The sequence below is a fragment of the Sceloporus occidentalis genome, unplaced genomic scaffold (assembly GCF_023333645.1).
Source record: "Sceloporus occidentalis isolate IW3139 unplaced genomic scaffold, rSceOcc1.0.p SCAF_137, whole genome shotgun sequence".
Taxonomy (NCBI): Eukaryota; Metazoa; Chordata; class Lepidosauria; order Squamata; family Phrynosomatidae; genus Sceloporus; species Sceloporus occidentalis.
The window spans coordinates 2608286-2680374 of NW_028317117.1; the positions used below are offsets into that span (position 1 = coordinate 2608286).

The 72089-nt window shown below is 44.4% G+C and overlaps 3 protein-coding genes across 4 annotated transcripts in view; 2 read left to right on the forward strand and 1 right to left on the reverse strand.

Moving 5' to 3' along the window:
- The first annotated feature begins 2280 nt into the window (after positions 1–2280).
- Positions 2281–40959, forward strand: LOC149281242 (mitochondrial disaggregase-like). Its single transcript, XM_089499581.1, has 16 exons — positions 2281–2767; positions 3355–3406; positions 3752–3838; positions 6974–7077; positions 14661–14789; positions 20777–20874; positions 24856–24970; positions 29030–29107; positions 30152–30207; positions 30835–30879; positions 31214–31375; positions 32203–32359; positions 32867–32940; positions 36379–36498; positions 38511–38615; positions 40708–40959. Exons 1-16 carry the CDS (start codon positions 2281–2283, stop codon positions 40957–40959), a joined length of 2121 nt encoding a protein of 706 aa, XP_089355707.1.
- Positions 40960–62221: 21262 nt separating this feature from the next.
- On the forward strand, positions 62222–65510 carry PHOX2A (paired like homeobox 2A). Of its 2 annotated transcripts, none has more exons than XM_089499586.1 (3): positions 62222–62444; positions 64312–64499; positions 65076–65510. In XM_089499586.1, exons 1-3 carry the CDS (start codon positions 62222–62224, stop codon positions 65508–65510), a joined length of 846 nt encoding a protein of 281 aa, XP_089355712.1. The 2 variants fall into 2 exon arrangements, with proteins under 2 accessions (XP_089355712.1, XP_089355711.1); XM_089499585.1 differs by having other exon boundaries at positions 62231–62444; positions 64312–64509; positions 65062–65510.
- Positions 65511–71551: 6041 nt separating this feature from the next.
- Positions 71552–72089, reverse strand: part of LOC149281244 (phosphatidylinositol 3,4,5-trisphosphate 5-phosphatase 2-like) — a gene marked incomplete at its 5' end in the record, with an annotated part of 10707 nt that continues 10169 nt past the window's right edge. The window contains one exon of the mRNA XM_089499582.1: positions 71552–71642. Within this exon, the coding sequence (XP_089355708.1) occupies positions 71552–71642 (91 nt within the window). The remainder of the gene's footprint in view (positions 71643–72089) is intronic.

Here is a 72089-nt window from a genome sequence, read left to right on the forward strand (position 1 = left end):
CTTTTTAATTCATACCTGAATTAAAATGTGTGTGACAAAACAAATGCAAAAAAATGACTATCACAAAGTTTGACAAAGACTGGTGGTAGATATGGTGCATGGAAAGAGTTAAAATACTAGCATTTGAAATACCCTGGGGTGTCTAGTTTTCAAAAATATATAGCTTTATTGGGCACACTGAAATGGCCCGGCTCAAAGATGTACCAAATAGGGCATGGGCAGTGGATCCCCAAATGCCAAAGTTCAACATTGAAAAATGTGCATGCCCCAAATGTGGCCCTTTTGCCCCCAAATCATTCATGTGAGGTATCGCTGTACTCAGGATATGTTGCTAAACACATATTGGGGTGTTTTATGATAGTGACATATACCAGAACCTGTTTATTCATACCTAAAGTAAAATGTGTGTGAAAAAACAAATGCAAAAAAATTACTACCATAAAGTTTGACAAAGGCTGATGGTAGAATAAGTGCTCGGAAAGGGTTAAAATACCAGCATTTGGAATACCCTGGGCTGTCTAGTTTTCAAAAATATATGATTTGATGGGGTAAATTGCATTGGCCGGCTTCAAAGATACCCGAAATGGCACATGGGGGGAAGAATTACCAGATTTGGAAAAAAATGGCTTTGAAATAGCAAAACGCTACCTGTACTTATTGCTCCATAACGTGCGGAAAAAAGCAAAAAAACATTGGGTATTTCTAAACTCAGGACAAATAGTAGAATCTATTTAGCAGGTTTTTTATTACCTTTTAAAAGATTAAAAAAAAAGAGTAAAAGATTTTTCAAATAAAAGTTAGAAACAGTCATTTTTTTCTAAATTTTTCACCATATTTTATACTTTTTTTAATAGTAAATAATATGATACAATCAAAACAATGTCATCTAAAGAAAGCCCTTCTTGTCCTGAAAAAAACAATATCTAATGTGTGTGGGTTCAGTAAACGGGAAAGAAGAAAATTACAGCTAAACACGAGCAGCGCAGAAATGTTAAAACGGCCATTGTCACGAAGGGTACAAAAAGTAAAATCAGCCTTTGTCACGAAGGGGTTAAATATAAAAAAAGTTTACATGAAATAACATTTACTAGTAAAACTTTTTTCCTATAGGGTAGTGTTATATTCAGGCTTTTAATTTTTCCCCCTAAATTAATATTCACATTTTGGGGGGTCGTCTTATAATCGGGCAAATATTTCATGATGATAACCAGCGTGTGTAAAGTGCTGCCCCCTGCAGGATGTGTGATGTATAAACTCACAAAGAGAATCAGTTACAGTTACATCCTGCCTCCTGCTGTTTTTCAGAAACATGTGACATGTATGCGTGTCCTGGGAAAATTGGCCAATGTGGTCACGCTACCATCCGCGTAACATGGGTTTAGTGTGACATTTAGTGTAGCGCTCGTTAAAAGTGGGAGGGGCTGTGTGTGAGAGGGTACATATCAATGACTGAGGGGTAGAAGGGGGGGTCTCATTGATGGTTATGGCTGTGAGTGATGGGTCCAACAACCTGTTAGTTGATTTAGACCTATTTCTGCTGCCAGCCAAACCTGTCATTGGCGGACAGCTCAATGTTTTATTATCAGATCATCTATTCTTCATTGATAAATGAATACTGGTGACAAAACCAGGTGTTATAATATATAATATTGGGGGAAATCCAGTCCTGCTCCACAGAGCTGCATGTGCCTATCATCTGCCAGTGTCTGCCTGCCCAGGGGCCTGCTACTACTACTACTGCTGCTCTCTCGCCGTCATTACTCTCGGATATCAATTCTTACTTTTCTAAAATGGGGGGTTGGACCTCCTCTGTCGGTGCCTCCCCTGTGCCCTGCCGGTGCCTGTCCTGTGCCCTGCTCTACCGGTGCCTACCCTGTGCCCTGCTCTGCCTCCCTTCCTTAGTCTGAGGAATGTTTGGAGAAGTTTCGTCCCGTAGCTTGAATCAAAAATGCCCACGACTTTGGCAAAAACAATACGAAAATTTGGACTGAAACTGTTCTACCAAACTACCTGCAGTTAATTCCTGAAATTGGAACACAGTGGTCCAGACATAAGTCTCAGGAATTCTGACTTCTGCGGAGAAGCATGTGCAGTATTTTAAAATAAACCTCTTTTCTAATAAAAATATTTAAAGTGACATTACCATGACATTACCTGGGATATTTTAAACTACACTTCCCAGCACCCACTGCGCCGGACATGTCTGAGGCACGCAGAGCATAGCGGGAATTGTAGTTTGAAGGACCCATGTTTTGAGCTTATCAGTCAAGCACGGACTACATGTCTCAGGCTGCACCGCGGCCGTGTCGTAATCAGCGACTGTCCTGGGAAAGTGAGAGGCTGCTCACGTTTTGTTTCCTCGCCGTGTTTGCTGCTGGTGTCCCGCTCATGTGGAGGTCCCGGGTGTCCGGGCTCGGTATCGCCCGGCTTATTGCGGCTCGCTGGAGGCGCTCAGTTGGCGCCGGTAGAGTCGAGGGTGCGCTGAGTGGTATTGCGTGCGGTAATGGGCAGTACTTACCAATAGGAGGCCATGGAGCGCTTCGTCTGCAGTATCACCGAACGGCCACTGGAGGGCGCACGGAAACTGTAATTCCCAGCTGCTGGAGCATGCGCTTACAGAACAAGCTGCAGTACCTGCAGTACGCCGCGGAGGGGCAGCAGAGAGACGGGCATCAGCAAAGCGGAGGCAAAAATGGGCAGACTGGGATTCCTGTGCTTACTGCTGCCCTCCTTGCTTATTGCTACAGCAGAGGACACTTACCCAAGGGTGAATATCTATGCTGCTGATTAGAAAGTGGGTTGCTTTATGAACAAGTGCAATACCTTTTACTCCTTAGATATGATGTTAGGCAGTATTTCTACACTGTTAAAGTAGTGTACACACGGAACAACCTTCCAGCAGAAGTGGTAAATGGTAATACATTGAGAGAATTTAAACGTGGTATAGACATATGGCTATTGTGAACATAAGACCAGAGACCGAGTCAGTTTTGTGGTTTGAAGGTTCTGTAAATTATCTTAGGAATAGTTAAACTACCCTTGTGAAATAGCCCTAACAAGGTAAAATCAGCCAGATGCTTAACTGCAAACAGCTGATTTTTATCACTCCCATCACTCCTGTGTTCCGATGGCCCTTTATCACTCCCATCACTCCTGTGTTCCAGTGGCCCTTTATCACTCCCATCACTGTAAATGCCTTCTATGTCACTGTGTCCATTTACCCCCCGCTGATCTCCATTACGACCCGCTGCTGCCAAGAGCCAGAGGCCGTGGTTAGAATTGGCCCTGAGCGTTCGGACCCCGGGTATTGATCGCCCTCTTTGTTGATGTGTTTAATCTCTGTGGCCCCTGCAGGTGAGGACCTCCTGGAAGCGGCTCGGACCGGTAACACCAGCGAAGTGGACAGGTGAGAAGAGACACCGCGTTTTTTTTTTTTGCATGTACTGGGGCGGAATAACTACATGTATGTACGGTGCTGCCTAAGTGAGCTGCTTTAACGCCGGCTCAACATACAGCGATTCAGACTTACATCGGTTTTAGGCCCGATCTCAAGCTACGTATTTGCAGACTGCTCACTCATATCCTTTATGCTCTTGATACAGCCCACGATAGACATGCGCGGTCACTTCTATAAGGATCAGGTATCGGGTGTAGATCAGACTCGACTCGTATAACTTCCGGTGGCGTCGCTTTGGGGTATTTGTAAGAACCCCGGGGGCTCCATTTAAATGTCCAAATGCTCTGCTTCCAGGTTGCTGGCCGAGAAGGTCGACCCCAACGTGCGCCACAAACTGGGATGGACGCCACTCATGGTGGCAGCGATGGGCAGAAACCAGAGGTAAGGGGGCCGCTAGAAGTGAAGTCACGAGAGTAACATTAACCCTTCGGGGCTCCAGCCTCACAAAGCAAACGCCAACACTTTACACATGGCTTTCAGGCAAAGTAATATATTTACTGAGATGGCTGACGGGGGGGCAATTTTCTGTCCCCCCCCAAAAAAAAATCGCATCTTTGCTATGAAGATGATCTTCGACCCTCGCCAAGGTTGTCATGTGACCCTGTTATTTTTTTTTCCCATTTAATTTGTAGGTATTTATTACTTTTTTATTTTTTATTTTCATAAATGAACCTTTTTTTGCACATAAAAAAAAAATTGGCTTTAAGATGCAAAACCAGGTCAGATCAGTACTGGAGGTGGCTCCCGGAGCTCCGTTTCGGACGGGTATGAGGTTTGCGACAAATAAGTCGGTTTCCAGCAAAGATCTCTAAATATAAATTATTTGAAAGGTTTTTTCGCTGCTCGTCTCCCTCTGTTGAGCCGCGATCCTAACCAATACATAAAAGGCTTTCCCGTCTCCCCTCCGTCTCCTCTCGTTCCCAGGGTAATCACCCCTCCGTGCCACCAAAGCCAAATGTTTGCGGACCCCCAAACCAGATTCAATTAGTTCCGTAGAAAGAAATCCAATTTCGCGGCGAGGCTCGCACAGTCCGCTCCGGTGACTTTTGATGTTTCGCCGGCCCTCCCTCCTGCCCTCTTCACCCTTCGGTCCCGTCCTCGGCCGAGTCGCAAGTTCATAAGCAACAAAAAAAGACCCAAATGACTTAAGAAAACACAGGATTAAGGCTGCGGGGGGGGGGGGGGACACAATGGGCGAGGATCTGCTCTCGAGCGGCACGGCCCGAGCCCCCCCCGGCGCGCCCAGTTCGTGTGTGGTGCGGCCTTTGAGATGCCGTGGCAAGCTCAATGCCATCAATCTCCCATCAAGGTCATCCCTTAAGAGGCTTTCGGCGGCCCGTGTTTGTTTACCTCCCGCGTCTCAGAAGTCTTCCTGTTGCCGTGTCCGCCGGTGAGAGGCCAGACAAAGCATCGCCGCCGGGGTGTGAAGGTTGTTGACTGATCCGGCCGAGCGTCGGAGCAGAACCGGAGTGAAAAGGACCAAAAAAAAGAAGAAAAATGGGCGCGGGGGGTCTATGGATTAGCGCCCCGTGGATACCATTCACTGAGGGTAGTTTCACTTTAATTCCCCCGGCTATTAGAAGCGGCAGCCGACTCATTGTCCACGGGGGTCGATACTTTGGGCTTTTAAGGATCCACAAGGTGTGAATTTTGGCCGGCGGGCTTAATTTAAGATGAAGGGAACTTTTGGCACTTTTGCGTCTAACTGCGGCAATTAACGGACTTCCTGGAAAAGAGCCGAAGGGCGTTTTGGGCTGGGTGCAGAAATGGGGGGGGGGGGGGTTGTAATAAAATTAGTTCTGTAGCAGGTTCTCCCCGAGTTCCAGCTGTAATTAATGAAGAGCTCTGAGCCGACCGCAGGAGGTGAGATCGATCGGCCGACGGGGCAGAATACGAACGTCCCCTCCGCCACGCCTTAAAAGCTCACCCTCGGGTCCGCGTTGGGGGCTGAAACCTCAGGTCAGAGTTAATGGGTAGGGACACAGTTGCTATTAAGTTTTGCCGTCCGGTTATTTTGTCGCGGTGTTCTGATAAAGCGCTGAGACCCAATTCCAAAGCCAGGGCTCCGTCTCGTGTCCGTTCGTTCTCGGTTCGGGGACAGCGCCTGCGCCCGGCGGAAGGGCCGGCATGACGCTAATTGAAGGCCAAGTTTCTGGGAAAATCTTGGAGCGTGGGGTAGATGGCCCGAGCCGCGTCTCACGCTGGTCCTCACCATAAAGACCCCCGTGCCCTTCCTCAGGCTCCGGGGGCCGCAGAGGACTGGAAGGTGACGGTCGATGGTGGGTTCGCCTGACCTTTAAGGTGTTCTGCACCTCTTTTCTGTGAATGGTTAACGCCTGCTACTAGCAGGAGGTACCTGGGGTATTTGGCCTCGTCAAGGCACTTTAAAATGTAAAACACTCACACTGTCGCTTACAGCCATTCTTACTCACGCTCTTACTCACACTCGCACTCTCTCTCCATGTTTCCCTACCTTCTCCACGACCGTTTCCATGTCCCTTTCTCTCGCCTCTTCTTGTTCTCCTGCTTCCCCGTGTCTTCTTTCTTGGGAAGCGGTCGGCGGAGACGTTGAGAGAGATGGCATTTCCAGAAAACTTGAGACCCGTGAGTGGCACCCTTGGCGGACCACCCTGGGCTACTAGAACAGGCCTAGCGATCAAACGATCGACGTCCCGCTATTATTTACTTCCAGGAGGGCTATTATTTAAAAGTTAGATAGTCCGTTTAATCCCGGACTATCCCGTCCTTGTGTTGTCCTTGTGACGTTACACTGGAGAAACTTTTCATCCACATGCGCTGTTCCGATACGTTAAACCTGCGCGCCTTTCCTGATTCCTGCACCCGTTACAGATTACGTTCCATGGTGACCCCATAACGCAGGGCCGTCCAACCTGCGGCCCTCCAGCTGCTGCAGGACTACATCTCCCATAATGCTCATTCAGCTAAGGGGCTGGCTGAGGAGGATGGGAGATGTAGTCCTGCAACAGCTGGAGGGCCGCAGGTTGGACGCCCCTGCCATAACGGCTCTTTATTAATAGAATACATTATGGTGTAGATGGTCTCTCTTTTTTGTGTGTAAATATACCACAAAAAAACCAAATATAAAATCTGACCCCAGTGCCATGTTTAAATAATAGTCTTTTTTTTAATTTTTTTTTCCATTTTATTAGCACGCTTAACACCCTCTCTATCCCCGTTGCTTTACAACCGTTTAGTGAGAGAAATCCCACGTCCCCGTTCCCCGTAACTAATCGGTAACGTGACGGATAAAGATGAAAAATGATAAAAAGAAATGAAAAGTGCGAATTAAACGAAAATATAAAAAGTGGTAAAAGTTTCAAACGTCTGGTACAAAAATTAAAATTGCTGCTCGCCAATCCAAATGTTTGTTAAGTTCCAGAGTTCCGCAGGTCTGCTTTAGAGCTCTAAGACCTTGTTCTCGGGAGAAGATGCAGAAATTGTTTCGGCGACCGGGTTTATGCGCGTCTGACGGCTCTTTCTCCCCCTCCCCCGCAGCGCTGTCAGGTCGTTGCTGCGGGCCGGTGCGGACCCGAACCTCGGGGACGAGTTCTCTAACGTCTACGAGACCGCCAAGGAAAAGAACATCCATTCTCTAGAAGGTACTTTTTGTTTCTTATATTTATTATTTTATTGTTTTCTTGGGAAATGTGCTTCGAATGAATGTCTAAAATTCTCTGTGGCGGGAAGCGTCGCGGCGCCAGCTATGAGGCGGGAGGTTCTGACATCGATATGAAGCCCAGATAAGTATTTGGACGAGGCCGGACTCTCCTAAAGACAGAGAGGGGGTCTGTTTTTTGGCTGGTGGGTAGGAAAGGCTCTGCCAGGGGCAGATCACCCAGGAGGGGCAAAACACCCAGGGGAGGCAGCTATCTGGTGCACCACCGCTCGATGATCAAAGACCCCCTCGCTCCCCCGGTATACGTTGGGTTTTTAATTCGTTTTTTGTTTAGTTTGCACCAAAAACCTCTATCCTCGGGTGACCTGAACACGACTGCGCCGGCTGTTATTTTTTTTTTGTGTGTGTTTTCCGTGGAATAACCGCATTTCCCTTGGCTGTGGGCCGGACGAGACGCGCGACATAAAAAGAATATAATATAGTCCGGTTTGCCCGCCTAGAGCTCTGCGTTCTTCGTAAATAACGCGCCGCGGGGGCACGGACTTATGTTTTATGGGGGTTTATCTGACTGCTGAATAATTCGGAGTTTATTGAGATCGGGTGTAACGTCTCCCTTATTCCTATTTTATGCCCCCTTGTCCGCATTAACCCTTTAGTTGTTCCATTACCAGGTCGTATCGCAGTGAATTTGCTTTGCTGGAGGCCGATAGTTTGCTTCGTCGTGTGCCGGTCACTAATTTACTGATCTTCCCCTCCCCCCCTCGCTCCAGTTCCGGAATTCTGTCTTTGTCAATGCACATCGGATATAGCCATATTGTTCCTACGGACGGTGGAGTCTAACGCAAGCTCTAGCATGAGCTTTCAGGACCTCGGAGGTCTCTTTTTCGGATGGAATGAGCGTTGAGGTTTCTCGAAATCATTAGGAGTGCTTTCTGTACAGACTTACGGGGGTCTCGTTAGACCACCTGGAACCGTCATACAAGCCAGAGCTGGCTGATGGTGAGATTAGTTCAGCCGAACATGTAAAGGGGCAAATGGGGTATTCTGATGAATGAGTGCAGAGAAGTTTAATGGTGACCCTGGGCTATGATATGCCGATTGGTAGGCCATTCCAGGGCTGCCGGATAACACAATCCCCGGCACATGGATAGCAGAAAAATGCAGACCCCCCCCAGTAACGTGCGTCTTCCCCACCCCTGGTTACTGTACATGGGAGCGCCGTCAGGATCCTGCGCGACATTCATCCCAAACATGACAGCGGTTATTGCAAAAGATAAATCTATCGCCCGGTAGAAGTGATTATCTCCCCGGTGTGCTAATAAACGGCACGCAGATATATTTATATCACGCACGGCAGAGGAAAGCAATGCCGGCTTTAACACGCAAACAAAACACGGCCGCTTTTTAATTTTTTTTTATCTAGAAATGTTTATGAAGCAAAATAAAAAATACAGAGAACCGGTTGCTACGAGAATTTCCCCCGCATGCGCAGAGACAGCCGCGGCTTAATTTGCCAGTTAGTAGCACTTATTTTTTTTAATAAATTATTATTGTTTTATTTATGTAGCGCCGGCAATCATCGCAGCGCTTCTGGAACCAACAGACTGAGGGGAACCTGATATGTTTGGGAGAGGGGCCTTACAATCTATTTTTTATGGGCTTTGCCAAAATCTTCCAGGTACTGAACAGGGTGAGAAAAACATTGTATAATAATCCAAATACCGTGATGGCTCTGTTATAACACGGCTCCACAAACTCCTGAATCCTAATGAAACACGCACACGGCTCCACAAACTCCTGAATCCTAATGAAACACGCACACGGCTCCACAAACTCCTGAATCCTAATGAAACACGCACACGGCTCCACAAACTCCTGAATCCTAATGAAACACGCACACGGCTCCACAAACTCCTGAATCCTAATGAAACACGCACACGGCTCCACAAACTCCTGAATCCTAATGAAACACGCACACGGCTCCACAAACTCCTGAATCCTAATGAAACACGCACACGGCTCCACAAACTCCTGAATCCTAATGAAACACGCACACGGCTCCACAAACTCCTGAATCCTAATGAAACACGCACACGGCTCCACAAACTCCTGAATCCTAATGAAACACGCACACGGCTCCACAAACTCCTGAATCCTAATGAAACACGCACACGGCTCCACAAACTCCTGAATCCTAATGAAACACGCACACGGCTCCACAAACTCCTGAATCCTAATGAAACACGCACACGGCTCCACAAACTCCTGAATCCTAATGAAACACGCACACGGCTCCACAAACTCCTGAATCCTAATGAAACACGCACACGGCTCCACAAACTCCTGAATCCTAATGAAACACGCACACGGCTCCACAAACTCCTGAATCCTAATGAAACACACACAAAAAAAAAGACCTGAATATAAGACGACCCTGTTTGGGTGAAAAACACTGTTCTTGCTTTTGTTGCGCTCACCCTCTCATTCATTCTCTCTCTCTCTCTCTCTCTCACACCCTGACTCGCTCTTACACTCTCATTCACACTCTCACAACCTGACTCGCTCTCGCACTCTCATTCATTTACTCACCTCCTACCCTCTCCGCTGAACGCTTCTGTGTCCATGTCTCCTTTCTCGCAGCTCTGCTTCTTCTCTTGCCTCTTTTAGTTCTTCTGTCTTCTTTCTTCGTCCGCTTCTCCCAGGTATCAGCTCTGTTATCCATAGACTTCCGCAAAAAGGGCGGAGCCTCCGCGCAGACACTCTCCCCGGATTGGAGGAACAGGGGAGAGACCGTCCCTGTTGTGCGCATTGTGGCTCCGCCCTTTCGCTAAAGTACTTCAAGAGACCAGAATATTGCAGATGGAGAGAGGTGCAGAGACATGAGAGAGCATGAGTGTGAGTGACAAGACCACAGGCTTAATCGGCTGTGTAGAGGTGCTGCGGGGAAACCTTGATTTTAAGACAAGCTAATTTTCTAATCCCCCAGAAAAAACCTCTTATAATAGAGCAACTATCACTCCTGTGTTCCAATGGCCCTTTATCACTCCCATCACTCCTGTGTTCCAATGGCCCTTTATCGCTCCCATCACTCCTGTGTTCCAATGGCCCTTTATCACTCCCATCACTCCTGTGTTCCATTGGCCCTTTATCACTCCCATCACTCTTGTGCTCCAGTGGCCCTTTATCACTCCCATCACTCCTGTGCTCCAATGGCCCTTTATCACTCCCATCACTCGTGATCCAATGGCCCTTTATCACTCCCATCACTCCTTTGCTCCAATGGCCCTTTATCACTCCCATCACTCGTGATCCAATGGCCCTTTATCACTCTCATCACTCCTGTGTCCCAATGGCCCTTTATCATTCCCATCACTCCTGTGTCCCAATGGCCCTTTATCACTCCCATCACTCCTGTGTTCCAATGGCCCTTTATCGCTCCCATCACTCCTGTGTTCCAATGGCCCTTTATCACTCCCATCACTCCTGTGTTCCATTGGCCCTTTATCACTCCCATCACTCTTGTGCTCCAGTGGCCCTTTATCACTCCCATCACTCCTGTGCTCCAATGGCCCTTTATCACTCCCATCACTCGTGATCCAATGGCCCTTTATCACTCCCATCACTCCTTTGCTCCAATGGCCCTTTATCACTCCCATCACTCGTGATCCAATGGCCCTTTATCACTCTCATCACTCCTGTGTCCCAATGGCCCTTTATCATTCCCATCACTCCTGTGTCCCAATGGCCCTTTATCACTCCCATCACTCCTGTGCGCCAGTGGCCCTTTATCACTCCCATCACTCCTGTGTTCCATTGGCCCTTTATCACTCCCATCACTCCTGTGCTCCAGTGGCCCTTTATCACTCCCATCACTCCTGTGTTCCAGTGGCCCTTTATCACTCCCATAACTCCTGTGTTCCAGTGGCCCTTTATCACTCCCATCACTCCTGTGCTCCAGTGGCCCTTTATCACTCCCATCACTCCTGTGTTCCATTGGCCCTTTATCACTCCCATCACTCATGTGCTCCAATGGCCCTTTATCACTCCCATCACTCCTGTGCTCCAATGGCCCTTTATCACTCTCATCACTCCTGTGTCCCAATGGCCCTTTATCACTCCCATCACTCCTGTGTCCCAATGGCCCTTTATCACTCCCATCACTCCTGTGCTCCAGTGGCCCTTTATCACTCCCATCACTCCTGTGCTCCAGTGGCCCTTTATCACTCCCATCACTCCTGTGCTCCAGTGGCCCTTTATCACTCCCATCACTCCTGTGTTCCATTGGCCCTTTATCACTCCCATCACTCCTGTGTTCCAATGGCCCTTTATCACTCTCATCACTCCTGTGTTCCAATGGCCCTTTATCACTCTCATCACTCCTGTGTTCCAATGGCCCTTTATCACTCTCATCACTCCTGTGTTCCAATGGCCCTTTATCACTCCCATCACTCTTGTGCTCTAATGGCCCTTTATCACTCCTGTGCTCCGATGGCCCTTTATCACTCCCATCACTCCTGTGCTCCAATGGCCCTTTATCACTCCCATCGCTCCTGTGCTCCAATGGCCCTTTATCACTCCCATCACTCCTATGTTCCAATGGCCCTTTATCACTCCCATCACTCCTGTGCTCCAATGGCCCTTTATCACTCCCATCACTCCTGTGCTCCAATGGCACGTTGTGTTCACTGATCCAAGTTTAAGTTTAAAAGGCTGTGATTGATGGTTAGAAACCCTTTTGCGATTGTTACAACCAGAAATCTCCTTTGGAACAGTAAAGTGTGTATGTATATGTGTGTGTGTATATATATATATATAATAAAACCTTTGTACGGTGGTTTATGTGGTTCCATCTATTCGGGGCCTTCCTGTTTATTTCCTGTTAGTTGATGACATGAAGCCTCAGACATAGAAGTTCATGCAGTTTGCTGAACTTCTTTGGAAAAGATGGACCCCATCTAGTCGCCCGTTTTTTAATGCTGTAACGACCTTAATCAGTCGTTGGTCTCGTCTTACGTTCAGGAGCCGTACGCCTATCCCATGCATGTTTAAATCCTCCGCTGTATTACCCTCTACCGCTTCTGCTGGGAGGCTGTTCCACTTATCTACTACCCTCCCAGTAAAGTAAAAGACAGAAGCTTAATGTTATTGATACATTTTGCTCTGCAATCTCTTTATTAGAGAGTAACTAATGAGTAAGATCCTAATCCTGCATCGTTAGAGTGTCAGCTCTGTGGGGCGCCCCCCCCCCGTAGAACATACTGTATTTGGATACTAGTGTAAGCCCAAAGGAGGGGGGGGCTTGTTGTCGTGTCTCTCGCCCGCTCGCACATATTTATATTTCATAAAACCGGAGCGTCAGGAGAAATATATTGCAGACGTCTTGGGGGGCCGGCAGCGAGCTGAAACGTTCCAGGCTTGGCGGTGATGGATGGGGGGAGAGGCTTCCCCTGACGCTTTATCGAGTTTCCCATCATAATGTCTCGCTCCGGCATCTCTTACAGATGATGGCTGAGCTGTCACGGCGGCGAGGGAGGGCGCCGGGAAGAGACACGCGCCCCCCCGTAATAAGAAAGCTTTAATCTCATCACCGCACTCCTGCCTAGTATCTCAAATTCATCTTCCCTGACACGCAGCACTCATCCTGCCGCCGCCGCGCAAGCGCTGCGCATTAACCCCGTCCGTGCTGCCGGGGACAGCGTATTTCTCTTAGTACCAATAATTACTATTTTTACTTATTTATTGCTTTATTTATTGCTTTATTTTATTTTTTTAATCTGCCGTTCCGGTTTAAGGTGCCGGGATGATCCAAGACAACCGATATAAAGCCGTAAATACTCCGGGCGGCTCCTTGAGGTTGTAACAGAGCTGTAAATGCAGAAAAAAGGACCCTAATACGTAACATTTTAATAGTAATATAAATTTTTTATTTATTTTTCGTTTATCTTGGGCACTTTATTGGCCGTTTAAAAAAAAATAATAAATAAATAAAAATAGTAACCTAAACAGCTATGAATTTGATTGATACATTTAGCAAGCAAATACATAGGTCGAAATGTGCGGACACACACACACACACACAGACGCACGCGCGCGCATGCACGCTGAAAGCAAAGAAACTTACGTTATGATACGTTTTGACACGTTTTATAGCAGTTTGAGGACACATAAAACCCACATTTTTGTCAGTATCCAAAGCCGGGCTTTCTTATGAAGTCTTATTATCAGTCGCTTTACCCCCAGGGCAGCGGATTGTGCCCCGGCGTACTCCGCACACGGGGGGTGGGGGTAACTTCGCCATGTTAATGTACCGCTAAGAACATACAGATCACGCGCCATGTCCGTGGGTGATGTCCTCTAATTTAACCCCTAATAATTCCAGCATTAGAGGCGTTAACCCTTGCTCTCCCGGACAGGAGTTGTGGGAGTAGTTTTGGCATTGGCCGACTGTCCGTGGCTTGTGTCGCCTGGCTGTGCCGTTAATAGGGTCTCCGCTCCTTGTTGCCCTCCATGGGGGTAATTAGTAAACATCAAACCTAGCGTGACGTTTGAGAAGTGGTCCATTGACTTGTTCTTGCTGATCGGACCCTTCCACTGGTTGCTATGGTGATAAGACTATTTGCCCGAGAGTCACTTTTTAAACCCACCCTCCCCATACATCCCCTAGTATCGCTGTTCCCGTTGGGGAGATGTACTAAGGAGCAGTCCGACGAGCAGTCGCTTCTCCATGTCTGCACACTTTGGTGCAAAGAAAAACCTTTGTATCCCCTCCCCCGCCCCGGTTAGGGGCTTATTAACCAAAAAGGGAGTTAGCAGGAGAGTTGCTGTTTCGTTTCCGTGACTTCCCTTTACATCACGCAGCGCCAACCGGTGAGGTTTTTTTTACCCAACTTCCCTTTACATCATTGAGGGCCACCAATGGAGTGTCAAGTCCAAGAATAGCTTGGAGGGCCCTGTATAAAGCATATTTCAATCTGCTTTTGATTGATCTATACATTATACAGGGCCAGCTCATTGTCGTATTGTAGCCAGAGCTTGTCACTTTATAACCATCTCAGGGAGCGGGACCTTTACGTGGCGCGCCCCTCGGAGGCAGTCACCTTCTCTGCCGGGAGTCCGGTTTGGAAGGATCACTGAGTGTCCGTGACCCGTTTGGGGTTAAAGGCCGCGCCCGGCCAGCCCCTCCAGGCTGGAATCTAATGATTTTTCAGAGTCCTGATCACCGCTTAATGTTCTTGGCCATTAACACTGTTCCCATTGTACAGCTCCGCACAATATGATGGCGCTATGGAGATCAATTAATCAGCAATTCAGACCCTGCCAGGGGCTCTCCTAATACCAAGTGAGCCCGGGGCAGGGCCGACCGTATCCATTTAACCCTAAAAGAAACCTTTTGCTTATGCCCGGGCACGCTTTATTCTCTCCAGCCACCTGTGCTGGTTGGCGTTTCCATGCGTCCATAACGGGGTCCCTACTCACACGTTTGATGTCATATATCGGTTATTCCCGAGTGATGGTCGGTATGAATGGCCGCGCTCTCTTAATGCTCTGTTCTGCTTTTCCTTGCAGTGCTTGTGACGCGGGAGGACGAGTTCAGTAACCGGCTGAACTCCCGGGCGAGTTTCCGCGGCTGCACCGCGCTGCATTACGCCGTCCTGGCCGACGATTACGCTACGGTCAGGGAGCTGCTCGAGGGAGGTGAGTGCCGCTCGGCCCATAATATATATATATAATATATATAATATACCGCCCGGGCCCCAGCTATACGGATACAGGTCATGTAATAAGTTGTTTTAGGAGACGTCCCCTTGTTGCCGGCAGCGGCTCGGGGTCCATTGATTGCCGAGTGTATACTTGGAGGCCGAGGGCTGCGCTATATACCGGATGATAGATCTGTCTCATTACGGTGACATCATAGCCGGCCGGCGCGCACTAAGGGAAATCAATGGATCCTGTCCGCGCAGGGCCGCCGGCACTCTGCCCAGATTAAAGGTGCTCTTCCCTTAACCGCTACGAATACCCCGCTAATGAGCTCCATCACAGAAGCGTGTGTTTAGGTGACAGGTTAACACAAAGCTCTTTGTCTTTCTACATCATCGGTACGAGGTGACAGGCAGTGTGTTCTGTGCTGTACCACAGGATCACAGCCGGGATCAGGAGCCGCATTTGGAAAGCGGTAGCGTGTAGCAGGATAGGATTCACGTTTCTTTTACGTCTCTGACTTTAAATCTCAGAAAGGATCATCGGACCTTCCCTTTACAGTAATCCAGTGGGAAAAATATAGATATTTTTGTGTATTTTTTTTTTAACCACTCTTTCAAAAAAAGTTGATTTTCTTTGTATATTTTTGATATTTAATTATATATAATTTTTTTATGAAACTTTTTTTAATCTTATTTATTAGTAGCATCGCCAAAGAGTATCCATATGGGTTCAGATGATGTTACACGTGATGTTACACGTGATGTTACACGTGATGTTACACGTGATGTTACACGTGATGTTACACGTGATGTTACACGTGATGTTACACGTGATGTTACACGTGATGTTGCGTGTGTTTCACATTGGTTACAAGGAAACTTTTTTTTTTCTGAAGAATCATAAAAAATAAAGAATTACCTGCTGCGGGCTTATTGAGTAAATCTGGGCAGGGTGCATCGTGGGAGCTGCAAAGCTCAGGCCGGGTTAAGAGTCCTATGGCTGCGAGGTGTAATATGATGTATATAGCGCAGCGCCGCGGTGGTCGGTATGGTGTCACTCGGCGGGCAGACTTCATCGCGCTTTATATGGTTTTAATCATCGCCTGCAAAATTTACAGCACCGCAAAAGGGATCGATACGGAGTTTATAACCACGTGCCGAGCCTGAAGCAAACCGCGTGACCGGGTTAACCCACGCCACACAGATCAGATAAAACGCGGAAGTATGCTTTGCAGACAGTTAGTTATGGAGACCAAAGATCGTAAACACACCCGGGATGGGGGGCTGTCTGCTCGTTCCTGCTCCTCGCCTACTTTTAAGGGGTTTATGGCACCACTCTGTAGCTGCCATCGCTAATTTCTAGCTCCACCCCCTTATGAAGCCACTCCCCCAGGAGACAGGGAAGTATACGGTGGGTTAAAAGGAGCCGTCGGCCCATTCTCGTTAAATTAGGATTCCTGGGTATCTCGGGCCATGTCGTTCCCGAAAGTCCGTTCCTTCACCCGATTAGGGTATCTGGGTGCTGGCGGGTTCCTCCTCGCTTCCTGTGCCTATTTCCCAAATGGGAATCGTTGGCACCTTTCTGGTCGGGCCCCTGGTGTGACCTTCCCCGGGTTCAAGCCTATCGGGCCGCATTAAATGAACGCCCGTTCACAGCCCGGTATGCGTCCTGCGCGTTTACCCAGACTTTTACTCCAAGACCCGGAACGTCTGCTCACCGATACGAAGCACAACGCGGTCCCTGAAGATAGTTTTCGGTGGGACGGTGGGACGGGTCCTCACTGCAGGAGACCCCAGAAGATTTGGCCCTCCCTTGTTCCGTCCACATGGGGAAGGCAGAGGCTCCATATCCCCCCTGTAGGGAAAAATATAGGTCAAGTACCCCAAAACAAATAATACGGGTCATGTGACAGAAATTCAGTGATTATTGGGGTGGAATTTACCTGTTTTACACGAGCTTTATTTAATCCCGTTGGGTGTATGTTTGGCTCTCGGATGATTATGATTCATGTAACGAGTGGTTACGATTTAGTTAGAATTCCACGTATCTTTCCATCTCTGACATCCACCAAGAGCATAACCTTTCACTGGCGATCTTTATATAATATATACGAGGCTCGTATCGCTTTGGGGAGTTCCAGGTGTGGCTGGGCTCCAACTCCAATCACCCTCAGCTAGCCGGCGGTTAGCCACCAATGAAGCGATAACAATCTATTATAATACTTTTTAAGTTAATTTCCCAAAACCTTCATACTTTAATACAATTTATTATTAGTATTATATATATATTTATATGGCGCCATCATATTCCACAGCGCTGTACAATTTCTTGCGTAAAACACTAAATCACTACTCCCAATATAATCAGTGTTTAAAAATCACAATTTAAGAGACCGACTGGTGCAATAATTTACCCGCAGATCAATTGCACGCTTATTATTTCCAGTTTAATATCAGCTGCCTCACTTTATCATTCCTTCGGGTCAATAGTGTGAGCAGGTCGTGTATATTTTAATTGGGCTTTTTTTCCCTCTTTTTTTATGAATTTTTTTTGCTGTTTGATAAATCGGATGTATTGCACTCCGATTCCACGTATTGACGGATTTCGGCATATTGTGGCGAGCAGCTGCCGCGGTTAATAATTCATCTTTATAGCGCGTTCCTAGTTTGCGCCAGAAAACCAAACAATTTTGCTATTTTTTCATTGAACTGTTTTGGGTGTATTTTGTATAAAACCTCTCGGTTCTCTTAAAGCTGGATAGGCTGTCATTTTCTGAGTTTAAGCGAGCTGAGTAAGGCTGACGGCAGTGGATTAGCTCGTATAGAACGAGCGAGGCTTAATGCTAATGATTTAGCTCGCCTAGAGCCTGTGAAAGCCTGCCTTCTAGCGATTCAATTTGTTCGCTAATCATTCCCTTCTTCCGATTGCTCATTTTTGCTCAGCGTAATGCTACGGTTAGGCTCACTCGGAGCAAGCGAGTCTGATGGCTAATGATTTGACTCACTCGGTGCGAGCAAGCAAGGCTGACGGCTAACGATTAGGCTCACTTGGAGCGAGCAAGACTGACGGCTATCTGTTTGACTCACTCGGTGCGAGCGAGGCTGGCGGCTAACAATTTGGCTTACTTGGAGCGCGCAAGACAGACGGCTAACGATTTGGCTCGCTCTAAGCGAGCGAGGCTGACGGCTAAGAATTTGGCTCACTCGGAGCGAGGCTGACGGCTAACGATTTGGCTGTCCCCAGCGGGTTGATTCAGTCAGAGTAAGGCCACCATCCATCGCACCTGCTCGCTCACTTACCTCCAGGCATGCGGACTTACCCCTTCTCTAGCCACTCAGCCCGTGGAGGGCCGCATTATTAGCACCGGGGCAACTTATCCCCCTTCTTAGCCGTAAACCCAACGCCTCACCTCGTGAGTGACTCCTTTCTGCTCTCCGACGCCGAAGGACAGAGACGGCCATCGAGCGCAGAGCCCCCCGTATCCTAACCGGACCTATTGACAGGTATCCGGGAGGCCGAGGAACCCGAAGACAAATCGTTAAGAGGACGGAGTTAATAACATTTGAGTAATGGCGGCCTGTCACCGCGATAAACTTTTTTCAATAGTGCCGACAGAAACATATTTCCCCAATGAGTGACCTTCTCCAGCTGCGGCACGGAGGAGAGGCACGAGCCGGCGTGCCATTTATCAAATATTATAAAACCGGGCTTGCTAATGCCTGCGCGGGGGGGGGGGGGGAGATAAATACAGTGCCTGGGGGGCAAACCAGGTGCCCACCCCCCTCTCTGAAAACACAGGGTCTCACTGTGGGTGGTGACTAATTGCCCCGGTCTATTAAGGGGTCTTAAGGTTGTAGCCCCCTCGGCATGGATACAATAGGCAGCTTGGTCCTCTCTGTTTAACCCCTCCCCGTCCTTTTTAAAAGAGGCTATTGTGCTTCTCCGTTACGACGATACGGCAGCAAAATGTGAGAGTCCAAGGCTGATATACCTTGGTGTTTAACTGCTGCTCAGAGGGTTAATACCCATGCCATTTTTACCCCAAAGCAGCCAGAACTGCCCCAATTTTTTTTGGCACATTTCAAGGGGAAAGTTCATGTTTCTATTTATCCCATGAGACCCCCTAAATTTAACTTCCCTTTGTGTATTTTTTAAAAAAATAAAATAAATATAGATTATTTTTGGTATTTTTCTTTTAAATTAATATATATAATTTTCGCTATTTTATTTTTTGTTTGCTTTAAATGCCGTTAAGCGCTTTAGCCATGTTGAATGGTGTTATAAACCCCACCGCCACCCAATTTATTTTATTAAATAGTAAATAATAAATGAATGAATAAATGAACAAAACATTGTAACTTTATTTGTCCCGTCACAGCGACAATTGTATCAAGTGAATGGATCTTAAAAATAAAATAATAAATTAATAGCAAATATAAACTGTTACATTTTATTTTTTCTCCCCGTGAATAAAATGCAACAATTGTATCGAGCTAAAAGCTGCCTAGAAAATAAACGAATTGGGTCCGATACGGGCCGTATTAAAATAAATCCCAGCGAGTTTGTCCTGTTTCGGCGATAGACGGAGACGGGTTATTTATGAAAGTGTAATATTTGTTCGCTCCCGGTCCTGACCGATCGATCGGCCCTCGCTAGTCAAGCTCTATCAATTATTACGGCAGTTAGTCAAGTCGTCGGGGCCATTAACAGGGGGATTAAGCTAATATTGGACCGCTTCTATCGATCCGATCCTGAAAAAGAGCAGCTTGGCTCTGCGCGGCGGGAATGACGTCCGGGCCCCTAGGCTGTCATCACGGGGAGAGCTTAACGGCACAATCGCTGCTAAGTGATCACTCTTGTCAGCCTGTCCTGGGCACGGTACAGCCGAGCTCGGCTCTCTGATCAATGCCCTTTATTTCTTGGGCCACAAAAGGCTGGGGCGAGCCGCGCTTAACCCTGTGTGCGCTGGAGTTCTGCTCGCCGTTAAAGGGCTGTCCAGCTGCTGGGAGGTCTATAGGACGCCTTTTACCTACATGCTTCTATATGTTGCTGTCAAGTCATGTAGGGGGTGTTTTTAGAGGGCTATTGTTTTAATGCCCCCTTTGTGAGATTTTTGCGCCCGCATCTATAAAAAATATATACAAATGTGCAAAGCCATTTAAATGAGTTTTGGAGAAAAACAGAAGCACGATAGTGATTTTTCTTATAAGGGGAGGGATTTCTAACATAGTAAAGTTAAGCTATTTTCATGAATACATACTCACACCGACCACAATAGAATTCTAAACGGTGTTTGCGTCGGATCTGCGCATGCACAAGTTTGCTGTGGCATTGGGGGGCGCGCATTAATGGGCACTCAGTGGTTCTTCTCTTAACACCAGTTTCCCTTACTGGTTCTTGATGGATCTGAACAGACTAACGTGTTATTGGAGCCAAATTGCTCTGCAGAGTATTTCACACAGAGGCATTCTGCAGGCCAAGTGGAAGTTTTCTTTTTAGTTTAAAGACCAAAAAAAGAGTTTGTTTTTTTTTTTCTTTCTTTAAATGTAAGAGTTAGGTGCTACTTGGGCGATCCTTAGCTTCATTTTTGAAGTACTTGTTAGAATTATGTACGATATATAACTCTGACCCCCATCAGGGGGAATCTTCTCTCATTAAGCTGCGTCTACTGGTAGCAGGAAGTGTACCTAAGTATGCTTCCCGGCACATACATCGTAATGCTTCCCTGGAAATCAATGAGAGTAGCGACCGCCCGCCGCATGTATTCTGGTTATGAAGAAGACTACTGGGGATTGGACCGTGTCTTTAAAGGGGAATTAGTATTGTTTAAGTTAAAGAGGAGGCATTCAATTACATTTTCCATCTCTGCACTGATTTATATGCATTTAAGTTTCAAGTTTAGAAATGAGGGAAAGAGAAGAGATGGTCATGCCCAGGTATATGATGTTAATCTCTGCCCCACCTCTCTGGATGCCCCGCAGGTGCTGATCCCATGCAGAAGAATGAAATGGGGCACACGGCCCTCGACTATGCGCGAGAAGGAGAGTTGAAAAAACTACTGCAAGGCTGGGAGACCAAGGTCAGTGAGTCTGAGGGGCGGGGCTTATACAAATGGGGCGGGGGGAAGTAAGCGTGATGTGTATTTCATCTGCCGCACTAAGCTTCCTTGGGCGACCACCGTGCCTTCGGCCCTCAGCATGGCCCGTTCCTTTGTGCTTCTTCAAAGAAGTTTGGAGAAACCCCGGCCTGCCCTGACATTTCTGCCTGGTAGAGACGGTGCCGAAGAGGTATAGCTACCTTGTGGGTTGTTGCTGTGCTGAGTCCTGCCATGGTGAATGACTTTTGACATTAAACTGTCTTCAGCGACCTCACCTTGTGAGTGAGTCTGGCTGTTCCTCTATATGCCTCCAAAATCCTTGGCTTTGTGCGAGTGAACCTAGGAGAACTGATGCTGTTTGAAGGCAAAGGCCGGTCACGCCAGCGTTGATTTAATTTAGATTTTTCTTCTGTTCACTCAAATAAATGTCTATTTTTAAAAGCCTTCCTACTTAACAGCACTTTTCACACCTGCCTAAAACTTTTGTACCGTGGCGTATGTGTAAATTACTAATGGGGACTGTAACTCAAAGACTAACTTGTGACCAGAGCCTGCCTTCGAAGCGGCTGTCTGGCCTCAACTCCCATCCTGCTCAGCCAGCTGCAGGTTAGGAAGCCAGCCCAGTGTTGGAACTGCTATTTTGTTTGCGGTGGGTGTGATGTTGCCGGTTTAGAAGAGTAGAGCAGCCGCCATATATCTGCGTCTGCCCGGGACTGGAATCCGTGTATAAAGCCATAAAGCCGCGTGTCGCCGGCGCATGATGAACAGCCAGCTTGGGGGGACGGTCCGCTGGCAGCTAGCAATTCTGTATCCGCTCTCTACTGGGACTCCCTGGGAATTTATGGCTCATTTTAATCACAGGCACGGAATGAATTGGCGAGAGTATTTAAAGACGAATCGCACATAGATTTTATTTGCATGCACCGCTGACAGCAACGCATTTGTTTTACCAACTTCCTTCTCCCGCAAACAGCTGCTGACCCGATAAAGTGATTTCTCCGTTCCTGGAAGAAAGTAAACCTTTCCGCATCCATTATCTCCGTCCTCGCAGCTACTCCAAAGGCAGCTCGGGGGGAACTCCGCTCGCCTTTGTTTCTGGCAATGAAAAATAACTATTACGCATCCCTCGCTGTAACTGGACATCAGTATATATATATATATCGCTTCTCGGCCTATTGGTTAAGATCAAGTGTAGTACCCTAGTGGTAGGGGGGAAAAGCTTGATCCTCTGGCCTTAGGGCCGAGGTGCACTTTCCGTTGGTGCACTTGTGCCTATTAACGAGGATGGATCACGGACTTTTGATGCACGGCCTGAACACGATTTTCCTTGGACACGTTTTTAGTTTGACGTTTTTTTGGAGCACTGCATCGCAGTGAGGACTGGTTTCCAGTTGTTTGTTGGGAGAGGTGGGGGAAGTCTTGTGGCTGCCCACCTTTTTACCTATAGTGGTTCTCCTCTTCGGAGGGAACCAAGAAGATCCGACCCTCCTGCAGGCCTTCTGGCCGGGGTGGGAAGGAAAGGCTCTGGCATATCCCATGGGGGGTTGCCAGGCAAACAGTTTATTCACGGATTTGAGCTTCGCTGAGATCTTTCACAGGATTCACGGAGCACCCAACGAGAAGCACGACACCTCGGGCTTCCAAAAAAAAAATCAAAAAGATCCGTATATATATCCCTCTTGCCCTCTCCCCCCTCTCTCTCTCTTCTCCCCTCCCTCTCTCTTCCCCCTCTCTCTCTCTTCCCCCCTCTCCCCTCTCCCCCCCCTCCCCTCTCCCCCCCTCTCTCTTTCCCCCCTCTCTCTTTCCCCCCTCTCTCTTTCCCCCCCCTCTCTCTTTCCCCCCCCTCTCTCTTTCCCCCCCTCTCTCTTCCCCCCCCCTCTCTCTTTCCCCCCTCTCTCTTTCCCCCCTCTCTCTTTCCCCCCCCTCTCTTTCCCCCTCTCTTTCCCCCTCTCTCTTTCCCCTCTCTCTTCCCCCCCCTCTCTCTCTCTTTCCCCCTCTCTCTCTCTTTCCCCCTCTCTCTCTCTTTCCCCCCTCTCTCTCTTTCCCCCCTCTCTCTCTTTCCCCCCTCTCTCTCTTTCCCCCCTCTCTCTCTTTCTTCCCCCTTTCTTCCTCCTCTCCCCCTACCTCGGCAGCTCCCAAGTATTGAAGTAGGCAGGAGGGACTGACCATCGTGGTTAATGTTGTTGTTCATTATCCCTCTCTCCTAGAATAGGACTGTGTATTTACCTCTGATGCTGACCCAGGGCAGAGCCCCGGCTGCTTCCTCCTCAACCGCTGTCCTCGTTGCGCGGCGCGGTATACACAGCGTATGACCTCATATCCCGTTTACTTCATCTTATGGTGGCTGTGGTGGCTCGGCACTGCCTTCCATGCTGTTAGCGGGAGATCGGCCCATGATCATTAATGCAGCGTTACATATTACATATATACATATCATATTACATATATAATTACATATAATATTACATATTTAATACAGAACATTGTACACGTTTGTATTGGGTTTGTACACCTGACATCACGATACATTACGTCCAGCTGAAGTAAGTTTTATGACAGAGAAGCACGCTGCGCTCAGTAGATCGGCCCTTTTTAAAGGTCTCCAAAGCTCTTTTAACTGGTTTTGGATGTGAACTCCAAATGCCCCTCGCTTAAACATCTCACCTACCCTACAAAACGGTAACACATTACACTTTATGCATTGTTTTATTGATTAATGGAGAGGGGTTTAGGGGGGGTTAAATGGGACCACTTTAGGTTTACTTATACCTTTCACCTTTTAACCAGAGAGGTGTGGATTACAAACAGATGTCACAGGAGTCTCTTCCTTATTGTTACAAACTTAACTCGCTCTCGGGGAACTCGCACGGCTCCCGGCCAGGTACTGGAGCGTTCTTTTGTTGGAGTTTTCCTCTGGTAAACGTGACCCCTGACACGCGTCACAACATAACACACCGGTCAGCCATTCAATATCAATCTGCCCCTTAGAGCTTCCTTTCTGCCCCGTCGCTTCAGAACCCAGCTTGCCCCCCTGGCTCGACGCCTATCACCCCGCACCGTCCAACGCCGCCGGTGACGTCCTCGGGATTGCTGACATTTCACACCGATGTAGAATTATTACGGGAAAAGTCGGGTCCCGAGGCGGTGGCGGCGGCGCTGTAATAAACATTATGTATCTTTCCGACACCGATCAATAATTACATGGAGTTTAATATTAATCCGGACCGTGTGAAAACTGCCAGCTTCTCAGTCAACCATCTGGTTTTATGATCCGCCCCACTGACACGCATGGACCCCACTGACACGCATGGACCCCACTGACACGCATGGACCCCACTGACGCGCATGGACCCCACTGACACGCATGGACCCCACTGACACGCATGTGTAAAACTTCCTTACATTCCATGTACGCCTCTTGTTACGACCTCTTGTTGTAACATTTCTTTGTTACTCTGTTAAACCCCTTTAAGTATTTAAATGTTTCTATCCCGCCCTCTCTCTCTTCTCTCCTCCAAGCCGACGTATTACAATCTCTTACACTTTCCTGATCTGTTCTATCCTGCAAACCGCTCGTTATTTTCGTAGATCTCCTCTAAGCTCTCCTTTTGGGGACGGGGGTCTCCAGAACTGACCCCAATACTCTGCGGATCCCTGATCAGCCTCACCTGCTACTTATGCCTCTCGCTATACAACCCAGCGCCCTGGTGGCTTTTTCCAGCGCTGGTAACTGGCCCACTGGTATCATTACCCGATGCAATAAGGATAACGTATGCTAAACATGATGTATGGTGTATATATACCATATACTATGTATAGTATATACTGTGTATATATATATATATATATGTGTATATATAAGGCATTGTGTGTGTGTGTGTGTGTGTGTGTGTGTGTATATATGTATATAATGAACCTTGCATCGTTACATTAGCAGCCTATACGTTACTCCTTTCCTTGCAGTTCCACGAGGAGGTGAGGAGAAGGGAGCAGGAGGAGCGGCGGAGGTTTCCCCTGGAGCAGCGTCTGAAGGAGCACATTGTGGGGCAGGAGATGGCCATTGCCACCGTGGCTGCAGGTAGGCCTTCTACCCCTCTGCGTAACCCTTTCAGTGCTGTTAGGGTGTAGCCATTGCAATGCTTTTTTCCCCCACCCTGCCACCTCTCAAGAGTCTCGGCTGTAGGAATCACACTATAGGGCAAAAAGTTACTAAGGGTTTACCCCTGCTAGATGGCGGAACCTCTTAGCAGGGCTTCTGACAGTGGCTGAGAAAGGTTGAGTTGGCCCTTTAAACTAATCTGGGTGATGGAGATGAGCTTATTGCAGTACCTCTCGCTGCCAGCGTGTGGCGCTGCTGTGCTCTGAAGTTTGGTTACTGCTTAAAACTCTTTTAGTAGATTCTACGGCGCTTCAGAATTTGTGCTCATTGATAAAAAAATAACAATAATTTACAAGATTAAATAAATAAACCGCTCAGCTACTCAGTATGAGGACCCTGAAAGGCGTTATTATACAAACACTGATCGCCTTCTCGGGGCCATTCATACACACCGGAATTCTTCCCCACGTTCTAAATTTAGGACCTGTCCTAGCTCAGCGTCTCTGTGTGTCTCTACGGCACTATACGGCCCTCCAGTAATAGCTCACAGGGGCCCCGTGAATACGGAGTGCGGGAACGTGTCTGTAGGTTTATTCACCCCACCAAAACACGGCCCGCAGGTCGCTAAATACAGAACGTTGATGCGTTTGCTGCCGTCATACTCGGCACTGATGTATGAAGCAGTCGCCATGTATCTCAGAGATCAGGAAATACAGCGATTCATGGCTGCTGCGGTTATATGCGGCACCCATGTACACGGCAGCCGCGCATGTAGCATGATGTGTTTCCCGGAGAGCACATCGTGCCCGCAGGCAGCAGAACCGGCTAATTGGCGGCTTGTGATGAATGGCGGCGTCTCGTTCTGACACAGGTGGTCTCTGTGAGTGTTACGGCTGCGCTCTCTCTATGCCGGTCCTGATTGAATTATAATAAATATGCCTGGTCCCCCAGCAGCCGCGGGATATCGCCTTCTCTCTCCCCTTAGATGCAGGAGCCGTATGTCTATCCCATGCAGATTGCTCAAAGAGTTCAGGTTTAGCAGCGCCTACAGGGTATGAAGGGGGGGCGATGTTTTCATTGATTGTAAAAATATAATAAAAAGCAGGATATTATTATTATTTCATAGCTCCAGAGTGTCCTGAGTTACGGCGGTGCAGTACTGGGGTGTTTCGGGTTTAGGGGCTCACACCCTTCTCGGCTGTAAATGAATGGGAGTAAGACCCCCAGGAGGCAGGATGCCATCAGTATGTGGGGGGGGAATCTTCTCCGCCGGTGTCAGGTGACAGGTCGGTGGGAGATGGATTTCCACTTTAATGTTATGTACATAGTGTCCCGACATATGGACTAACCAAGCGGGCGGCAGACACAACAAGGTGAGCAGATGGCTTCCCGAGACGGCTCGATCGGCCCGAGCTTCCAGCAACGAGAGCGTCGCTCCGCGCGCCGGGGAGGATTTCATCCATTTGACCTTAAACAACAACAAAAAAAAGTGCAGAAATACAAGTTGGCGTTTTAAATTCATTCATCTCCAGAGACCTCGTCGGTCTGGTCTTCAGAGCCTTAAACAGTCACATTGAGACGTTTGGAGACATCGCAGTGAAGCCGTCTGAACCTGTCCCCTGTTATAACCGTTATAATTATTTATTGTTTTATATAGCGCCTTCATATTCCGCAGCGCTGTACAACGTGTATAGGGGGGGGGATATAAATTAAAATAGATCCTAAATTTCTCAGTATTACAGAATATGAATCAGAAACATACCTTGTGTGTATTTCATGGGGGCCGCCATCCTAACTTCCCATTGTCGGGGTCTTCCCTTTCCGCACGCAGTAAATGTATATTATTACCCAAAGTCAGCTATTTGTAGTTTTTCTGATAAATGAATACAAATTGGTTAATGTTACATAGAAACACAGAATCTGTCGGCAGATCGGCCCCCATCTAGTCTGTAAAGACTCAAACCTTAATCATTCGTTGGCCTCGTCTTAGATGCAGAAGCCATATCCCATACATATTTAACCTCTAACGCTTCTGCTGAGAGGCTTTTCCACTTATCTACCACCCTTTCATTAAATTAAAACTTCCTCGCATTGCATCTATGCCTCTGACGCTCTGGCTTTAGATGGTGACATATTAAATGCTTTGGGAGGGGGGATTCTTGTTTTATTTCTAAGCTTTTTATTTATTTTTAATGCATAAAACCAATTACCAATAATCAGAGCTACCAAATCGAGTAGAAGAACTCTAATTATTTGTGGATTCTTCCGGTTAACCCTATATTGCCTTAACCTTCCTGTAGATTGTAAGCCTGCGAGCCAAGCCCTTGTTACCTAATGTATCGGTTCGTTTTAGTCCGTCAGTTCTAGTCCTGTCAGACCCTTTTGAATGTATGGACTGTAAGAAGCGTTGCGGGAATAGTTAGCACTGTATAAAAGATAATGATATAAATAATGGTATAAAATAATATAAATTAATAATAATAAAAATATAAAATATACATTTATAATAATATCAAATATAAATGTATAATAAGGATCGTAGGATCGCTTTCCTGCCAGCGATCAGCTGCTTTAACTAACCAAAACTGGTGTGACGAGCTGAGCACGGCAGGGCTGGTGTACTTCAGCTCTGCAGCTGCAGCATCTCCGAAAGCTAAATCTTGTTTCCCTCACTGGTGAAGAATAGATATTACGGTTCTTACGGATGAATTCTTCGCTGGCTGCAGGGGATTTAAACGTCCCTTTAACATCTTAGCCTTTCCCCCGTCCCGTAACAGAAGTTAATGATGAAGATCAGGGCCGAGCGCTCGCCCTCAAATGAATAGGTTTGTTAAAAGAACATTTATTACTCTCGCAAATTGGCTGAAACCAGTTCTTCTCCCGTGTCAGCCCGATAACTGCAGCCCGATAACTGCAGCCCGATAACTGCAGCCCGATAACTGCAGCCGTATTGATTTGTGCAAAACAATATCGAGAATGCATCCAGGCGATGGGAGGCTGGCGGCCCCCTGCGATCGCCCGGTACAGATACGCAAAATAAAGCGTCCCTCCCTCCGCCCCCCGCAACAGGACATTTATTGTCTTTTTTTTTTTTTGTCTTTTTAAGTTTTTTTTGTTTTTAATGTAAACTTTGGTGTAACGTAAAGCAATTTTCGACTGCTGCAAAGCATCTGCTGCAAACACTGCGGGGCCTGATCCGCCTGTCCATCCTGGCCCCATACAGAAAGATGCCAAACCTTCATCAGTTGCCGGCCTCATCTTATATTAAGGAGCCGTGCGCCTATCTCATACATGCTTAAATCCCCTTGCTGTAATAACCTCTGCCGCTTCTACTGGGGGGCTTTTCACTTATCGAGCACCCTCTCAGTAAAATTTAAAAAAAATTTCAAGAATATAAGCATTTAGTGTAGAATTCTGTAGAATTCTGCCATAAAGTCACTTTTAGAAGAACCCTGGACCCCCCCCCCCCACCTTCCATTCCAAATGGGTAATTTGTAGGGTAAACACAGCAGATCAAGGTCACGGTGACCTTGGGGCTTCCGTCCTTGCCCTTTGGAATCCTGGAAAAGAGACAAACAGCCGACAGAGCCCTTTTCAAATCATCCCTAACAAGTGAATTTTAAAGTGACCCCATCACTCGCCCTCTAGACCCCCACCCACCGCTCGCCCTCCTCTCCGCGTCCGTCCCTTTTTTTTTTTTTTTTTTCCTCCGGTCGCCATGGCAACGGTTGAGTGCACATCCAGGAAAAAGTTTATCTGAGATGGGCTCTGGGCAGCCTTCCATATCCATGCTAACCCGATTAGCCAACTCTCGGGGCACTGCCAGCTAATCGAATTACTCCCCACTAATGGTCCCGAGGACTCTGAGTGAGAGCAGAGCAGTAAAACATTGTGTATACTTAGTGATAATTATACTTGCTTTTGTGTCATTGATTTATAAGCTTTTTTTTTTTTTCCTTCTTCTTCTTCTTTCTTCTTTCTTTCCTTTCTCCCTCCGTATGTCGGGATCCAAATCTCGCCCCCCCCTCCTGCGTGCAGCCATCCGCAGAAAGGAGAACGGCTGGTACGACGAAGAGCATCCCCTGGTCTTCCTCTTCCTCGGCTCCTCTGGGATAGGTGAAGACCTTTAAATTCTTGGTGTTTAGAAAAAAAAATTACATTTAGTACATTTTTTTTATTTTTTCTTATCCATTGAAACTGGCCTTCAGTGCGAAAGGATAGTTGTGTCTAAGTTTTTATTTAATAAAATTTTATTTTTTTATATATATATATATATATATATATATATATATAAATTAATATATATAATAATTATCTCTATTTATATATATATATATATATATATATATATATATATATATATATATATATATAATATCTTGATTTATTAGTATAATTTAAAAAATATATATTTCTTTATTTAAATATTTACCACAATGGTTTACGCGTTAATCTTTTGTCTCACCAAGGGAGTTTGGATTAACCCTTTTTGTGAGAGAGGGTACAAAAATATTATTGCACCGAAAAATTATAGAATATACTGATGCTAAAGGGAAAAAAAATTGCATCTTTTAGATGTTTCTTTAAATGAGATTCACTTAAAAAAAAATTAAAAAATTGTGAATTTAGTCCTGGTTTTTTTTTTTTTTTTTTAATAATTTCTACCAAAAGAGTTAAATAGGAATAAATTGAGGCAGGTATCCTCACCTGGCATTTAATTAGCCTTCTCTAAAGCTGCTGTTCCACCTGCTCTGCAGCTTTAGAAACAACATGCTTAATACTGATTAATGCCCATAAATGAATAATTTCATCAAGTCATTTTTTGTCTCAAGTCATTTATTTTTTGCTAGGAACAGTAAATGGTCACGTGACACAAACGCCAACACTGATAGGAGGCGCACATAGAAAAACCAAAGAGTGGAACAGCACCTTTACGCCTCTGTTTAAATAAAGAACACATTCTTATTCCCCAAATGACATCATAAAGTGGAGAAAAAATGACACAGAAGTTCACTTCATAAATTGCACTTTATTTAGAAATAATATCGCCCCTCGTGCTCGGAGCTCCATGCGTATACATACATGAGGTACACGTATAGATCAGATTTCTGCTAGACATGGTATATCCCATTAACCCGTCTCCCTGCCCCCTCTTACCAGGTAAAACCGAGCTGGCCAAGCAGACCGCCCGCTACCTGCACAAGGACATCAAAAAGGTAACAGAACCGAAACGCTGGGAGTCACCTGACCTCACATATTCTACAAAGACACCCTTAGGAGATCGGCCCCCATTCGTCTAGTCTGCCCGTTCTTCCTGCTGTAAAGACTCAAACCTTAATCAGTCGTCGGTCTCGTCTTAGATTCAGGAGCCATATGCCTATCCCATGCATGTGTGTTACCTTCTACCTCTTCTGCTGAGAGGCTGTTCCACTTATCTACTACCCTCTCAGTAAAGTAAAACTTCCTCATGCTACATCTAAAGCTCTGACCCTTTAGTTTTAGAATATAGCCTTTTGTCCTAACGTTTCTGTATTAAAACATACGAATACATGACATGGTTGAAGGGACATGGCTTCATTGAGGCATCTAGAAGAAGGCCTCGTTTTCTTTATACAATTCAGTATTCCGTCGTGTATTTTAGCGATTGCCCGGGCCTTTTCAGATTGGCTCTCATGTTCGATTCCCGTACTGGTCGGATTCGTGGTCAAGAAGTCAAAAATTTGGCATTGGGCTGAAAATCAAAGAGTCAAATAAAATATAGTTTATTTATTTTTTTAATTTCAGCCCGTTTTGGCGTTGCCCCTTTATACGCTGATGTTCTCCTTGCTCTGTGTTCTCTATAGGGTTTCATCCGTTTGGACATGTCAGAGTTCCAGGAGAAGCACGAGGTACGCAGAGCCGGACTGCGGCTCCAGATGCTCAGATTTCGGCCCCTTTACCTTGTGGTTTAACTCATTAAGGGAGAGTTGGCCGAAGAGTGGTGGTTTCCGCTCCCTCACCTCCCTTTACGTTACGAAGGTCTAACATTGACAGTTTTCTATAGCAAAGAAGACTGAACTGGCCCTGTATAATGTATAATTCAAAAGGGGGGGTGACTGCGTAAATCACACTGATTTAACTATACATTATACAGGGCCAACCAGGCTCTTGTGGTGGTGGTCATCTTTAGAGTATTAAATGGAATATCTTCATCTTGACACCCGATTTACTCCCCTCCGTTAGGTGGCAAAGTTCATCGGATCCCCACCTGGCTACGTTGGCCACGAGGAAGGCGGGCAGCTGACCAAGAAGCTGAAGCAGTGCCCCAACGCGGTGGTCCTCTTTGACGAGGTGGACAAAGCCCACCCGGACGTTCTCACCGTCATGCTTCAGCTGTTCGATGAGGTAAGTGGACGGTCGGTAATACATCTGTGCCCCGCTCCTCTCTGAAGAGATGTTCCTCGGGAACCACGACTGGTGTGTCTTCTGGAATAGCCCCAAACATCTCATTTTTGGAACTGTTCCTTGACCAGCAGAAGACTTTAAGCCTGAAACTGAAATAGTAGCCTGCTCCGGTGTATGCTCCGGAGAGTAAAGAAGAATAGCCATTTAGTCTACAAGTAAACACTTAAAGAGAGTACCAAGGGATTATGGGAGTGGTAGTTTATTATCTGCAGGAGACCACCTATAGAGGCTTGGTGTAGGTGAGGCTGGATCTATTTGGAGCAGAATGTTTGTGGAGCAGGCTAAGCCTACAGCTCCCCGATTGTCATTACTCTGCCGGCGCTAGAGACAGCGTGAAGAATATGAGTTTTTCGGTATCGCTCCTTTGAGGCCGCGCAGCCCCGTCTCCCTCCTCCGCCTGCCAATAAAACTTTATACTCGTCCTCTCGCTACACCGCGTCTTCCGTCCTCGCAGCCCCAGGATTAATAAAGTAATCCTTCTTGCATAGATCATCGCGGCAGCCGCCAAATGTGAAATCAATTCCTGGAGCGGGCGCTTAACAGGGCAATAAACGGAAGTCAATCTTCAGCGCCCATGAAGGATTCCTCTCCTATATTTTTACCATCTGTCACCAAGCCTGAAGATACGGCCGAGGGCCACCACTGCACCCATGGTCACCTTACCCGTAGAAAGAGTCCAGTTTTTTTAATAGCATGAATTATTGAGTGTTATGGCTGCTGTGTCCCTTTAATGCAGAGAATTTAATATTGCACCCATCTATTGACAGGGCCGCCTGACCGACGGGAAGGGAAAGACCATCGAGTGTAAAGACGCCATCTTTATTATGACCTGCAATGCGGGCAGTGACGAGATAGCTGGTTACGCCATCCAGCTCCGGCAGGAGGCCCACGAGATGAACCGGAAGAAGTTGGCCGAAAAGCTTGGTAGGAATCTGGATTTGGGAACACGTCTGTAAATCAGAACATATGGGTGGATGCTCTTCTGTGTCCTGCGTAGCTTCTCCGTGTAACATTAATGTAAGCAGTCTTTATATAGACCAACACATACCAGGCCAATAGATTGTTCCTCTTCTGTTACGCCAGAATTTCAGTTTGGTTGTTCTCTATTTCCCATTGTTGTTGCCATGGTAACGCTTTCTGTTGAAGAACGTTAGGGGGTTTAGGTGGCCACGGGCTTCGTGGCCAGCGCTTGATTGGGAGCTTCATGCATGCCATGGACTTCAACAAGGCCTTCCACAGACACCGTGGTCCACCTGTTCATGAACAGATTAAGGCCAAGCCTGTTAATTTCCTTTAATATGTGGGGCTTCAGACACGCCGCCTATTCCTTAATTCTTTTCCTCGTCCGGCGTCCGCGCAGATTGTAATGAATTATACGAATGGGGACCATTTTGCAATACATCTAACCCATTTGGCTGCTTATGTTTGCAGAAGACATCCAGATAAGCGAGAAGATAACCATCTCCAAACAGTTCAAGGAGAACGTCATTCGGCCGATCCTGAAGGTATGGACCTCTGACCGGCTGGCTCGTGACTTCATTCAGTGAGGGAATGTTAGCTTTAGAATAGAAGCGTTAGCGTGAAACACGGTAAGGCTATCCTAACCGTAAGACCGAGGTATAAGGTGTTATAGCAGGGGTGAAAATGATTGGCCGCTGGATTCAATAGCAGTTATATAGGAAGATTCCGGGAGGTTCAGTTGGTGCGGTGATACGACCATTGTTTAAAGCCAGAATAACTTTTAATACGTGATCCCTACGCTACCGTCACTTAGCTGTTTTAACATAATTGAAAAAGGGTTTTTTCAAATAGCCTTTTAAACTTAAACTCGTATCAGCTAACACATCATGCCATTGGAACACAGGAGTGATGGGAGTGATAAAGGGCCATTGGAGCACAGGAGTGATGGGAGTGATAAAGGGCCATTGGAGCACAGGAGTGATGGGAGTGATAAAGGGCCATTGGAACACAGGAGTGATGGGAGTGATAAAGGGCCATTGCAACACAGGAGTGATGGGAGTGATAAAGGGCCATTGGAACGTAGGAGTGATGGGAGTGATAAAGGGCCACTGGAACACAGGAGTGATGGGAGTGATAAAGGGCCATTGCAACACAGGAGTGATGGGAGTGATAAAGGGCCATTGGAACACAGGAGTGATGGGAGTGATAAAGGGCCACTGGAACACAGGAGTGATGGGAGTGATAAAGGGCCACTGGAACGCAGGAGTGATGGGAGTGATAAAGGGCCATTGGAACGCAGGAGTGATGGGAGTGATAAAGGGCCACTGGAACGCAGGAGTGATGGGAGTGATAAAGGGCCATTGGAACGCAGGAGTGATGGGAGTGATAAATGGCTATTGGAACGCAGGAGTGATGGGAGGGATAAAGGGCCATTGGAACACAGGAGTGATGGGGGTGATAAAGGGCCATTGGAACACAGGAGTGATGGGGGTGATAAAGGGCCATTGGAACACATGAGTGATGGGAGTGATAAAGGGCCATTGAAACACAGGAGTGATGGGAGTGATAAAGGGCCTCTCTATGAAGAGGTTCCCTTAAAAATCAGCCGCTTCCAGCTATAATTGTCATTTCCAACATTAACCCCCTCTGCGCTGGATTTCTCATCCGTTTCATGCGACGGTCTTCTTCTTGGCTCCAGTAAGTTTCCAGGTCCATGCGGCCGGAGAGCTTCCGAGGTGCTCCCCGTCTGATAACCGTGCTGGCTTGGACGGCTCCCAGACTTCCCCTTCTCCTGACCTAAATCCGATTTCTCAGAGTAATAAAAGTACCTGGAATTAATTCCAGGTTCATCTTGCCGAGGACAGCACTTAATGCACCGGGCATCCTATTAATGGGCATTTCATAGAAACCAAATTGATTCACTTACTGCTGGGCACGGGCATTCATTTTAATCTGCGGGACGGTATCTCATCGAACCGCGTACTCGGTATTAACCCGTGCTCTGTCTGACAGATCCGTGCTGGGCATGCGTTTGATCGAGATCTTGGATCCATCCTACCCAGGATTAAGAAATAGCGCAGAATTATTTAACATTATTTGCAAGGAAATGACAGAATACACTGCCCAAGGTTGTCATAGAAATCTAACTATAAACCAAACATTAATTTTAAATATTATAAAATCAATAATCAAAGACGCAGGCTTCTGGAGAAATGGGTCAAATGAACCATATAAATATTATGAGTGTAATAAAAGGTTGGGTTTCCAAATCCAAGTATTTTTTTATTTTTTTTTTTAAGAAAAAGGCGCCTCGCCCTCCTTTTTTTTGGTTGGCGCTCCCTGTTGAGGGTTAAGCGGGTGAGATATGTAAAGCCTGATTATCACAGAAAATGACGCAGATATTAGGGCTCGCCTCTCGTGGGGTGCCTTGACGTGGCAGGTGAGCTTATATACCGTAGTAGACCCTGGCGGTTATTCAGTAGATGTGGCTGAAGATCCTAAATGGGTTGGAACTGAGAAAAGATTCTATAAAGATGGTATACGGGAGGCTCGTGGAGTGCCGTCAATGTCTGGTTGGATTAAAGGTATTGTATGGAGTCCACGAGTCCCGAAAATCAGCACAGGCCGTAATTCCATGAACTTTCAGAATTTAACGGCCAGAAACTATAGCCTTCTTACCTGACGAATGACGAGCTGATGGCTTTAACGTAGATATTGGGGGAGCCTTAAGGCCCGCTTTGTACAGCGCCACTGTGTATGTTTTTTAAGTAGCCTCAAAGACTATCATGTACAAGCCCCCACCTTCCTCATATTGATGTGATTTCCCCTTGTTTTCCTTCCTCGCATCTGATATACGAATATCCTTGATTTAACCCCGTAGCCGCTCATTGTGTGGCACATCCAGCAATTAGATCTAATGCCGGGTTGGAGCAAAGGATTCTTGGAAGAGCCGCCGCTCCCTGTGAAGGCGTATGAGGAAATCCAGATCTCCTCTCCGCGGCCGGGTAATTCGGTTTGGAGACATCTGCGGCTGATGTCATCAGCCCCTGGGATCGCTCTCTCGAAGGTTCAAAGCAGGCAGCAGGGTTCTTGATGGAATTACTGGCCTGTGATGAAATTGAACGAGAGGAAGCGAGGGCCGAGGTCTCCTCGTCGGCAGCAGCAAAAGAGGGCGATGAGGAGAAGGTGGCTTCTCCGGCATAAAGCTCTGACTACAAAAGACCTCTTTCTGCTCCAGATTTAAAAACCTATTTCGGATCCCAAAAATATGGATTCAAAATGTAAAGTTGCTATACGGTCGCTTGACGTTTATTATTTCTTCCTAAATAAATGGCTAAAGGCGTTTAATTTATTTTTTTCCACAATGCCCCCCCAATTTTTTTTTTCTTTCTCTGAGTGGCACCTTTAGTTGGCCATCATTCCAATTTTATCCAACCACAAGCTGCAAAATAAGTTGTAACTAAAATCTTTGATCTCATCCATCCAAAGATCAGGAGGTCCAGGAGATGTCCATTTGCCCAGATATTTCATGTTCTTTATACCTTAACTTGCCCATTTGGCAGGGCCTTTAGCCAGATGTTCCCCCCATACTCTACTTGTTGTCGAGTGGATCTCTGGCTTATTGTCCATGCTCAAATGGTTTTGATATTAGGAAAATAGCCAAAGATACCTTGACCCAAAGCTCTCACCATCCAAAGATGTTAAGAAGCTGTCTGATCAGTAGGGATCAGAAACATCCTATAAACTGGTTTTTAACAACGTTCAGGGCTCCATCACCGCTCAATGTTGGCACCCAAGCTGCGCGACCCGGGTACTCTTTGTTCAGGTGGAAACCACATGTGTTTGGTGACCAGGGCTGCCTGCAAAAGGATTGTTCCGGTGTCCTTGTTTTGTTTGAAGTCTTACGATACGGATCCACACCTACAATGGCTTCTTCTGTTCCCCACACGACGCGTCTCATCTTCCTCGCTTCTCTCTTGCAGGCTCACTTCCGGAGGGATGAGTTTCTGGGAAGGATCAATGAAATTGTCTATTTCTTGCCCTTCTGCCGGTCAGAGCTGTTCCAACTGGTCACTAAAGAGCTCACCACGTGGGCCAAGAAGGTAAAATCGTTCCCCCTTTAATGTCACGCCCCACCTTAGCAATCAGGTCATTATGTCAATGAGTAGAAGACCTCGACCCAGGCGCCATGAGCAAGGAGGTCCATGACTGAGCCCTGGACAGCACGTGTTAATATATACTGAGACAATATCCGCACAATATTCTTAATAGAATGATGCCAGGTGTCGCTGTGTTGTGCATTAAGTTCCAAACATAGAATTTAAGTACAGTTACGAGTTATTTGGGCCATCCATTCTGTCCCGTTTTTCTTTTCTTTTTTCTCCGCACAAATGGCGCTGAGATCTCGGGGCGTCCGTTAATATACCGGTTTATAACGTCGCGAAGCCCCGCGGGCAGCAGAGAGGCTTTTAATGCTTTATAAGCCTCCGTTCGGCTGCGAGGTTAAGGGACAGAGGAGAGATCCCCCCAAGACCTGGTTTTCAACTGACCCAAAACTAAGGTTTCCATGGCAACCCGAAAGCCAGGCCCGGATAATGACCGGTCTGCGGCTTGCAGTCAGAGGGCAGCTGGAAGGAATACCCTGAGGCGGGAGCCGTACGGCCGGCACTTACTAAAACCTCTTTATTATCCTAGCGGCGCGTCTCAAAGAATGAGGCTTTTGTGGCTCCCGCTCGGTGCTCCTTAACACAGAATTGCTCGGGAATTGGTTAAAAATGTTGCCCCGTGCTTTATCCCAAGGCCAGACGGGATAAAGCACGGGGCAACATTTTTAACCAATTCCCGAGCAATTCTGTGTCGGCGCGGTCGCGCACGGGCAGCCAGAACGCGGGAGCCGCCGGCTTTACAAACCATTTCGGAACGGAAAGTTACACGGGTCGGCTTCCCTGGACAGAGACAGGTTAATGTAACCGGGGGCCGAAGTTCTGTATCGAGCTTCTTTCTAAATAGATAATCAGAGCCGTGCATTCGAGTCCCTAACGTCTCTTACGTCGTATAAAGGACCGCCGTGCCTTCGTGGGGTTAGATGGCATTTCGTTTCAGGTTGGGCTTTTACGGGGAGGGCAGTAAAGCTTGGAGCGCGGTATCCGAGTTACTAATACGACGACAAATAAAACTCTCAATAAAACAAGCAGGGCATGTTATGGGCCAGCCATTAAAGTGATTTATAACCACTGGTAACTAGTAGCCCCCAGGAAGGTATACTTCCCGCTAGATTGCAAGCTCTTGGACACAGCAGTTGGAGTGTTTTGTGAGGGGGGGGTTGCTATTTTGGGCAGGTTCCTGGATGGCTGGACCCCCTCGGAAAGGTTAAGAGTGAAGACAATTATGGGTGAACCCCCGGTGATCATTACTGAGCGGACGCAGGCGTCTGACTCCAGGGCTGCTGCGCTCGCGGTGACCTCGGGGATATCCGCAGACTCATTAGCAGAGAATAGCCTGTTGTATGAGTCGCACACGGAGGACGGACCCCCGCACAGAGGACGGACCCCCGCACAGCGCGGCCTCCACAGAACAAACAGGCAAGCGATTGTCTGCACCTACGCGGCTGCCCTAACCCCGGCGCACCGGGAGAGAGAAGGGTGTATTTTGCTGGCGTTCTCCCTGGTATTTGTAGGGTTAATGGCTGCTTGCCCAGTTTATCTGCCCCAGAGCAGGGGTTTCTTGGTGTGGAATAAGCTGCACGGGTGTCTGTTTGCTCTTACAGTCATAGGGATTTATTCACTAAGCAGAGAACTGCACTTTCATCTTCATCATGAACGACCAACCCCAGTGAGCGTTTGTCTCCCCGAAAAGCTTGGCTGGCCCTGTATAATGCATATGTAAATCAATGGCTGATCTATACATTATACAAGGCCAGAGAAATTAGCCAGGTATGGCCCCCTTTACAATGCATAGTGAAGAAGAGACCTCTGAGGACACAAAATATTTTTTTCTCATAAGTGTATAGTTTTGACAATGTCTCTGTAAGCGTAATGCTTTTTTTAACCCTTCCATTTATTCTGAAGGAAGTGAGTCTTCATTCTGTCCGTCTTTTATTTCCCCCCCCCCCCAGGCCAAACAGAGGCACGATATCACCCTGCTTTGGGACCGGGAGGTGATGGATGTCCTGGCAGACGGATACAACGTGCATTACGGAGCCCGCTCCATCAAACACGAGGTGAGCGGAGCGGGGGCTCTCAGATGATTGCCGTGTTCCTTCCCTGTCCGGTCCCAGAGCGGTCACCCCACAGGGGGCAAAAAGAACGCTTTGGGAATTTAAAAGAAAAATCACAATGACCCCTTTTTGATCTAAGTGGACACATAGCGTGCGGGCGCAGGGGCAAAAAGAAGGGGAAAAAACAACAGTAACGGGAAAATAATAAGACTAAGAGCCGTCAGACACTGCATGCATCTCCCCGGGTGTGAAAAAAATCTATATCCTAAATATGTATCAGCCTCGCTCTGTTATCTGAGCCCCGATCTACTAGACAAACCCCCCGACTCCTTATCATACTGCCTGTGGGAAACAATAGATTGGCTCGGTCTTAATCACCCAGCTGGACACACTGACTAATGAATGTCTATGGAGGAACGGACTCATTAGCATCACCGTAAAGCATCAGCTCAGTGTGGTATTTGAGCCGGGAAAGTCACCCAAAATATCACATGACTGACAGCAACGGCGGCTCCAGGTCTGCAGGTAAAGGGAGGTTATTGGGACAAAATGAGATAAAATCAGGTTTTTGTCACCAACAGAAATTACTATATACAGCGCTGGGGGGTTATATTACTGTATACAGCACTGTGGGGGTTATATTACTGTATACAGTGCTGGGGGGTTATATTACTGTATACAGCACTGTGGGGGTTATATTACTGTATACAGTGCTGGGGGTTATATTACTGTATACAGCTCTGGGGGGTTATATTACTGTATACAGCGCTGGGGGTTATATTACTGTATACAGCACTGTGGGGGTTATATTACTGTATACAGCGCTGGGGGGTTATATTACTGTATACAGCGCTGGGGGGGTTATATTACTGTATACAGCACTGTGGGGGTTATATTACTGTATACAGCGCTGGGGGGTTATATTACTGCATACAGCGCTGGGGGTTATATTACTGTATACAGAGCTGGGGGTTATATTACTGTATACAGCGCTGGGGGTTATTACTGTATACAGCGCTGGGGGGTTATACTACTGTATACAGCGCTGGGGGTTATATTACTGTATACAGCGCTGGGGGGTTATATTACTGTATACAGCACTGGGGGTTATATTACTGTATACAGCACTGTGGGGGTTATATTACTGTATACAGCGCTGGGGGTTATATTACTGTATACAGCGCTGGGGGGGGTTATATTACTGTATACAGCGCTGGGGGGTTATATTACTGTATACAGTGCTGGGGGTTATATTACTGTATACAGCGCTGGGGGGGTTATATTACTGTATACAGCGCTGGGGGGTTGTATTACTGTATACAGCGCTGGGGGTTATATTACTGTATACAGCGCTGGGGGTTATATTACTGTATACAGCGCTGGGGGGTTATATTACTGTATACAGCGCTGGGGGGTATATTACTGTATACAGCGCTGGGGGGTTATATTACTGTATACAGCGCGGGGGGTTATATTACTGTATACAGCGCTGGGGGGTTATATTACTGTATACAGCGCTGGGGGGTATATTACTGTATACAGCGCTGGGGGGTTATATTACTGTATACAGCGCTGGGGGGTATATTACTGTATACAGCGCTGGGGGGTTATTGCTGTATTACTAACCACACTTATTATTCCAAAGAATCTGAATAATTGAATACTTCCTTTGGGATGATTGTTAGTGTATCAGACATACAATACTATATGATTTTTAAGACTGCAAAGAGAAAATATCAGATTTTTTTTCTGTTTTTAAACTATTTTTTATGATTGGCTCCTGAGCAGTAGGCTGAGTGAATCTAATGCAGTATTGTGGTCTGGCTCAGTACACGCAGGCCATCCTAAGAATGAAAATGTCAGAATCCATGCCTCTCTGTTTTCTAGTCTCCATAGAAGCAGAAATAAAGGCTGAGCGTTAGACGCGTTTCTTGAAGTGAAGGGTAATGTTTTTTATTTTGTATTTTGTAAAAATATAAAAAAAAAAAATAGGAAGAAATTCACATTTTTGTTGTTATTAAATATCACGTATTTGTATTGTGTTGGGAAGGGCATGTCGATGGGATGTACTGACGATGGCTTGGTCCTCCGGCAGGTGGAGAGGCGCGTTGTTAACCAGTTAGCGGCCGCGTACGAGCAGGACCTGCTGCCTCGGGGATGCACTTTAAGGATCGCCGTGGAGGATTCAGACAGACATCTGCTGAACGAGACAGCGGGACCGGACAGGGAAGAGAGAGACGCGAACAGAAATGGGCCCAGACTGCGCCTAGAGATCGTGGAGCAGGGCAGCAAGAGCCGCAAGCTGGACATTCAGCAGCCGCTGTCTCCGGAGGACATGGCTTTCTGAGCCCAAAATAAAAAAAAAAAAAAGACCCCAAAAAAGTTCTTTTCATTGGGGCCGCCGGGGGCCGCCTGTCCCATCCCGGTCTGACAGGTGATCAGGAGGACTGGACGTGAATTCACCGCAAATCCGTCAGGTCTCCTTAATAGCGGGTTAGTCCAGGGAGCGAATCCGAGGAGCGGACCCCAGGCGCCCGGTGATTGTTAATTTATTGAGGACGCTCGCTTCTAACATCCGCCTGGAAAGATGGGATATTATGACAGAGTTTAGTGACATCATAACCAACGCAAGGAAACTGGACCTGAACATACGAGATGGGATCACGGGTTCCAGCCCCTCGGATAAGGTTATAAACACCATTTATCGTTTACGCGGCACCCATTCCTATGTAATTCCTATTTTATTACATGAGCGGGTTTGTGATGCTTTCAGTTATTTAGGGCAAATAAAGGGTAAATCCTTAAAAATCAGACACAAAGCTTTTCCACGGGGCAAAAGGAATCCTTGCGCATCCGGGGTGCCCAGCAGGCAAATGTCCGCTGTGGGCCAGTCCGATCGAGGTCAAAAACACCTTTATCAGACAAGAAACTGCGCTATCCACACTATTGCAGAAAGGGGATGTTTAAAAGGATCCAGGCAGGGTGTAACCAGAATGTATCTGGAGTTGAGACAGTTGAGGTCTTCAGAACATCTACATTTGTAGAGGGTCTTCTCTGCGGCTGATCTGTTTAGGATGCACGAGACAAAATAAAATTGATAATCCGTTCACCAGTCAGGGGTATTATTTGTAAAGGCCTATATAGGAAGGACCACCACCAAATGTTTGCTCGGGGGTCCTGTCACCATTAAACATGGCCGCTGAGCCAGGTGAATTCACATGGAGGACAGGACCTTTTATCCCGGAGTATGTTCCCGGAATGTCTGTAAACGCCAGTTACTGAATGCCGGGATCACAATGTCTGCTGTCAAAAGCTGAATGGACGACGAAGCATCGCAATGCCAGACATTTGACGGGAGAAATGCGTCAGAAATGTAGGACAAGGGGGGAAGAGAATAAGGGAAGGACCCAGGAGATCCATCCCCTGTCATCGGCTCATTCCATACACATGTATCCCGGAGGAGGCTTTGTTAACACGCGTTAACATTCTAAAGAGTCCGAGCGGGAAGAGCCCAAGTTGCCCTCCTACATTGTTAAAGCCCGAGACCTCCCCTAAAAACTGAAAAGGGCTTCACATCTGTAACCCAGGGGTCTGACCCCCAGGAATTCCTGCCGGGTGGGAATCCGGGGTATCTCATTCACGTTGGGGGTGAAAGGAAACAGGTGCACGCGTTCTACAAAAATGTAGCTTTACTCATATCAGAATATTTAATACTTTCTGATAACCGAGGCGCTGTGGGGTTAGTTCTCTGCGAGCGGAGGGGCATTTAGGACCCCGGCCGTGCAGGAATGTCCAAAACTTTGTATCTACATGAAGAGTGAGGGGATTACTGACTTCTGAAAGGTGAACAAACATTTTAGTGTATGAATTATGAACTGCCGAGGGCCACCTTACTCTCGGGTTAGGGCCAGGTTGGCGCAGCCCATTGTGTGGTTATGTCTACTTTTACTATGCCTTATCCATAGACATTCTTGGCAGTGTTTCTAATACAAGTTAATAAAAGGTGCCATTTGGGCTCAACTCACAGGCTAGCTGATGCGGCCCCCTAATGATCTCACGGGTCACTGGCGCTACTCTGACAAACACTGTGAAAGCACTCCGTTACATGGAGAGGGATTTAAATGCCCAGAACTTCGTTTAGGGTCATGCCTTCCCACACTATCCATACAAGTATCAGCCTGTACAGACATTGCAGAGGTCCTAGATGGTCCGCGTGCTGCTGATCACACAACGTATGATATGATATATGGAGAGCTGCTGATTACACAACGTATGATATGATATATAGAGAGCTGCTGGTTACACAACGTATGATATGATATATGGAGAGCTGCTGGTTACACAACGTATGATATGATATATAGAGAGCTGCTGGTTACACAACGTATGATATGATATATGGAGAGCTGCTGATCACACAACGTATGATATGATATATAGAGAGCTGCTGGTTACACAACGTATGATATGATATATGGAGAGCTGCTGATCACACAACATATGATATGATATATGGAGAGCTGCTGGTTACACAATGTATGATATGATACATAGAGAGCTGCTGGTTACACAACGTATGATATGATATATGGAGAGCTGCTGATTACACAATGTATGATATGATACATAGAGAGCTGCTGGTTACACAACATATGATATGATATATGGAGAGCTGCTGGTTACACAATGTATGATATATATGGAGAGCTGCTGATCACACAACGTATGATATATATAGAGAGCTGCTGGTTGCACAACGTATGATATGATATATAGAGAGCTGCTGATCACACAACGTATGATGTGATATATGGAGAGCTGCTGATCACACAATGTATGAGATGGAAAGCGTGGCTGCAGGGAGATCAAAGAGTAGGAAAATTTTCCCTATTTGAACAAGAGAGATCTGCGAGACCGAGGGATCTCTCTAAAAATGAAAAAAGTTTTAAATAAAAAGTGAAAATAAATTGGATTAAGTTTTTGGAATATAAAAAAAAAAAAACTTCCCACTGTCTTAACAGAAAGCGGTTTCTGTATTGATATGTAAAGGCGTGATTCTCCGGGGAGATTTATCCACCTAAACTACCTAAAAAGTCTTCTTCATGAGTCTAACGTGCTGTAGAAAACAGTAATGCAGAGTTTCATAAAATATTTTCATTTATATTATTATTATTATAAATAATTGTATGATCTGCCACCTCCCGTGCTAATCGGCTTCCGCTCAGATCCTTGCGGCAGAACGTCCTCATTTTAATGATGATAAAGGACAGGAGGTCCCCGGATACATAATGTAAAGATGTGTATAGAGATACTGGTTAGAGGGGGGGTGGGGGGGGGGTTATAGCATGGCGGTCAGATAAGATCCTTGGTAAAAGCAGGAGCATCAGTAATTTGGAAAGGTATCCAAATACCCGCGCTACTCACTGAAATATATATACGTATTGTACAGCGCTACGGTGTATGACGGCGCTCCATGCAAAGGGGATATATATTTACATAGACGGCACTGACTCTGCGGAGGATTCCCAAACTTGGCGGAGTATATATATATATATATATATATATATATATGAGCCTCTGTAACGCATACATTATTATTATATTTTATTTATATGGCGCCAACACTTTCCGTAGCGCTGCTCACAGTTCATATGGTTGGTACGTTACGTAGCGACAGCCCGGCTCGCAGGCTTACAATCTAGCGGTGTGTGTGTGTGCGTGTGTGCGTCATTTTAAAATGATTGGTTTTATATGTTCCACCCAATATATAGCGGGGACCAAACTCATGCAGCAGAATCAGCTGATCCCCCCCCCCCAACAATCTCTTCGGTGTCTTTTCTTCCCCTGCCTGAGTTCAGGTGTCCTGCTGAGCCTCCGATTCACCAGTTAAAGACCCCAAATTGCATTACAATGCTAATTCCCGTGCCGTGCCGGGTGTGCGCCCCAGCTGCAGCTCTTCGCCACCAGTTTAGGCAAATGAGTTGGCCCCAGCCTGGAATACGCTCGGGCCTAATGCGATTAATCGGAACTACACCCAAAATACATATTATTTCTATACAATAAAGTGCTTTCTTCTCTGTTCACACGACAGGGAAATCACCGTCTTCCCCAAAGTACGGGGGTCCATCTGGATCGGATTCCGTTAAGTAACGGCGCGGTAGGTGATGAGATGGGGAAACGGTTAGAATCCGTTTATATATATATATATATATATATATATATATATATATATATATATATATATATATATATATATATATATATATATATATATATATATATATATATATATATATCCGGGAACTTTCTAACTGGGCTGACTCAAAAAATTTTAATAGACGTGTGCATTAGGATTGGTACGAATTGCAAATTTGATGGAATTTGACGATTTTGTTAATTCATACAAATTTGCCCCAAAAACGAGGCCAGACCCCCCATGAAACGGACGAAAATGAAGCAAAAAGCTCCCTCTCTCTCACGCTCTCTGAATGTCTTGGTGCCCAATTGTTCTTCTCTTCTTTCTTAGTCTGCTTCTCCACAGACATAACCTCCCAGCAAACTTGCCCCAAAATGGCGGAGCTTCCCATGACGTCCTCTCCGCGATCCTCCAATGTGGAGAAAGTGACGTCACGGGGAACTCCGCCATTTTGGGGCAAGTTCACCGAAAGCTCCGTTATTTTGCCCTAAGACAATGTGAACTTCCCCCAAAATGAGGGAGCTCATGGTGACATCCTCGCCCCCCGATTGGAGGATCGTGAAGATGACGTCACTGGAAGCTCTGCCATTTTGCGCCAAGATAGCTTCGTGTAAATTTCTGGCGAAATGTTCTAAGTTCGCTGGGAGGAGAGAAGAGAGAAGAGAGGAGAACAAGAAGAAGGCAGGGAGAGCGTGAGGCAGAGAGTCAAATGAGAGAGTGAGTGAGCGCAAATGTGAACGTCGGACAACAAATTTCACTCACAAGTCTAAAATGGCTGCCGATTTGCAGCGGGAAACGGAGTTCGCTGTCAGGAAATGAATGGGCCAAAAGCGAACTGAAACATTTATTCCGAGTTCTTTTTTTGCGCGTCTGCTGTTTAATGTCCCATCAGACAGATCCGGTTCTAGTGACTGTCTGACGGTGGCAGCCGAATTCTTCGAATGACTGACCTTGCAAAGGTAAAGACATGATTGGAATCACCTGTAATCAAGCAGGGATTTCAGCTCTGATACATAAGTTAGAAAAGCATCGGTTGGGATGCTCAGATACCAATAAATCAGAATATGAAGGATTGGGCTCCATCCTGTGCCCCCCGAGAGCCCGCCTGTTCACCCTGAGACCCTTACAGCTTAAACCCAGCAGGTCTGCATTCGAGGAGATCACATAAGTTTCCTCTTCGGACGCCACCTCTGAGATCCCGAAGTCCTTTTATTGGGCCGGCATAGATGTAAAGACTCCATCATCTCCTTCATCCACCGTACGCTTCCAGATTAACCCTATACTGTGCGAGCAGCCCGTATATCTTCTAATTCAACAATAATTCCCGTCGTAGGGGATCCGCGAGACATCAGAAAATACCCAAAAAAACATTCTTTTTTTAAATACTTTCTGATCATACGTAAATATTTTTAATATTAGTCACTTTTTAAATAGCTGATTTCACCTACGATTTCTGCATTTAATGTTGACGACGAAGGATGCATGTAACGGGTTCACCAAGAGAGAACCCGTTACAATGAATTTAACGTTTTTTTCCACATCATTTCTTAGAGTAAAAGTAATGCACAAAATCCGGTTAGACCGACGCACGTCTCGCGTGGTGCCAAGACACAGAAACCTTTCAAAAGTTTTTTCTGCTGATATGGCAACACACGTGGGCCGCACTGGGGATAACGAGGCAGCGCTGGCCCCTTAAGGCAACAAAAAACTTTACAATGGGTTATATATATATATATATATATATATATATATATATATATACTGCATATGTATGTAGCACCATATACTTGTCCACGTATAGGCGCTTCCATGGTGTTCTAGCATGGAATGTGTTTGTGCGCAGCCGGAATATATAAATTAGCAATAGCGGGTTCCAGATTGTTTTATTTGTTTTTAATTGCGTTCCGGGAAGGAGCCGGTGTGCCTTAAAGCAAACAGCGCAGGGTTAGAGGGCTCCTTGTGACAGATCAAATAAATGCGGCAGCCCCGTCCGCCCCAGAAACAATAAAGCCGGCAGGATCCAGAGGGGGAGAAACGTCAGCCTGTGACGGGAGCAATTCAATTAGCGTCGGCCCTTCGCCCCGCGCGGGGGGGCGATAATTCGATTACGGGGGGGGGGCAGGCTGCACCGAGCGCGGGCCCGGCATGCTCTGCAGAGACAGACAAAGGCTGAGGGCAGCGAGACAAATAAATCCCCCTCTTATTTCGCTGCTGCGTGTTATACAGGAGTGGGCTTGCGTAGCCAGAACCCCTTAACCCTTTCTGTGCCAGGGGGTGAGCTCTGCATTCACCCACCCAGCACTGTAGTCCTGAGACTTCATATCAACTCCCCTGTAAAGCAAGATAGATCGTAAGCTTTTCAGCCACAGACGCCAAGCAATGGTTCTGTTGTTAAAAATATGAAAAGCGCTCGCTGCCACGTTACGCAAATTAACCGTCGCACATCTGGCTTTTAACTCTTTCCTCTGAAGTTTTCATCGTCAAATACATACTACAAATACAGCGGTTTCTATCTATGGCGGCGACCCATCAATGCCTGCTTTTGTGTCACATGACAAGCTAAAAAAAAATGACGTGTCCACCAATGAACATTATTTAATGGGTTGATCGTTTTGATATGAATCAGATCTCTTATGAAACCAGCCAATAGTATTCTGTAACCGGAATCTTAATGGGTTTGTCCCGATCGCATCAATTCTCGCGCTTTTCAGTCTTGCCAAAGGAAATAACGAAAAAAAGAAAAATTAGATAACAAATTATTTCTCACTGTCACGGTCCTTGGCCGGTTAATATCCCTTACTTTGTGTTAATATACATAGAGTATACAATATAATGTATAATATACATTTAGAGTTGGAGCAGGTTGGCCAACGCATTTTGCTTTCTAGTTATAGTAACTCATCTGACCACCTTACACAAAATAAAAACTTGTTATAATATATATAGTATATATATATAAGTATAAAATATTTCACAGCTGGAATCCCTGCTTGAAAACAGGTGGCTTCAATAAGAATATCTTTCCCTCTCAACAAATGTACAGCTTTTAGCAGTTGCATTTGTTTGTTAAAACTCCATAGAATTTATATTTTATTTAAAAAAAAATTTTGTTCCAATCTGTGTGATTGTTTTGAAGCTGTTTGGTTTAAAAATAAGGGGATATTTTACCCCATTGATGCTGAAATATGGGGCAAAAGGTGGCAGAACGAGCATATTCATTTTTCTCTTCTCCTTCCTGCACCTTTACTAGTCTGCCTGAACCAATCAACTAGAATCAGCGACTTAACACCAGGCGAGAGATAACGCCAAACACGTATCAGAACGTTCATATATCACAGTTATATTAAACATTCTGCAGCCAAACTTGTCCTTTTCTTTACTTTACATCCTGTTTATTCCGTAAGTATATTTATATTTTTTGGGAAATGCCATCTATTATCAACTAAGGTTGGGGGGGGGGGGAATATTAAAAAAATATAAAAAAAATAAAGACAAATGTAAGGTTATGCACATGGGGAAGAAAAATCCAGGCTGGGAATATGTATTAAATGGGAAAACACTGGGGACGACTGACATGGAAAAGGACTTAGGAGTTTTAGTTAACAGTAAATTTACCTGTAGCGACCAGTGTCAGGCAGCTGCTGCTAAGGCAAATAAAATCATGGGGTGCATCAAAAGGGGCATAGATGCCCACGACAAGGAAATAATTCTACCCCTGTACAAGTCACTAGTCAGACCACACATGGAATACTGTGTACAGTACTGGGTACCAGTGTACAAGAAAGATATAGTGGAGCTGGAGAGGGTTCAAAGACGGGCAACCAGAGTAATAAGGGGATTGGGAGGACTACAGTACCCAGAAAGATTATCAGAATTGGGGTTATTTAGTTTGGAAAAAAGACGGCTTAGGGGGGGACTTAATAACTATGTATAAATATATAAGGGGACAGTACAGAGATCACTCCCAGGACCTATTTATACCCAGGACTGTATCTATAACAAGGGGACATCCTCTACGGCTGGAGGAAAGAAGGTTTCTACACCAGCACAGACGGGGGTTCTTTACAGTAAGAGCGGTGAGATTATGGAACTCTCTGCCAGAGGAAGTGGTGATGGTAAACTCAATAAAAGAGTTCAAAAGGAGCCTGGACGTGTTTCTTGAAAGCAATAATATTACAAGTTATGGATATTAGATTAATAGGGACAGAACGTTGATCCAGGGATTTATTCTGATTGCCATATTTGGAGTCGGGAAGGAATTTTCCCCCTGGTATGGGGCAATTGGCATCTGCTTCATAAGGGTTTTTTGCCTTCCTCTGGATCAACACAGTAGGGACACAATATGTATATAGGTTGAACTTGATGGACTTTGGTCTTTTTTCAACCTTATGAACTATGTTACTAATGGGAAAAAAATTAAATAAAAAATGAGTACATTTTCAGCATTGCTTATGGCCATTGAGATATTATCACATATTGATTCATATAGCGCCATCATATTCTGCAGTGCTGTACAATGTAGAGTCATCCAAAACAATATTCTACATTTATCGGCCAATTACAATCTGCCGGCACCGTATGGGTTAATGCAGTTACTGTACGTATTTATGTGAGTTGCGTGTTCTGTCTGCTAAGTGGGACCGGCCTCTCGAATTGTGCGTTTAAATGAATGGGATGAGGAATGAGCGTTAATTTAGCTGGGAGGAAGGCTCCGGCGTCCGCGAGCGATCCCCGTCTCCCTCGTCCTTAATTGGCTGGTATTGATGATGCTGAACTTTAAGTAAAGAGTTAATCTCGAGGGTGATCTATTCCCCGTGTTTATTAAGATCTTACTGCGGAGACGCCTGCAGGGGCCGGGCATGAATTAGGATCAGGAGCCTTAAGGGTAACCTGGGAGAGCGCAAGAGAGAAAGAGAGAGAGAGAGAGAGGGAGAGAGAGAGAGAGAGAGGGAGAGAGAGAGAGAGAGAGGGAGAGAGAGAGAGAGGGAGAGAGAGAGAGAGAGGGGGGGGAGAGAGAGAGAGAGAGAGAGAGAGAGAGAGAGAGTAAGAGAGAGATAGAGAGGGGGGGACAGGGGGGGGGAGATCATCCAAGGGGGGAAAGAAGAGACCAACGACTGACTAAGGTTTGAGTCTTTACAGCAGGAGAAAAGGGCGACTAGACGGGGGCCGAATAGCCGAAGGAAATGGTTACATGCTTATATTTTGGTAGAAATATTACGGAGTTCTGTAAAATTCCTTTTTCTCTGGAAACATTGAATCTTTGGTTTCCATACCTGGGGACTGGGAAGAGATGACGCTGAGACTCTTGAATAGGCTTGAGATTCTTGGATTTTACACCAAGAACATAATCCTCATATTTGTTTGACTTTTATTTATTTTTTAATAATTCAGACGTTTTTTTCTTCTCGTTTTGACACATTACCGGCTCGGTAATATTCCGAACGTCTCTTGTCTTCGCGAGAGTACATCACGTTTCGGAAACGTTTCTGAGGCCGTATACAAAATTTATGACGCTGCCTGAAAGTGGATGTGGTTGTCGAGGACGTTGAATTGTTATAAATAAAAGCTATGGGGAGGGGAAAAAATGGAAGTTTAAATTAAAAAAAACATTATACATACATGTTTTTTATCAGCCGTAAATAATTAAAAGGTTCTGGCGTCTCGGTAAATCAGGCGGAATATTATGTGTGTTTATTATTTAGCGTTCTTTGGGCATCCATCACCAGATGCGTGACTACGAGATGCCGACGACTAGTAAATGGCGGGCAGAAATATACCCGTTCTCCGGTCTGTGACTTATGGCTTTAAACGTCTGACGGCTTTTCGGGGAGAGAGAGCGCTCCCGGCAGGCTTTTTATTTATCTAGTTTCATTTTGTCTGCATGTTGATCGCCTGCCTGGAATGATACGGCGGGATTTCGCCAGCAGGCCTATGAAATAAACAGCTCGTGGCCAACGTGGCTGCCAACAGCCTAGCTGGGCAGGGAGAGGAAATTTGGTCCCTATGGGCTACTGTAGGAACCTCCTGCGGTAAACCCCCCAGTCCGACGTTTTTTTTAATGTATTGCCCAATGGTTTGGCCAGTTCTATCTCAATAGTTCTCGTTGTCCCAACTGCCAGTCGTCTCTGAATCTTACTTCTGGAAAGTAAATAGGCCCAAAGCGGGAACCGGGTAGAGAATGTCATGACATCGCGCCAACACCCATGTGATGCCAGGGGCAGGCGAGGTGTCCGTATCTGGGCGCCAGTGTCTGTGACAAAGGCTTACAGAGAATTTAATCAAATGACCTGCTGGGTGTCCCAGCAAAAGCCACCTAGGTGTTATTAAGCATTGTGACAGTAGGAGTGGTGTGCAGAGGGGAGATGGGCTGTTGGATCATGTTGTGTGCTGCAAGAAGAGGAGCTGCCGGATAGAGAGAGAGAGAAGTGAGAGACAAAGAAGGAATAAAGAGGGGGAGAGTGAGATAGAAGAACTAGAGAGAGAGAGAGAGAGAATGCAAGAGGAAGGAAATGATGAAATGAGAAAGGGAAGAAAGAGAGTCAAAAAAGTGCACATCATCTAAGGTTATGAGCATATTTTCTACAGGTTAAAACCCCACAATAATATGTATAGAAACAGTATAGAAACAGAAGAAAATGCTTTCCAGCTACAAGTTCAAGTTCATTATTCAGAGAAGTTCCAGTTATGGTTCTATTGCCCAATGTGCTTCCCCTATGCCCCCGATCCTGGAGAGGGACAGCGGTGTTAGAGGTGAGGCTAGGGGTGGGCTTTGTTATTATGTACCTTTGTGACTTATTTATAGCTTTTTATCTCCTTGTCTAATATTTATATATCCTTCATTGATTGACAAGTAAATATAAGGTAACTGCAAATAAAAGCAGGCACTTGACATTAAGGAAGTCCATCCCCCGAGGAACAGATCTCAACACACTATGCAATCCTTTATAATTGACTCATTTTATGTGAATTAAAAAAAATCTCTAAACCGAGACTAGGTCTGAAAAATCTTCATTCAAGCCTTTTTTTATTCATTTGTCCCTTCATTCCCTCCTCCTAACGTATATATTGATGTACAGACATCAATCTATGTACATATGACATATTCTATGTATCGTGTACAGGGTAATGCATGGTTGACAATCTCAATTTAGATTTTGTTGTCATTAAAATAGGAATAACCAAACGGTGGCATTCCAAGTACCGACAGACTATGATCTCCATCATTCTTAGTCAACTAGGGGTCCATATGGACCCAACCCATTTCATTGGCGTGTTAAAAAACAAAAGAAATGTGTTAATTTGCTTTCATTTTACAAATAACTATAATGTAACCGCCGCTTCAGCTCATAAAATGGAAAAAAAATGCTAAAAATGTTATAATGTTTACAGAGCCAGCTGCAGGGATGCCCGAAAGAGCTTGCAATCTAAGACGCCGTGTTTTTTTGCTTATTTCATATCGATCTTTCCAGGACAGCCATCATTTCGGTCCCTGGAGGATATGGGCTGCGTTTGCAAGGACTGTCCCCTATGCGATTAGCATCTGATTCCATCCGGCTAACGAGGTTTGTATTGTATTTGCAATATTTTTGGGGTTTTGCTACAAGAAATTGCCTCGGCTAATATGACACAGAAATGTTCCGGGACTAATGCAAATAAACATCTGGAATGGGAGGCTAAAATCTGCTAATGACAGCGTTAATGAAATCCTTATCGGATATACAGTGACCCCGGGACTCGACGACACAGTTGGGTTATTACATACATGTTGCGTGACGAATGCAACATGGTAAATACATACAAAAAAATTATTTGGACCATTCCATTGCTTGGTGTGGTGGTAAAGTCTTATTTTGGTCTTATAGACCCTCTTCAACTTTATTCAAGGGAGGTCTTTAAACCTAACTCATTAACCAGTGAAACCTACAGACACCGTCTCTGATGAGATGTTCCATCGAGGAGGAAACAGAACAAAGACATCATGGTGTATCTGAAGACCGCTTGATGTTCTCCAAGATCTTATGGCTCCTTTCCAGCGGTGAGTGGGTAACTGCTAACGTTGCGCGCTGGCTGAGCATGATGGGAGTTGAAGCACACTGAACCACGGAGCTTGCCCAAGAAGCTGCAGCTTGACGCAGACTTTGTCGTGCAACGACGGGCTTGAATAAAAATCGCCGAACTAAGCGTGATGGGAGTCACGGTGTTAAACGTTCGGTGCGTAAAGCACTGCGCAGGTTGCATCGCATTACCTGCCTCCAGATGTACAATCTACGCATCCTCCATCACTCCCCCCCCCCGGCCCTCGGACCCGGAGCCTCTGCTTTAAATGCGGGGAAAGCAGTTATTGTGGCAGATTGCAGTCTAATTAGTTTAAAGAGGGAAAGAAAAATGTAATTGAATTAAGTTCCTCTATTCTTCACAGCTCCAGAAGTCTGACAGTTGGGACTCTCTCATTCACCAGACTTTCCCATCTACTTGATCTAATTAACTTGTTTGGAAACCTGCTCCGCTCTGAAGGCAGCAGCCCTGGGCCAGCAGCTGGGGGCACGATCCCCTTTAAATATCTCTATACCCCCCCCTGACACATTGAACTGCAGCCGCGGGTCACCCTGCCAAGGCCAGGAGCCGCTAATTGCCTTTTAAACGGACTCGAGCCGGGAAAGAATGGCCGGGGGAACCTTCCAGAACAGGGTGAGGGTCGCGGTTATTATTATTACACATTTATATTATTACATATTCATATTACATGCCTAATAAATGTATTACCGTAATAAAATAACCCCTTCTGTATTTATTAACGACAAACAAGGGGTGGGGAGTGCGGAAAGGAGAGAACATTCTTCAGTGGGCTAGAGATAGGGACAGGTGAGATCAACATGGGGTAGAGGGTAGCATGCAAGAGCTACAGGTCCTTCAGGAGAGATATGGGAACCATGCCCGGGCGAACTTTCCAAATGGTTCTAATACTGGTCGTCATGGAAACCTTGACTTGTCATTACTTAATGATTTACTTAATTTAGTCACCTGCATTCAAGCAGGGATATCAACCATAACACATAGGTAGCAAAAGCACCAGCACCAGTCTTATATATGATCACAGTGGGGAAGGGGCAGCTCTACCAGAAGTATTGTGGAGTAACACAGGAGGATGCATGTGTCGCCAAGCCAGTTGTGCCACAGAAGCTCTACATCCTCTACAATATGTCCGCCACACTATGGCCTGCTGGGGCATTCACCATTAATGAAAGCCCCTGCTGTCTCGTGGAGACCCCTGTTCTCCTATATCTTGAGTCAGATGCCCAGGTTGTCCAGAGGGGAAGAGGGAGAGCCAGACCTCAGCTACAACCTGAACCTCCATTAGTGCTTCTTCAGCTCTGTATTTGGCTGTGTGACCCTGAGAATCTACCCCTTCAGCCTAAGATTTAGGGCAAAAAGTAATGCTAAACCACCAGGTATGATGGTAGAGACAGCAGGGGCCTTTATTAATGGTGAATGCCCCAGCAGGCCAAAGTGTGGCGGACATATTGTAGAGAATGTAGAGCTTCTGTGGCACAACTGGCTTGGCGACAAATGCATCCTCCTGTGTTACTCCACAATACTTCTGGTGCGAACATGGAGCCCACTCCCACAACGTCAACCGGAGCCAAGTTGGTAGTCAAGTCAATGGGCAATTTGTACATTAACTAAAACCAAACCTCATCGACTCTACTACCGACTTGGGTTGGGTTGCGATGCTGAAGCCCCAACAACTGAATTGACTTGTGTTTTCTCGTTCCAGTTCCAAATGGGCTCCAACTTGGCAAAATCATTCTGACCCTTCAGGCGGAAGTTGTCAGTTCCTTTCCAGTTCCTTTACTGAAAAGTTGGTGGATAAATGGAATGGCTTCCCAGCAGAAGTGGTAGAGGCTGATAGACTGAGGGAATTTAAACTGGGATAGACATACGGCTCCTGAATCTAAGACGAGGCCAACGACTGATTAAGGTTTCAGGCTTTACAGCAGGGGAAACGGGCGAATAGGGTCGATCTGCTGTCACATTCTATGTATCACTGTCATGGTTCTGTTATTATTTATTACTTGCCTGTTACCGGCTTATTGTGATGCAAAACCCGTACGCATTTTATTGTAAGATTTATATTTATACCCCGGTATTCTGTGTTATTCCCGTTCCAATGAGGGCTAAAAACACTCCGGGCTGAGTTGCCAAAAGCCCCCCAACACATTCCCCGTGTGCTTTGAAGTGGCATGAAGGAAAAAAGGCACATTTCACCTCAAAGCTCAGCTTTCCCGGGGAAATGAGCCGGTAGCCCCGGCATGAAAAAAGAACACAAAAGCAAAAGCCACTTTCTGCATCAATTAGACTTTTAAATCCTTCTTAGTGAAAGTGTTTATCTTTCAAAGTGGCTTAAATCCGGCAGGATTCCTCCTGTGATGTGCGTGAATGAGTCGGGTTTAACTTGGCCCTCAGTGTTTAAGGAGGCACAGCGGGGATCTGATGAGGCTCATCTTACATTCATTGGAGTCTCGATAAATGGAGGGGGTAATAAGCGCTCTTCCATCTCGGGTTGGCAGTCACTGGGCTGGTATAGAGCCATCCTCCCTACATCAACCCATGGAATGCGATATCTTCTTTGGGGGGCAGTGGTGTTCCATGGAACGGGATATCTTCTTTGGGGGGCAGTGGTGCTCCATGGAACGGGATATCTTCTTTGGGGGGTAGTGGTGTTCCATGGAACGGGATATCTTCTTTGGGGGGCAGTGGTGTTCCATGGAACGGGATATCTTCTTTGGGGGGTAGTGGTGTTCCATAAAAAAGGGATATCTTCTTTGGGGGGCAGTGGTGTTCCATGGAATGGGATATCTTCTTTGGGGGGCAGTGGTGTTCCATGGAATGTGGCCTTCCCTGCAAACATCATACTGTTGGTATTGTGATGTAACTGCGCATGCATGAATCTGTCATTCATTTACTTAAAGTTTAATTACTCGGCAGATAAGTTTAGGTGTCGAATCAGTTATGATTTCCCGGGTCTGCGAGGATCTACAATGCTCCATATATGATGTATAACGTCATAGTTCGTTACTGTTACCCTCTTATTGGGGGATATTATTCAAGGTTAATTAGAGGCTGTCCTGCGGAATACACTTGATAATGCAGTGATCACACCTGGCAATGGTCAGACTCTGAGTCTCACGGTTTTTACCCTAATCTTAGGGTAAATGGGCACAGTTTTGGGGTCAAATAATCTGGAGCCGACTCCTTTATTTTTTTATTTGATTTGATGATACCTGAGCTTCCCAGTACCTGGTGCACTTTTCCCTGCTAAATCACAGCTGAAATCCCTGCTTGAATTCTTATATTATTATTTATTGTTTGATATAGCGCCATCATATTCCACAGCGCTGTACAATGGTTTAATAGGACATAACAAGTAATAAGTAACATAACAGTTCGACTTACAGAAGCCACAGGTAAAAAGGGCTCGGTTCAAAAAAGCTTATATATATATGTATTTATTTTTTATTTTTAAATTGTATTTATTTTTTTAATCACTGTTTCATTTTAAGCCGTAAGCGATGGTCAGGTCAGGTGGTGTTTATATTAATTTATTATATGAATTTATTTATAATTATTCTAGGATTTTTTTTTTTAATTCCTGTTAATAAAACAACCAATCAGAGCGAATCTTTTCCTGGGTTAATAAAATGAAATATTCACCTGTGAGTGGGCACTCAGACCTGGAGGACGCCCTTATCTTTTTTTTTCTCCCCCCTGTCTGTCTACTGATAACATGAACAGCTGCCGTGTCACCTGCATTAACCTGCTAAAAGCCGATGGGAAAAGTTTCGGTAATTGATCAGCTCCTTAGGTGATAATCCATTAAAGCCGAGCGCCCTCACCTCTGAAAAGTGTGCCTCTGTTTATCCTAAACATGTCTGGAGCGGCTTTAGCCATCGTCCCAAACTCTACGCAGAGATAAAAATACAGAGATAAGGGCAACAGGTAGCAACATTTAAAAAATATATTTAAAAAAACTTTTTTGTTGGATCTACGTTATTGCATCGTTTAGTAAGTTTTTGTGTTTAATCATAGTTAATAACCTGAATAATATATATATATATATAGAGCCTAAAAAGTAGAATTTTTATAATTAAAACTATTTGTCGTGCATAGAAATCCAAATGTTTTAAGTTTTAGTTTGTTTTGTTGATTTAAAGATGCAGTTCCAATTAGACTAAACAATCAACAACCTTTTTTTAGACAAATATGTTTTATTCTTTCCTCTGAAGGTTTAATCACATTTTTTTTTCTTTTTTTAGTTTTTATGAGCTTAAGAGTGCCTGTTTTTGTGACAATTAAGTGTTCCTAGCAAAAAAAAAAACAAAAACTGAACTAGGAATGGGGTTTCTGATGCTAAATTTAGTTACAAAAATGCCAAATTCAGCAGAGTAAGTGGAACAGCACCTATGATATTTAAGAACTTAAATCTCCCTATTAACAGGATATCTTTGAAGATGGGAAATCCCAAATTCTGTCAGATAAATTAAACATTATTATTATTTATTGTTTTATATAGCGCCACCATATTCCAGAGCGCTGTAAACTTTACCGCTAGAGAGAGGAACTTATTTTCAGCCTGTTATACAGCTGTGTAGAAACCGGGGTGTATAAGATATTTACTAAATGTGGGTTCATAATCTAATAATTATAAAATATAATACTAATAATAATAAAATCATCATCATAGATTTTTGGTTGGGGTCAGGAGAGTAGAAGCTGCCGTGGAGTATGACCCTCAGAATGCTCAGCCAGCCAAGCTGTAGGCTCAACAGCTGATGTTGAGCCCACAGCTTGGCTGGCTGAGCATTCTGAGGGTCATACTCCACGGCAGCTTCTACTCTACAGATAATCTTTCTTTACCAGAATTTCCACAACTCAGCAGCAGCTTCTACGAGTATTTCCGGTGCTCTGGGGCAAAATGGTGGCCGGTCTTGTCCCACAACGCTAAGAAAATAAAGACTCATAAGAATACAAGTACTGGCTATAGACAGAATGAGAAGAGGGGTCCTACCCCTGTGAGCTTGCAATCTAATAGTCATCTAATAGTAATCTAATATACCCCTATATGTTTCTGGATGGTTTTTTTTTTAGGAAGTATAAGCTTTCGGGGAAATTCACTTAAAATTAAGCCCAAGGCAGCCTCTTGACGGGTTCCGAACGCCTTTTTTTCCCCAGTCGAAGATATAAAGTAGCTTTTTTCACTGGGCTTCACATGCTTGAGGTATTTTACCCAAAAAAGTACAAACATATATAGTTTTGTAGACGTGGAAACTCCACGGCGTGAGGAATGATGGAAAGTGGAACAGGGGGACATGCAGGCGACATATTGCCCCCTTGTGGACCAAGAGGTCTTGAAGCCCCCCATGAGACCAAGTGGCACCCCTGCCTCTATGGGGACTCATTGGCCTTCAGTAGACCGCTGGATCCATTACCCTTTGGGTGAAGAGACTCATTTTAAGAATATTCGCTCTAAGAACCACTAGGATTCTGCAAAGTTCTGGAATTTCCCCAATAACTAAGAATCAGACCACGAATGACGTGTGTCACGGAATATGTTATTGTCTAACCCACAAAAAATGGGTTTCTGGACACGGAAGATGCGAAAATGGGTCTCCGGACCTGAACGACTAGAATTTGATATTCTCCATAAGTCGCTTGGACTCTGCTCCTCACCCCTATGGCTTTTGGGAAGGATGAATTCTCTATTTACCTGGTTAAATCCACAAGGGTCGTAGGGACGACCAGCTCCGTACTTCAAGGGCAAGAAACAGGTCGAGATACCTGGATATCTCTGCTTGAACATAGACCGATCACAATCAAAATATCTGGGCAGACAAACTCATCTGTGTTCAAGCAGGAATATCTAAAGCCTGCTTTGTTGGCAACAGGACATTGAACCGCTATGAACGTCACAACATCCCAACCCATATCTTTAGACAAATAAAACGGGAAGAAATGTTAACACCAAATTTTTAGGCTATCAGTCAAATAAATCTCCAAATATATGTTAATTCTGTTCATTTTAGCTCTCTGACGGGTTACAGATCGGTAAGTAACTACTGCAGGCAACATATGATAGCATCATGGAATCCAGTGTGTGCTTTGTGCTGGAAATAAGATTAGAGCGTGTATGGCACCACATGTCCACCTGTATCTGTGTCTGTCCATACAATATCTGACTGTCAATCTCTGTCACTTTGCTTTCACTCCAGGAGCTAGAAACAGATCTTAAGGATAAAGCCTCAGGTCTAGAAAAGAGCAGAGATGGGGAGGGGGGGAGAGAGAGATTAAATTAGGGAGGAGGAGGAAGAGAGGCTGCTGTACACAGACAATGAAAGATTTGCTTTCAAAAGGAGTTAATGGGAACATTAACCAGTAAATGGAAAAAAAAAAAAAAAATCTCTTTGTCTTATGGGCTATGCCTTTAACCCTTTAAAGCGCAGAGGGGCAAATTCTGGCTCTCAGAATAAAAAGCTATACAACAATATATATATAATTAATTAGAGAGAAAAAATATATTTTTCATGTCTTTTACCAAATGTGAAAGCTACTGGAAGGTATGGAGTTAAAAATGTACTTATGTCCTAATATTATTTACTAATAGCAACAATAAAAAAAACAATTTTTTTGCATTTTTAAAATACCCCCATCCACCCAAAAATAAACCGACTGAATCATAATAAATTGTATTTCATGGTATTCAATTAACCAGTATAATGCCAGAAGGGTCCAACACCCCATGTGAATTAAGGGGTTAAATTGTACTGGTGCTAGATTGGGATTTATATACTGATTGTGGAATATTAGCTTGTTTGGATCTGGATTTGGTGTTGTCATGGCAGGCAGGGCTATAATGTGCACATAATGCGAATTATTGCCCTAAAAGGCACTTAAACGGTTCGAAAATTAAACAAAATAATAATAAAAATGACACGGTGATTCGAGTACACACCTAATTACTGATACTAATAGATATTAACTAATGAGCAATAATCAGATATTTACTAATTTAATCTGCAAACAAATAGTGTTTATCAGTACAGATTAATGATTTGATAAATGTTTGAAAACGAAATTCTGTTCAAAAATGTTAAATCCAGGATATTGTTAACAGAAACAGGAAGGGAAAAACCCAACTGTTTGGATCATACAAAATATTGATATATTTTCGATTATTATTATTGTTATCTCTCATTATATTAGCTGGAGACAAAGAAATAATTGTTTTCCAGACTTAACAAATATAATTTGCATTTGTAATTGTAATAACCACATAATTAAATATACACTAAAAATACACTATAAAATACATAACTGTAGAAATGGCACACAATCGGGTACATTTAATAATTATTTCCCCCCAGGGACCCTCTATGGGATGTATATTACGGAAGCTAATATTTGGGGAGATCATACTTGGGATTTCAGAACTAATGACACTGTCAGAATCATAACGTAGCTCTGATTAATGCTAAAATATCGATTAATGGATAAAGCCATACCTTTATCTTATTTTGATTTTTTATAATTATTATCATTAATAATAACACGTTATTTTGTAGAATATCTTTATATAGTAAGGACAAGCTCTGCACAAGTTTAATGGTTTTAATAATCTATATATATATACCACTATAGATAGATATATAAATACATACTACTGTATATATTTGTAATGTATGAACTATAGATAAAACTATAGATAAAAAAAATATTATTATTATTATTATTATTATTATTATCTATGTGCATTTAGTTGTCAGTCTGTGTCTTGCATATACAATGTAACATGTCTACCTGTTAACTTGTAACATTACAGGGAAAATGATATATTCCATCAATTAACCGATCAGTTAATTGTCGGGTCAGGGTTACAACTAATAATCCGGTTAATCCCTTCGAAATCCTGTAATTCCAAGTAAATCTTTTTTATTTTCTTAGAATTAAGAACATTTAGTATCATTTATTAAAAATATATATCTGTCAAACAAATTTTAAAATATTAACTACTATTAAATATTTTGTGATTTGTATGTATCTTTTTATACCATTTCGTTCTTAAAATAGGACATTGATAATTTAATTGTACAATAATAAATAGATCATTTAGATGATTTTCAAGACATATTTATGTATCTCTATATGTTCTAAATTATACTGCTAAAAATCAGTATATGTTCCTTTTAATTAAATTCGATTTTAATTCAATATTATTATTTTAATTATTAAAAGTGTTCTTTAAATTGTATATTAATGGACATATTTTAAAAAATGAGCGTATTTAAAATACCAGGAAAAATACGATGAATTCAGCCATAAACTTGCATCATCCTCATGTACTGAAAATGTCTTATTTCCAAAGATTCTTTTGTTTTATTTTTTTAATTTTGTTTTTAGCCTGAAATGAAAAGCTGAAATCAGGTAAATATTCCCGAAATGAGTTTAGATTAATTGTAGCAAATTCAATTCTATTTCTTAGCTAAAGGTTTCATGTTTCTAGCTATCAGACAGCTTGATAATAAAGTCCTCTCCTCAAATACCATCATTTCTATACGAAAAAAAATATCCATTATTAAATTGCTTATTTAATAGGGAAAAAAACTGGTGTGAAAATTAAATAAACACAGAAGCTTTATGATCCTGAGTCAGAAATGATCATTCCCACTAAATTCAATTATTTGCCTTTTCCCCAATCTCTGCAATTGCTGAATCCTCTTAGGTTTATCAGAGGAAGAAAAAAAAACTCGATTTATTTCACCCCATTTTCTTTAAGGCGGCCATAAAGAACTTGATGTGAAATAGAGATATATCTTAAAGGGAAACAGTTATATTGTGAATAATGAACATAAACAAGCAGAATGCACTTATATTGATGCATAAAGGCAAAACATGGTTTTCACTGACAGCATCAGATGTAGTCTGTGAATTAAAGGGTTAAAGGGGGAAATTAATGATGCATTAGGAGGTGGAGACCAAGTAGTTTCTGCTGCCCCCAATAGATTTTTGTTGTATTGTCATGCAAAGAGACCACCGCCTTGCTATTGTGTGCTATACCAGCAAGTACATTATAACCTCCCCATCAGCCAAGGGAAGCATTTTCAGAGGCTGGAGGCAGGGAGGCTAGAGGAGGCTGCTGCTGCCACAACCTTCTTCAGACCAAGTTCTAAGGAAGAGTCACTGGTGAGCTGACTGGGTGTAAAGCACAAGGCGAATAACCTAGTATGTCCATCTAAGAAGGTCTCAAGTCTGCAGAACCTGGAACTTGGAAGTCACAAGTCTTCAAGAACCCAGACTTCTTGATCTTCTCTGAAGAACCTTGCTTTCTCCAAGCACCAGTCATCCTACCAGGGCATTCTCTATGTACAAAATGGATTATTCCTACCTTAATTCCTATGACTCCTGCATGGCAGCCATGGAAGCATCAGCCTATGCAGACTTTAACTCTTGCAGCCAAGCCAATACCTTTCAGTATAACCCCATCAGGACCAGTTTTGGAGCCAGTCCTGGATGTCCACCTCTGACCACGGCCAACTGCACCTTGGGGGCCTTGAGAGATCACCAGCCATCTCCATACTCAACAGGTAATCCTTTCTATCCAGACACCTCGACTTTGTACAGTGTAACCCCCCTACCTACATACTGGGGAGAATGAAGGGTTTCAGGTGCAGCAAGGCTTCATCCTTCAGACATGTCAACCATATATTCACAATTTAGGTTTGGGGGAGGAATTCCGGTTTAACCCCTTGAGTGCCTATTCCTTCAGCATGCGAAAGGTTAATATCTGAATGCAATACACACATTATATAAGCATACAGAGAGTTACTGAAATCCCCCTATGACAGCAGATTTTGAAAGAGTTATGGCTCTAATCAAATGGTGTTTTTTTTAGTTTAGCCACTTTTTTTATTCATGTTTTGGAAATATATCAAATATTGATCTGCATTATTTTCAACCATACGCACAATATTCCAATAAAATCAAGACGTAAGGTCAATGTATGATGAATACCCACTGCCACCCATACACAGTATCCTGGCACTGTATCCACTGCCACCCAGGCACAGTATCCTGGGGCTGTACCCACTGCCACCCTGGCACATAGCCATGTGGTTACCTAATTGGCATTAGACACCCAACCAAAGGCCCATTTCAGCTGATTGCTCTTTTTTCTTTTCTGAAAAAATAATTCTCTTCCTATACAAATATGTCAGAAATGCAGTAAAACAGCATTCCATTTTTTTAATAAACAGGATTTAAATATTCTGCCTTATGGTTGCATTCTTAAAAAAAAGCAAAAAAAAAAACCCCCCAAAAAACAAGCGACTTGGGCATTTTATTCAAAATTCATCTAAAACTGTCATTATTAAATTGTTAGAAAATACATTGTATTTTTTGTTTATATTAGGCACTCATTTATAATATTCATCATCTATCACATTGTATGTAAAAATTAGTTTTTGTTTAAATAAATGAAATAAAAATATAATTGTAATTATAACAGTCTTGCACACTTTCTATATTTCAGTATAAGATTTTCTAATTTTACAAATAAATATGAGCTTCAATATATTCATAAAACAGCAAAAAATAAGTAGTTAACTACACTTAAATGGTCTCTGTTAATCATACATTAAAGAAAAGTAACATTATTTTTTTTTGTACTTAAAACAAGAACATAACCCAGGCTATTATAATTATGATGAACAGTTATTTCATTTTCTTATTTACATAATTATACATTGCCATTAATGATACATGTCATTATACATTAACAATAAAATAAATAGTTATTAACACTGAATTGGCAAAAAAATCATTTTTACTTGAATTACATTACAATTCTCAGCCATTAATGGTTAATCACACTGTTTTATTTTAAGTTTGCTTTTTCAAAGAGGAAAAGGGAGCATTCATAAAAGTGGTTAATTATTATTAAAGCGTAAAAAGCCTACAGTATATGCACATTTTCTAAACAAGTCAGAGATAATACATTTAATGAAATACTTTAATTAAAATTACACATGGAAAAGTATACATCTTTCCTGTTTATTGTCTTGAGTCCTGCACCAGTAATAAATATCCTTATTTAAAATATTTCTCTTTAAATATACTTATTTAATGGTCAGGAACAGGAAGATAGGTCCATGATGTAAAATATTCTGTTCCAAATATATGAGACAAGTAATGTTAATACAAACCATTTCATTTTATAATAAGCTATATATGATACATAGACTATTTTTTCCTATGAACCCCTAGGGTTCATTTGGACCCACAGTATCATTTGGAGATGTTTGATTCCACAATGCCATAGCTGGCTGAGGATATATAGAATCCCAGGTCTAGAACCGATGAAGGGTGAAAGAGATTATTTGACCAATTTGAGCAATATTACTCATTTTGTGACGTTCAAGTGATATTTACATACGTTTTGTTTTTGCTCCACAGTGCCGTACAAGTTTTTCTCAGACCCGTCCAGCATCAACGAGAAGAGGAAACAGAGAAGGATCCGGACAACATTCACCAGTTCCCAACTCAAGGAGCTGGAACGGGTCTTTGCGGAGACGCATTACCCAGACATCTACACCAGAGAAGAGCTGGCTCTCAAGATAGATCTGACGGAAGCCAGGGTTCAGGTAAACTCTCAATAATGTCAAGAAGCTTTGGGGTTTGCGAGGGTTAATGTAATATGAAGTTTTATAAACAGGGAATTGTGAAAGGTTACAAAGAACAAAGAGCTATCAAAGCCACTATAATTGTCTATAATTTTCTCTATTCTCCTCCCGACGCATTTCACACACACACACATTTGTACATTTATGCAAACCTACCCAGTCAGGCCCAGGTGCAACATTAAAGATCAGGAGTCACAGGAATTACAGAAATAGGCAGATTACTGGCCCATGCCTTCCAGAAAAAGAAGGCCAACAATGGCTGCAGGTAATTTAGAGTAGGGTACAATACATTGTAGAGTCAGGTTGGTGGCCCGTTTTCCCAGTTGGCACATGGACATGAAAGGGTGGGATATGGAGACCGTTAGGATATAGCATGGGTTCCCTGAACACAAGATCCCTCCTATTTGCAAAGTAGCCCCCCATTATCTGCATAGATTGGTTGTTCCAAAACTTGCTTCCTAACTTCTGAAAATAGTTTCTTGCGGTTTCTTAAATCATCATTTCATTTTTGGTTCTGCTTCATCCCTCGTCCCACAGGTCTGGTTCCAGAACAGACGGGCCAAGTTTCGTAAGCAGGAGAGAGCAGCCAATTCTAAAAATGGAAGTGCCACCAACGGAGGATCAGGCAACAAAAAGTCTGACCCACGTTCTTCTTCCGAAGACGACGAGTCTAAAGAGTCTAACTGTAGTCCGACCCCAGACAGCACGGCCTCTTTGACCACTGCGGCCAACCTCAACAGCCCAGGTGATAGCCTGAGTCCCAGCCCTGGAACAGGTACAGGCCTTGTTCCTAATCATGCAGCCCAGTCCCTCAAATCCCCTGTTTGGCCTGGTGTTCCCACCAGCAACAGCAACACCACGGCCGACCTTCTCAAGGCTTGGCAACCAGCTGATGCTGTTCCTGGGCCCTTTGCCGGAGTTTTATCCACATTTCATAGGAAGCCGAACACCCTGAAGACAAATTTGTTTTAAGTCACACAAGACAAGATCGTAATAAATCACAAATCAACATAAATAGACAAATACAGGAGAATCTGTAGACTGATTTGAGTGTCCTAAGATACTGTTTGGGGAAAATGGCCGACCTGCCAACTTCTCCCCTTAACCGAGTGTCTCCACGCATGAGATGGACAAGTGGAAAAGTCATTTTTGGACAAGGACCTCAAAAACTGTAGCTCTGAATACAACAAATGAACTTGAGGGGTTCGAAGAAGAGCCAATGCCTTATGACATGGAGATGTTGGTGGGACTTCACACAATGACTTGGCCTCATTCTTCTCGAGAACCCTCCGGTCACAAAATCAACGTAACAATTGGTTGTTCCTCTTTTTTTTTGTTTTTTTGGTTGATTTATTTATTATTTATTATATTTAACTAGTTTTTATTTTATCTTAACTTTTTTTTTGTTCAAAAACCCCTAAAAACTATTACCCTTGTAAGAAACAAAATTGAAATTGGATGTCTTCAGTGATTTGGGGGAACAAGTGATTTATGCCACTTATTGTACGCTGACTGATCAATAACATGTGATATACTAAAGAAAAACATATCTTTCTACTGGGTGCCACACATGCTTACTGGGATGAGGATTTCACATAAGAAGTGGAGATAATAATAATAATAATAATAATGATGACCCCACTTTGATCAGAAATATGATTTTATACAATTAGTGATAATTATTTGCCAAAGAAGTTTTCTGTTCTATGAGAATAGACGAAAGGCATCTGCTTATGTTAAATATGTGTATATTTGTACTTATATAGGATCGTAACGGAGATTAGGGGGGGGTAAAAGTATCTAAGGAATCATTATGTTCAACTATTGCCTTAGCCGGAGAGTCGTTATGACCCTAATGTTACATAATGGCGACAGCGACAGGTGTGTTAAAGTGAGTTGAGATTGCCGACCCTTTTTTATGGAAGGATGTTGACCCCGTAGCTTCACAAAGTCTCTTATGTCGAGTACACAGACGGATCGGGACGGCTTCATGAGAGGTCCTTCAGCCACAGCCCATAGCCTAATCTCTTCATCAAAATGTCACTTGGCTGGAAGGATCTATAGGTTTCCCAAAGTCAACTCAATACCCCATAAACAAAAAACATGGTGACAACACAATGGAAGACCTGGCCAAACCTGCCAACCTGGCCTCGGAAGGAGGTTTGGTCACGGTTACCCAGTAGAGAACCTTGCGGAATGTGATTTAATGTTTAGAATCTTGAGAACGTCATCAGTTCTAGACTAGAACTGGGTGATGAGGACTAAAAGGTTGTGGAAGGGACTGGACGATGCCGGCACTTGGACAACTGAAACTTGGCCAAGTTTCTCAACTTGTGTTAGGAAAGTCAGGAGCTACAACGGGTCCAAAGCTGTAAACCGAAGCCGCTATAGCCAAAACACCAGCTGTGTCATATCATAAAACATATACCGGCATATACCGGGAACGATGGCCAGATGAGCCTCTATTTGAGGCGTTACCATTGGGGTTTTCTGAGTTTTGGTAAAAGAATTCTCTTGCTTTTGCTTAATTTCCTACAAACCCTATAAACATTTTCTATTGTAAAAATAATACTTTTTTTCCTGAAAACCATTGAAAAAGTAAATAAAGTACAGCAATGTCATTGGCTGCCACCAGGTATTACTTTGCCAATAGGTGTATTGGTTTTATTTGGATACACTATGCGTTTGATACAAATACAGTATACCTATATGCATATATCTATCTATATATACAGTATATATACCTCTGTATATCGCGAGGACTAGGAAGCCCGGAGGGTCACGTTGTATACAGATAACTATGAGGTTGTTATTGGACTGGTAAGAGGTCGCTTTTTGTTCAATCGTCCTGTAATTTATTGAACACATTTGCAATTTATGCTAATCCAAAATAAAACTAATTTATTGAAGAATATTTTCATATTTCACTTCTTTATTTACCATCCTGTGTTACCCTCATACCCAGCAAACATTCCGAGCTCCTAGGAAACTGAGGAGGAAAAAGGGACAAAGGCACGAGAGGGCAGGCATGAGGGCGAGGAAGGGGTCCTCCAGTTTAAAGATTTTGAAATCGGCGGGACAAGTTGCTTAATACTTTATTTATGAGAAATCCAAAATGCCAATGGAGCGAGGCCTGGAACGCAAATGGAAAAGTATTTATAATAATAGAAGAGTCATCAGGAATGAAATGCGTTGTCTGAGACGTGACAAATGACATTTAACTCATTCAAATAAATGTTATAATGCTGCTGACTATGATAAATACATTTAAGGGGATTTAAGTAAAAGACATTGCAATATAATTTATTGTTTAGGTAAAATACCTTTTTTGGGGGGGAAACATTGGGAACAAATAGAAACGGGAATAGGATAGAAGCCCCACTCTCTACCCATTTCACGGTTAGCCTTATGCACTAAACTAGCCCTGAAATTCCTGCGTATGGGGGGTCTCGCCAAGGAGAAGACACCACTGCTCTGGGGGTCCTTGGCTTAGTGTTTTGAGAGAAATAACTAATAGCTTAAGCCGGAAGTTCTTGCTCATGATTACTACTCAGATTATCGCTAAATTCCCATCAATCTGTTATCGGGGTTTAGCGGCATCCGAACCCGCACCCCCATTAAATGAAGGGATTTAAACTACCCGTAGCTTGGGATTGTTGGGTTGTCAATCAACGTACTTGTTTTAGAAAGAATTGGTGCTCTGTTGTCACGTCCGAACCACTGCACGGGTATAATACGTGATGGAAAACCTCTAACTGCCATAAGCATATAATGGTGCCACAGCAGAAGCTCATCGCAGTCAATGTGGTCCAGCCAGTGGCGGTAGTGCTTTTGAGTTTTCTGATGTTCTGTAGGAATTTATCCCCTTTGGTCATTAGGGTGTAAAAAAAACCTTCGTTATGGAGATATTTTTTGCTATTTTTACCACGTTTGTTAAACCGTGATTTCCCATTTCCATGTTCGTGTCTCTGCATAAATTATACATTCGGGGGGGGTTTTAGGGCGAGAAAGGCCTTGAAATCATATGAAAACATAAGGCCCTGCTCACCTGTTCTTTATGTCATCATGTTATATACTCATTTGTACAGCACTACAGAATCTGATGGCACTATATAAAACAAATATTTTTTAGTTCTCATATGTAAAATTTAAATAAGCCTTTTTATAGTCAAAACATCACATGGATAGGTTTATGTGTACTAGAGGGCCACAATTCTCACTTTTTACCATGATATTTTTTGCATGCGTCAGGGTTTTTTTGGGGTCATTTTATTATCATCTGAGGTCATAGAGACATCCCTACTATCTCTATTTTCAAAAAAATATTTTTACCTTCCGACAAAGTATTTTTATGGTCTGGTCCGCGTAAAAACGCATCCTTTTAAGTTGCGCTGATACTCTGCACGTGAACGGCGTACATAGTAAACTCCAATTTTGAATTTTTTTTCTTTAAAATAATATGCCTTTGCTTCTAATAGAAAATATCGTATAAAAGGCAGATATTATGGATATTCTAAGATACATGAATTACTTTCTGTTAAGAGACGGTTCTCCATAATGCGGGAAGTAGAAGCAAATAATAAAAGGCTTTATCTGCTAAACCTGCACACGATGAATAAATACTCAGAGTTTCCAATTAAATCAAATTAAACCAAAAGAAAATTCTTAAGGAAAGAATATTTTATGAAAACTCTTTTATTCCGCCAAACATGTAACCACAATACACGGGAAAAGGTTTCATCTTAAAGTTTTATTGTCACACTTTTTTTTTTTTTTGTTTGTTTGTTTTAAATCTTCGATTTATTTTACTCCGAACTAAAAACAAAGGTTAGTGGCGTCCTTTGCGGTATCGGCATATATTCACTACCAGTCAAAGAACGAATGTCCAGAGCCAAGCTCTTTATATCAGGGCTGGAAGGAAGGGGGAGCGGGTGTAGAAATTTGGCTTCTGTCCCTTTGTACGGGTCCGCTGGATTAAGCACCACAGGGACTGTGTGTCAAAACCGCACACCGCTTACTTCCCGGCAGGCAGCGCACCTCCCGGCAGGCAGCAAACCGCCCAACGTGCAGCAAAATTGACCCTCTCTCTTCCGATGGGGTTAAACATCAATGATATACGCTGTAAGAAAAGCTAAAGGAAAAACAATGCATAACCATAGCCCCCCCCACACAGAAAACAGAGGAACGTCATGCCCCCTGCTGTCTATATGCTGTCATTACAAGGGATGGGATTCCACTTTACTAATAAATACACATAAGTCAATGCTGTACAATGTTATATATATATATATATATATATATATATATATATATGCTGAGCTCACGATAAATTGAAAACCAGGATTGGAATGGCGTGATGCTTTTTTGGCGCACAATATACATTTAAATACAGGACCATTTGCCAATTCATACAGTTAGGCGCTCTCTAAATAAGTCGGCGGGGCATTTAAATAAATACACATATATCAGCACATGGAGGAAAAGCCCCCCCCCCCCCATTGGAGGTCCCCCAGGAAGATTTGGGCAATTCCCTGTACAGATTGTGCCACGACCTCCCTACCATGTGCCAGGAATAAAGCAAAATAGGGGGAAAGGTGATGTAGTCACAAGGAACATAACAGGATCGGCAAGGGGAAGGAGCCATGAAGTTGGGTAGAAGAATGCAAATTCCCTTTAAGTCACTGTAAATGTACACATACACACGGCTCGTACGGCTCAGAGGAGGAAAAACTCGACTCTAGAACACAATGGCGTATGAACACATACACCTGGGCATGGACGGATGGAACCCTGTACAACGATAACGATGAAAATCAATGAGTGTACGTGTTTCACGGTTACATTTAAATGCCACAAGAGCATATGACGCACATTTACACAGAAAAAGCTGACATATGGCTGTGTATATGACAAGCGACTTATTCTGGCTTGGGCCAGGGGGGCATGACCCGGGGCACCGCACCCAGGTAGCCGACCAGGTTCTCCAGCGCACCACTGATCCACGGGCCGGTTGAGTAGATCCTGATCCACGGGCCGGTTGAGTAGATCCTGATCCACGGGCCGGTTGAGTAGATCCTGATCCACGGGCCGGTTGAGTAGATCCTGATCCTGGGCCAGACCTATGGCGGTGCCCAGCCACGATACACCACTATTTATCATATAAAGGCTTAGGATGGCTGAAGTTTATGGGAGTTGCAATCTAGGCTAGTGCCGATTTATATTTATATATATATATTGGCTAATATCTTTCTGTTCAGGGGTGAATATTAAAGTTATCTCGATGTGGTTGATGCCACCTGCCGGTCTGAAATGAATAGTAGGATTTGCAATTAAACTCCTTGAGCCGGATGGTTATAGATCGTCCGCGGCAACGACAACTACAAAGAAATTTAGATGAAGTGGGGAAAAAATAAAAATCCTTATTATCTTTATATTAGACAATGAAAAACATCTCAGGAGAGGGCAGGGAGGCTTCTTCATGGAAATTACGATCCTCGGCTTCTGTAGAACCTTCCTTGAGGTGACAATCCCAAAAGACCAGATGAAGTATTACGACAGCATAGAAAATGGTTGCCAGCAGCCATTTTGTTTTTTGTTGAGGAAAAGACTGCTGTCCTTGCAATTGTCAAATCACTGCCCGCTGCGGCGGATGTTTTAGTCGGAACGATAAGAAACGTCAGATTAGTAAAACCGCCGTAGAATACTCTACGAAGGCTCTGGGTTATAAATACACAGCAATACGAATCAGTGCCTGCGCAGAGCGGCCTCTGCCCTTCCAGAAAGACACTAAAAAACAAGACGTGACACCTAAAAAGTGGCCGGCTAGACAGCTCCATTGCCCCAGCGGCACGTCGGGCGCAGAGACAGCTCTATCCCGGATTAGGAAATGGACCTCGACGGACCCGTGAGCTACTGAGGGCCACCACATAATATACGGGCTTGTAGACGCACACGAGACAAGGCCACGGAAGGCATCTTAAGGCCGCGAGTGGAAGGCTTTCCTAGAAGTCCAGCTATTTCCTTAGCTGAAGACTGTCCAATATCTTCTTTTTGTGGTTTGGGTCAATTACCCCGGCCTCCTCCAAATCCTCCTCCCCGATATCACTGAAAAACAAACAAATTAGAGTTTTTAGGGCCAAATATATGAACACACTGATTTAACCAATAAAAAAGAAGGATTGATTCTCGCCTCCAGGCTTGTATGAAACAGGCTTGTTATGTCTTTTGCATAATTGAGTCACCGTATTGGGTTCTAATACCGCGACACCTGTTTGCATGCAGAGACCCGAGGGGTTCTAAGATACCTTCTCTGGGGTACACTTAGTGATATAGGGGGAGAAAGGGTTGTGTCCCCAGCACCCCAGACACACATCTTAGGGCTGACACTAAGCAGCAAAAAGGGTGTTACTCACTAAACAGTGAGCTGCGATATCTCAATAACTTTACTAGGCATTGGCTGAATAACTGAATGACTCCAAGGAAGAGACGATGCTGTTGGTGGACTGGATGGGGATAGATGAGAAATATTGGGGGGCTCTTTACAGACAATGT

Bases quoted from the DNA above. Each gene is read 5' to 3' on its own strand.
- LOC149281242 (XM_089499581.1), top strand. From the start codon at position 2,281: ATGTCTCAGGCTGCACCGCGGCCGTGTCGTAATCAGCGACTGTCCTGG. The intron at 3,839-6,973 runs GTAAGGGGGCCG...CCTCCCCCGCAG, and splicing joins GCGATGGGCAGAAACCAGAG to CGCTGTCAGGTCGTTGCTGC. The intron at 24,971-29,029 runs GTAGGCCTTCTA...TCCTGCGTGCAG, and splicing joins CATTGCCACCGTGGCTGCAG to CCATCCGCAGAAAGGAGAAC.
- PHOX2A (XM_089499585.1), top strand. From the start codon at position 62,231: ATGGATTATTCCTACCTTAATTCCTATGACTCCTGCATGGCAGCCATG. The intron at 62,445-64,311 runs GTAATCCTTTCT...TTTGCTCCACAG, and splicing joins GCCATCTCCATACTCAACAG to TGCCGTACAAGTTTTTCTCA. The intron at 64,510-65,061 runs AATAATGTCAAG...GTTCTGCTTCAT, and splicing joins CAGGGTTCAGGTAAACTCTC to CCCTCGTCCCACAGGTCTGG.